Raw genomic sequence first — 72089 nt, 5'->3', positions numbered from 1 at the left:
AGGGCAGGCTTGTTTCCCTAGAGTGAAAGAAGCTGAGGTTGCCTGATAGAAGGATACAAGAGCCACTGAAAAGGTAGGAAGTCAAACTCTTTTTCTCATGCTAAGGGTATCAAAAACAAGTGGGTATAGGTTTAAGATGAGTGGGATGGTGTTTAAAGGAGATCCTAGAGTATTTTTGTTGCATGGAGGTTGGTTGCAATCAGGAACGTTGTGCCAGAGGATCAGAAACAATCAGTATTTAAGAGGATCTGGTTCCAATGTGAGCAAATGGAATTTGCTTCCTGGATTAGAGATCATGTCTTATGAGGGGAGGCTGAGCGAGTTAGGCCTTTTATCTTTGGAGCAAAGCAGAATGAGAGGTAACATGATAAGTTTGAGTGGATAGCCAGTGCCTTTTCCCCTGGGCTAAAACAAGAGGGCATAATTGCAAACTGATTGGAGGAAAGCAGAGGGTGAAAGTCAGAGATAGATAGATTTTTTTTATAAACAGAGTGGTGGGTGTGTGGAATGCACTGCCATGGGTGTTGGTAGAGGAAGATATATAAGGAACATGTAAGAAACTCTTAGACAGGTACACGGATTAAAGAAAAATGGACAGCTGTATGGGGGGGCGGGGCGGGAAGAGTTAGATTGATCTTGGAGCAGCGTAAAAGGTCAGCACAACATAGTGGGCTGAAGGGCTTGTTTCTGTGCAGTACAACTCTATAAACCCACTGAATGGAACTTGTTTTGTCAGCATTTAATGGTGCACCAGCAGGTTCCAGATGAAATCCACACTCCAGCATTAATGAAAGTGGTGCGACATTCTTTCTGATTTGTTAAAGTCGAGCTAAAATTTCTTCAGCATCATTGGAACAGCCAATTCAGGTAGGTAAATCTCCACTGAGAATTACCACACTAACAACAAATCTAAAGTTCTGTGAGACCTTGATGGAAACAAACCAGTGCCACATTTCTATAGCTACAAAAGCACTTCAAGAGCAATGTGTTGCATAGACTGGAGTATTATTTCCCCAAATTCTTTAGCTATATGTATTCTTCAGTGGCAACCAAGATGGAGGGTGTCAACACTGGCAAAAAGATTTGGAGGCAAAGTTCATAGATATCACTCATGAACTCATCATCATGTCAACTGTGATGTTTGACACTTGTTGGAATAGTTTACTACACAGCAAGGAAGTAGTATGGTACAGGGTGTCACTGAGTGTTTCACACTAACTGTACTTAATTGTAAGGGCTGAGGAAAAAAAAGCATGTGGACATTGTATATTTCTTTACTCAGAGAGTGATAGCTGTGTGGAATGAGCTTCCTGTAGAAGTAGTAGAGGCCAGTTCAGTTGTGTCATTTAAGGTAAAATTGGATAGGTATATGGACAGGAAAGGAGTGGAGTGTTATGGGCTGAGTGCGGGTAGGTGGGACTAGGTGAGATTAAGAGTTCGGCACGGACTAGGAGGGCCGAGATGGCCTGTTTCCGTGCTGTGATTGTTATATGGTTATATTATATCAGTTAACTGCTAATTAACATGTTTAAAAGCAGGAGAAGTCAATGGGCTTTGCTGAGAAGCAGTTGTAATTTTTAAGAGGGGAATGCCTCTTTCCAAAGATGGCCTCACACAATGCAACTCAAGCTCAAGCCTAAGCTGCTACTTCAGTAAACCATTTAGTGATCAACTGCTGCAGCCAAACCCACGACTCTGACTCCTTGGTGAAGGTGAAAGTGGTCAAATGAACATACACTAGTAAGACACATTAACTAAAGCAATTTGGATGACAGGGTTGGGGGGGGGGGGGGGGTGGTGGGAGAAGCAACTGGGGGTGGTGATGCACTTTGAGGAGGTAAAGAATTTAGAATTCATGCTAATGCACAACAGTTCCCAAAAAACTGAGGGGAAATCATAAAAGATCTGGTATAACAATAAACATTTGACTGCTTTGGCTAAGTTTTGAAGACGTACTGAATCCATTAGAGATTCACCAGCTACCTCAAGGTTTGCTTATCAAATTCTACAGATCAACTTGAGCAGTATCAGACTAAAACTGTACTTCAGTCACACAATGCAACTGCATTTTCACAATTAAAATACAAGCCAAACTCAGTGGATAAATTTCATCAGGGTAGAAAAAACAAGCTTTTATTTGTCTCATGTACATTGAAACATAGTGAAATGTGTCATTTTGAGTCAAAAACCAACACAGGATGTGCCGGGGTAGTTGGCAAGTGTTGCCATGCTTCCAGTGTAAACAAAGCGTGCCTACAACTTACTAAGTCGAATCCGTACGTGTTTGGAATGTGGGAGGAAACGAGAACACACAGAGGAAACCCACACAAATTTACTGCTTACAGTCAGTGGTGGGAATTGAACCCTAACCTTACAGTTGGTGCAGTAAAGTATTATGCTAGCCACTATACTAATGTGCTGCATTTTTCTCCAGTCCCCCCTCCTACTCCCTTTTGGAATAGTTTCATTTCTTCACTTTGACCAAATAACCAAAACTGTCTACGATCCTGGGAATATATCAACAGATACACCGTCATTCCCAAATGACAGTGCATCAGCCATACCTTCCACACATGATGCTAAGCACCGTTTAGTAGCAGTAGACCTGTGCAACCCTTTCTCTTGCTACCCACAGAGGAATTCAGAGCAATTACATTTTGGATCTCACCAATACATAATCCACAATATTCCTTGTTTTCCTAACTGTACACAAAGAGCTTAACAGCAAGTTGAGCTCAGCCTTTGAAGTAGTAACACATCTTTCTGGTTGCTCATTTGTAAAGTGACAAGCCATAAACAATTTGCTCTTTAATCAAAACAATGTTACCTCATTAGTTTGCTATGCATGCAAGTGTTTTGGAGAATGGCAGGTACAAGTGCTTCCTCCCCCCCACCCGCCCTTTACAAAGATAGAGCATTCCTATGAAACCTTTTTTAAGCTGAAATGACGTAAAGCAATAAAACGTTTAAAAGTAAATTGCCAAGATTGCAGAACGACTCAACCCAAACACTGCACTTGAGTATCTTTAATAATTTTTAGATACGCTACTGGAAATTGCATCAGCATACTTACCCAGTGGTTTCCTGGCTTTTGATTTCATGTGAATCTCCTCTGCGTCATCCAAAACGAGATTCATGTATTCATCAAACCCCTAAAAAGAAACAATGAATAGGTACCACAACCGAGAAACCTCAGCAAGAACAGTCACTTGTCGATTTTACAGAGCAGCTATTAATGACAAATCAGATTGAACGACCTCGGGCTATGTGGGCATTAGGCGTGCTCCAGATCTGATGGATCTTAAGTTACTGTTTCTATAGTCACCGAGCACATGGCACGATAGAGAACAAACAGAATGCATGCTTAAGATCTACCATTGAGAGGTACAGCGCAGTAACAGGCCTGTACCACCCAACTACACCCATATGTCAGAATGTGGGAGGAAACCCACGTGGTCGCAGAGGAAATATACAAGCTCTGTACTGACAGCGGGGAGAAATAAACCTGGGTCAATGGCACTGAAATAGCGTTACACTACCATGCCCACCCCAATATGTCTGGAGAGGTGCTCCAAAGGGAGCACTCTGTTGTGACAAATAGGAGATCGGCTGCAGGTCAGCACTGGCAGGAGATGACTAGAGATCACTGAGGGTTAATGTTGAGGTAGATTCTTAAACCCATGGATTCTCTTCGCTTGCTAACAGGTCTATGCATTCTCAGCATTTTTAATTTCAAGATTTATTTCTTGCTTTTGAGTGATCCAAGATCCCTCTGATCCTCCACACTACCAGGAGTCTTACCATTGATACTATAGCCTGTCATCATATTTGACCTACCAAAATGAACCACCTCACACTTATCTGGGTTGAAATCCATCTGCCATTTCTCAGTCCAGTTTTACACCCTATCAATGTTCCGCTGTAACCTTTGACTGCCCTCCACACTATCCACAACACCCCCAACCTTAGTGTCATCAGCAAATTTACTAACCCATCCCTCCACTTCCTCATCCAGGTCACTTATAAACATCATGAAGAGAAGGGGTCCCAGAACAGATCCCTGAGGCACACCACTGGTCACCGGTCTCCATGCAGAATATGACCCGTCTACAACTATTATTTGCCTTCTGTGGGCAAGCCACTTCTGGATCCACAAAGCAATGTAACCTTGGATCCCATGCCTCCTTACTTTCTCAATAAGCCTTGTATGGAGTGCCTTATCAAATACCTTGCTGAAATCCATATACACAACATCTACTGCTCTACCTTCATCGATGTGTTTAGTCACATCCTCAAAAAATTCACGACCTGCCTTTGACAAAGCCACATTGACTATTCCTAATCATATTATGCCTCTCCAAATGTTCATAAATCTCTATACTTCAAAAAAAAATTTTCAGTTTAAGAAATTTAAAATTAAAAATGGTGGGAATGCAGAGATCTGTTCGCAAGCGAAGAAAATCTATGGGTTTAAGAACACAGCTCAAATATTAACCCTTGTAGATGCTTAAGAGATCCTAAGCTTATTCCTGTACCAATGCCAGCCTGCAGTTCATCTCCAGCAAGGACACTTTCCAGATAATTTGGGGTTAAAATTCACATCTGGGATCACTGGAGAGGGTTAAATGTTAAATTAAAACTATTTATACAATAAAATGCTGCAGCAGAAATATCACGTCATTGATTACTGAGATCAATTACTATTTAAACTACAGCATCTTTCTGATTATCAGAATCGTAGCTGACAACTGATACTTACGATTATACAGCCTTCTATCCTCATGTTGACTTGCTCATATAGCCATACTTGAATTCGAGATCTCTATGGTTTAAAAAAAAGCATTTTCAATGAGAGACCTGTTTTTTAAAAAAATATATTGTGAAGTGAACCCTGTTGTATTGTAACTGCACTTCAGCACTGAACTTCAGTGCCAGCCTAGTATACTCAAGTCCATAGGATAGGAGCATGAACTTTGAATTCAGTGAAGTCTGACCTACAAGGTTTTAAAATTACTATTGTTTTATTATTGTCACATACTGTTCATACAGATCAAATCATCACACAGTGCACTGAGGTAAAACAATATAAAGATTAAAGTTTAAAAGTTACAGAGAAAGTGCAGGTAAACCATAAAGTGCAAAATCATAACTAGTGAGGTCATTTGCCCCTTTTATCATAAGAGTCTTTAGTCTTTGCTACACATTCTGTACCATAAATTAAAACGTACTTACATTCTGAAGGTATCTGAAAATAAGGTTCTGTTGCAGTTCAGTTAAGGAGCATGGTTATATGTAAGAGCCAAATATTGAAAAATAATATCTATACGTACCCAGTATAGATTTCCCTGCAGCCGATCACTTCCCAGCTCTCTACTTTATTCCTCCCCCCACTTCTTATCCCCCCTCGACCATCCCATGTTACTTCACTCCTGATGAAGGGTTTCGGCCCGAAACGTCGTTATTACCTCCTCTCATAGATGCTGTCTGGCCTGCTGAGTTCTGCCAGCATCTTGTTTTTTTTAATTTATTTCTGCAGAGTCACTCGTATTGTTAGATTTTAAGATAGCTGTCATTCTAAGACATGTAACTTACTTAAAACCAGAGGACATGACCTATTATTGCTTCAAATGACCAGTAGTAAACCAAACTATTCTTCTGACCAGTAGTAAACCATTTTATTACACCTCTCTCTCTTTGCAAGCTCAATCCTAGTCATTCAAGAGCCATAGACATGGTCTTAATTCTTTCATAAAGTCTTTGGCTATTTACGTCAAATATTTCCTGTAGCCCAGTGGCATGTTTTAGAATATAGAACATAATAGCACAAGAGTAGGCCCTTAGTCTCACAATGTCAAATTAAACCAATCTCATCTGCCTGCAGGGTCTTGATCTCCCCATTCACTGACTGTCCTGTGCCTGTCTAAATGCCTCTGCAAAGTTGGCGTTGAAAGAGGAGCAGCAAAGCAAGTGATGCTTCCATCATTTTACCTGGCAGTTCTTTCCAGACACCTACAGCTCACTGTATAAACATCCATGAGGTTGCCTCTCAGCCTCAGATCCTCCAAATTAAACAGCCTTAGTTTGCCCAACCTTCCCTCACTCTTAAATTCCGGCAACATCCTGGTGAATTTCTGCACCCTGTCCAAAACTTCCACACCTTTTCTGTAACATGACAACCACAATGATTGATTGAAAATGCTCTTGTAATGCTTATAGCCTATCATATTAAAACTGTGACATAAAACCCTCCACTCTACCGGCTCATACAACTTATCAATAAAATTACGTCTAAATATCCCACATATTGCGCATCAAATTTATTTAATTGCAAGATTTACACTCAAAGGTAAATTTCTCAAAAAGTCTCAGCCTCACACTTCAAGACAGCCCACCTGCAGTTTCCACAAAGGTCTAGAATCGTAGCTACAGCAACGGTGGCCATTCAATGCCATCTCTTTTTGCCCATCAATATTAATCATACCTGCTAGGTTTAGGAGTCTTTGCAGGAGAGTGGGATTGGGAGGAGGTGGGACTGAGAAGGGTTGGTGGGGGGAAGAGCAGAAACCAGAATGTTGAGGAAGAGGGGGCAGAAAGAGAGATAAGAGATGGGGGAAAGAAAAGGGATCATGGTCAGGGAACACAGTGGGAGGAAAGAAAGGAACCGGGAAGGATGCTGTGCAAGTGGGAGTCCTCCCAGCAGATGAAATTTTACATCTCAAAGTGCTACATTATGAGAGCGACCCAAAAGAAAATCTTTTATCATCATCAGGGAGGCGCTGCACTCCAGGAAGTAAAACATCACCCCTATTCGGGCATTGAACTGTCAGATAACCTTAGCTGGGCAAGACACATCATTTCAAGTTCCAATAAAATCCTTGGCCTTCTACCGCGTAACTTCTGGAATTGCTCAAAAACCACAAAAAAAATTGCTTATAAAATTCTCGTCCGTCCAAGACTTGAATACTGTAGTGCTATTTGGGATCCCTAATAAACCATTCACATCAATAACCTTGAGAAAGCCCAGAGAAGAGCTGCCAAGTTTGTAACCAGTAATTATAGAAAGACCAATAGTGTTAGATATGCTTCTCGACCTCAGATGGGATACCCTCCAAAGACGCCGCACAAGGAAACTCATTCATTAACTCCATCCAACAGTAGTCATCTTTTGTGTAACCAGAACAACAGACCAGCAACCCGACAAAACCAGTCCCTGAACTACAAGACCACCCAGGCCAATAAGGAGTGCTACGGCTACTCACTGTACCCGAGGGCCATTCCAGTTTGTGACTCCCTGCCGCTGATAGTAAAGCTTTCAAGTCGCTGTTCTTAAACACCACAATTTAAATTACAATTGCATGCATGAAGTACTGCACGTTTATAGCCAAGCGGCAGCGGTTGGTGCAGTACGGACAAGACAGGGATGAATGGGGTACCTGGGGATGCGAGGCCCGGTCCCATTCAGACCCCCTCCCTGCTACCTCCGCCCCTAGCCCTTCTCCCACTCTCGTCCCCTGCCTGCGCTCGGTGTGAAGGATACGATGGGCTGCACCATCACTTTCTGAACCTTCTGCGCTTGGCCCCGGTACGCCATCGCTACCGCTCCGCCTCGTTACAAAATGGCGCGCTGGCGTGCCGTGACCTCTCACCCCTGCGAAGGGTTCTGGGACGTGACCCCAGCGAGGCGGAGCATGCGCCTGGTGCAGCAGCAAACCCAATGTCGGAAAACATGTCCTGCTTTATTAACCTGTTGTCAGCCGTAAAATAAATTAACAAACTATAGTAATATACAATGATTCTATTGATGAAAACAGTATGCACTCTTATATTCTAATAAATGGTCCGGTTTGAATAGCTCAGTGATGGCAACTATTTAGCTTAAAGATTTGCAGAAACATTGGTCAAACACAGACCTTTGACAGGTTGTATTATAGAGAAGCTCCAGGTGAAGACAAAACTTGAATAACGAATAAGATCTTAAGCAAAGATCAAGTTGCTGCAAGAACTCAACGAACGAGGCCGCATCTATGGGGGCAGAGAGATGGTATACATTTTAGGTTTAAACCTTGAATCGGGACCAAAAAATGTCATCCATTGCTCTGTCTCCACAGAGGACGATTTAATTTTAGCCTAACCAAGGGGCAATTTACAATGATCAATTAGTTTATGTCTTTGGATTATGGGAGAAAACAAACATGGTCACGGAGAGAATGTACAAACTTACAGGCAGCGCAGGTATTGAACCCTAGTCACCTGTACTGTTAAGCGTTGTGCTACCTTGCCACCCATAGGCAGCATTTATGGAGGAATTCTCAGATGGAGGCTGAAGGCAGATACTATTTCAGCCATAAAGTCACAAGGTAACAGAAGGAATAAGGCATAAGCAAATATTGTGGGACAAATATTTACCATGAAACAGATAGCCTTAATGATGGAAAGACTTTGTATGATGACGCCAGCTCAGCCAAAGCCTAAAAGGACTTTGGGATCTAGTTCAGTTGAAGGCAATGGCCAGAATTCATATCATTGCTGTCTATCATCTACAATAGTTACATTTCAAAACTTTAATTAGTTCAGACCACTTTGGAACAATCAATCAGAAGCCATGAACAGCATCAAGTTTTTACATGAGCAAAATTGGCCAATTTCTTCATAGGCATTCCTTGGGACTGAATACACTCCTGTTCTTGCAGGTTCTGAGGTACCTGGTGAGGCCAATGTAGAAAATATTTGAGGTAGTGCACTACTAACATTTATAGGATTTGAATCTCTCCCGTTACATAGAAATCAGGGTTCTCTGGGTATTATACTTTCACTAAGCATTCATGGGCCAGGGATTCCCCAAAGGAAGTGAAGTTTCTTTAACTGCAAGTCTTTAATTTCTTTCCATGACAAGTCAGAATAGATTCCTTTGAGTATACGGTTTGCATGAAAACAACATGACCTGCCGAAGGAGCAGACAGTGCAACAAGACCTAGGAACAGATACTGCTTTTATTTATCTTTCCCAAAATTTACATGCAGAACTTAACATCAAGTTAAATTTAGATCTCAATATACCTGGACTTTAAAACGTTTTCCTTTTCAAATGAGTACCACAGAATAGGAAAACAAAAACATGTATTTAATACCACAGTATTCTCACACATCATGCTAAAATTTCCTCAGCCAAGGTCCCTATGCAACTATCTACATCCACTAAAATGGTGGAATGTATTGCTAACTGATAAAAAACTAAAATTTATACCTAACTGCAAATGCATGAGATTTAGTGCAAAGAAAATCCTGCTTGTAATGTTCTACTGCATTAAAGTGCACAGAACTAGCTTTTGGAGGCAGAACACAACATGCAAACGTTAATCACATCAGCAAAATTCTAAAATATTTCTTCCCCGCCCATAAATGTCTGCAACACGATGAATTTCAAGGTAGTATATATGGTAACCTATGTACTGTAAACATAAATTTATTGAATTAACATATGCAACCATGAACAAATTTCTACTGCACAATTTACAGCTGGATCAGTTGTAAATGCGATGATTGATGTGAGATTTAACTAAGTCTGAAGCTCCAATCCAGTACGCGTATCTGTTAGGAAACTGGGAGTGATTGATCCATTAACCTGCAAGCATTAACAATGATCAAAACATTTATGTTCCAGGTATTGATGTGTACTACTGTTGGGTGTAAGTTCAGATAATTGCACTTAATACAATCCCCAAAATGTACAGATTTTAAAAAAACACCAAATCATACGGAGGCAAAAATTTTGTTGTTAAAATCGAGTTTCATATACAGTATATGTAAACTGTGTTTGAAAGCAAATGCACTTCTCCAGACAGAATATTTTTAACAATGATATAAAGTTTACAACCTTTCAATTCAGTTTGAAGTAACCCACTCAGCCCAAGATGGGGGGGGGGGGGGGGGGTTAAGGAAGAAAGTTGAAATAAATAAATTAACAGGTCCCATTAATCACAATTCTGGTCTAGAAAGTGATGGACAGAGAAAATACCCACATTAGGACACCATTCATGTACCATACTGACATTCACTCTTAAGAATGGTGCTTCCATTGACAAGAAATTGGCTGGTATCAAATGCCATCAGAACCATGGTGATTCAATGCCGAAGGCATACACACTTATTAATCCATGGTTAGACTATGCCTCACATTTGATAAACCAATGCTGTTCTCATTCTGGGTTGTTCAACTGTACTTTAAAACCTGCGTGGAAAAGAAGTGATTTGACTGTTTCTTTGAGATCTACGCTAAGCCGCCACTTGATTAGGTAATATAAATATCCAGTCAGCCAATCATGTGGCAGCAGTTCAAAGCATAAAAGCATGCAGAGGCAGTCAAGATTAGACATAAAAATGGGGAAGGAATATAATCTAAGTGACTTTGACCATGGACTGATTTTTGGTACCAGATAGGGTGGTTTGAGTTTCTCAGAAAATGAGCTCCTGGAATTTTCACGCACAGGTCTCTTGAGCTTATTGAGAATGGTGTGAAGCAAAGAAAAAACATGCAGTTCTGTGGGTAAAAACGTCTTGTTAATGAGAGAGATCAGAAGAGAATGGCCAGGCTGGTTCAAGCTAACAGGAAGGCAGCAGTAATTCAAATAACCATGCTTTGCAACTGTGTGTAGAAGATCATGCCAAGTTCTACGAGACAACTTAATAAAATGACCACAGAGTATTTTACCCATTTTTGCCAGGCTGAGCTAGTCATCACAGCAAGCTGTACAAGTTGAACAATAGTCTCTTTATTACAAAGAAATTATTACATTTTGGTGTCTGCACAAGTCATAAATAGAATCACCCACTACTCTGGATGTACATTTGAAATAATAAAAAGTACCAGATAAAGTCAAAAGGCAGAAACATCAGAAACACAAGACAGACTCCTAACAGCTTTTAAAACAATTTATCAGCTTGAATCCAAACCATAATTGGACTAAAACAAACAATATTTACAAAGTGTCACAAGAGATCAATCGCATTGCTTCTGCAGAATACTGATGAGAGAGGCTGCTTTAGGAAAGCAACTTACATATTTACAGGATTGGAACTGCTCTAGAACACAAAGTTGCATTCGCACATAGATGCATGCTTCAGTGTTGTGAAATATCTGTGGTGTTTTTTTGAAAAGCTTTCGTTCCTTCCCTTCATGTTATTCCATCAAGCAGGGACTCCATCATATTGAGGTACAGGAGCTGACAAAGATCACCAAGCAGAGTGGCCTTCAGGGAGGACAAGTAGGCCATTTATTTCTCTGGTATTTTTGGCAGTCAAAGAACTCTGCTCAGGCGTGACAGATCCAATCAGCCCTGAATGTTAAGTGTTCTGCAGCACCAAGTGCTTTTAGATTGGTCTACTGTTCCTAGCCCATGTTAACAGGGCAGTTCCTGCTGCCCTCTGAGTTGCAGAATTACTTCTGGTGTACAAAGATCCTGATTACACACACAGTGCTCTGGTAACGCACAAATATATGCTTATGGGTGTATACTTAAAGTCTGCCATCAAAACCTTAAGGCACTACAAACATACCCAGCTTGGAAGCAATTCCTTGAACTTTTGCTTTATGAGTTTCACCTTTTTGATTAAAACCACACTGGATGTGTCCCATTTTTCCTTGAAAATCTCTCCAAAGTTTAAGTTGCAAAGGAGTTTTTTTTTTAAAAAAAGTTCTTCTAACCCACTCCATCATAATGACTAGAAAATCAGATTCCAACCAAATCGATGAATCGTGAGAGTAGATAGCTGGGTTTTACAATATCACGAGCTGCAAATAACAGGTGGAGTGGCTAAAAGCTAGCATACACTTGAGTTACTTCGTCTCTTGTTGCTAGCAATACCAAAATCCTTTACTGACAGCACTATGGATTCATCTCCTTGACGTGGTACACAGTGCAGAATAGTTTTGAACCTATAAGAATACACAAGCACATCCAGCCCTTCTTCACAAACCAGCCAAACTATGGACTACAAGTGTTTTTGATGCCCTGACTTCAAAATTAGTCTTCCCTTTCCATCTCGTCAAACCTGATTGCAACCTCTGTTGTTATTTGCCTGTTATTTTAACGGACTATTTTAATGTACTATTAGTGTTTCATTCCATCGCCCCTCCAACGGTAGTTATAATCACAGCCTTGATACCATACACAAAGAGGTAAGAAGTCACCTTCAGATGGATCATAACTGTTGTCTTCAGATACCTGTAGGCTGAGTCTGGAGAGTCCCACAACTCTCACAAAAATATGCTGGACTTGAATATACAATGAAACTGATAAGAGGAGGGAAAAGTTACGAGGAAATTGTGGGGGTTAAAGTCCATCCATGTTACAATGACAAAATAACATGATAGTTACAGACAGAGCTTCCGAAAACCGAAACACTCCTCAAACTATGTAACTTGATAGTTGTCAAATGTCCCAGTTACACACAGTACACAGACAACTTGCAATGATACACATCCTGGGCTGAGAATAGACTCCTCAAAAAAATCCAGCTTGGGAATCACGAAATTTCAATTTCTGTGCAGTCATACCCTTTAATACAATAAACAGACAAATCATTTATCTCAAGCCAACACCACGTGGAGCTTTTTGCAATTTGAGTAAACAAAAGTCTTTTTTTTTTAATATTAGGAAAGGGCAGACAATTGGGTTGGCTCACAACCTTCTGAGAGGCCGGGGGTGACTCCACACAATCATAATGTTCCTATTACCATTGGCTGGATAAAACAGATCAAGTCCAGGGAAAGACAAGCATCATACAGAGATTAAGACTGTGGAACTTCCCTTCTGTTTTGGACACGGACTCCTCAACAAAGCAGTTTCTAGGCAGAAAAGCATCTCCAGAAAAGTTGCATCACCGAGGTTCCTTCAAATTGTTAGAATCAGAACTTGGGAAGATGTTACTTCTCTTTTCGTACTTGGGGTCAGAAGAAAGTGTAGACAGTAGTTGTGAGGTCATAACTGAATAACTTGGTCGTAGTATCGGTATGTTTAAAACAGACCTGGCTTTTCTCTGCACACAATATGCAGAAAGTACTATATATATATATATATATATATATATATATATATATATAGTGTGTGTGTGTATGTATATATATATATATATATATATATATACATACATACACACACACATACATATACACACACAGTCTTAAAAATAGACATTCTAGTCAAATACAAAACTCTAGACCAGTTTCTTATCATCCAGAAAATTCCAGAAGCAGTTCAAATTGGTTTGAGCAGGTCCAGAAAAATACCCAACCCATTTCAGCTGTCAATCATCTCAGACAGCTCAAGCAACAGGTCATCTTCATCCTTTCCAGGATCCAGATCGATTTCTGCCTCAAGTTTATCATCTGAGAATTCTTTCATCAGTTCTTCGAAGTCATCCTCCGCCACTGCAGATCTGGATGCAGCAGAACTTAGCCTCCGAACCTTGGCAGACAGTCGGGGAGGGGAGAAAGCTACTACTTCAGTCAGCAACATGTTCGTTGGCTTGTTCTGCTCATCAGGGTGAAGCCTGAAAGGCAAGGAATAAAGTCAACTGTAATCATTCTTTTGGCTGCAAATGCTTTGAATACTTAAACATTAAAACATTTTAAAGACTAGTTTTATTTGTCACATGTCCAATCAAATATACAGTGGTACATCACACTAAATTAGTGAGAATTGTGCTGGGCAAATGTCGCTATGCTTCCAGTACCAACAAAGCATGTCCACACTCACTAACTCTGTGTCTTTGGAATATGTGAGGACAACGTACACACTGCTTACAGGCAGTACCTGGAATCGAGCCTTGATCCTACAGCAAGCACTGTAATAATGTTACACTAACCTCTATTTATGCCAATTCTGTCACTGTTATTTACTGCAACACAACCCAGTCAAGGAAAGCTCTCCACCCAGACGCTAAATACCATCACACAACAGTAAACACAGTGACGCACACTACCAGCATACCCTATTGCCTCCAAGATCCATGTACGTTTGCTGGGATACAGTGCTTGAAACTGAATGCACTGCATTAGACTGCGTCCTTGCATAATTCTGCCGAATCGAATTCCTCCCATATCCCTTTGTGCTTGAGACAAAGAGCTGGCCTTTAAATATGTCTGTATCTGTGCACCATTTTTGGGATTTGTTTGCTCTGATATCCAATTTTTGCTGGTGCTTCACTTGCACCTGCTCACCTAAACCATTTATTTCACCATCATTTCTGCATTCTTCTAAATAAACTGTGAAGTAGGTTACCTCGCAGCCTCTCACCTTGTTAACTTTCTGCTCTCAGTGTTTAACTCAGTTACCCTTTTTTGAGTGTCTTTCATTCCAGTCTACCCCAAGCTACCCGAGAACTGAGAGGCTTGTCAGATATTTTTAGGACTACAAGACTTGAAGGAAAAAACATTCTGTCCAGGATAATACTATTGAGATCTTACCTTTCCTTGGATCTCTCTGAAACTTCCGAAGGCGTTTTATCTTCCTCCTGGCGAGGCAATGGCCCAGACTGGGGAAAATATATATTTAGAATACTATAAACACGAGATTCTACAGACGCTGCAAATCCAGAGCAATAAACAGTTGAAGTTTGGTGCCAAGACCATTCATCTGGACACTCATCAGGAAAATATTATAAGGTGCACATTTCACAATCCTTGCAGAAAGAACAATCTAAGAAATCTGAAGACAATGCTGGAATGTTGTTGACTTTATAGATCAGAGCTGCACCTGGAACTTAAAATATGGTACAAATGTAATGTAATGGCAATGATATTTGCCAATATAGCAAGCAGATCCATCTTCCTCCTGGGCTAAAGCATGAGGATTTACTTTGTTATGTCTACTAGATGTGGATATTACAAGTTTTCTAACACTGAAAAAAAATTCTCTCATTTCTCAAGATGCACATGGTGATGGAAGTTTTAGATTTTAAATAATTTTTTAAAAATTCAACCAGTGTTCCAAAGATCTACAACCTGATTATACACCCTTATTTTCTGATTGAGGGCGTCATGGGGAAAACCAGTACTCCCAAATAATCTGCCTTCATCAACTGCTTTGGTGCTCCTGGTGAAGACACAGGAGCAGAATTAGACATTCAGGCCATCAAGCCTGCTCCATCATTCAATCATGGCTGATTTATTTTTCAACTCAAATTCATTCTCGTCTGCTCCCTTTGATGCCTTTACTGATCAAGAACCTACCAAGTGCCACTTTAAATATGCACTCACAGCGCTGTTAGGTAGCTAGTTCTATGACTTAAACCTAGTGCTATGAAGGAATGGTTATATATTTCCAAGCCAGGATATGTAATTTGAAGGGGTTGTGCCTGCTATCTTTTTAATTCATGGTGGCAGAGATCATAGATTTGGAAGGTGCTGTTAGAATGGCAAGTAAATGCAGTGTGTTTTACTAGGATACACATTGCACAAAATACCAGGGACAAAGGTTAGCTGTGGACAAGTCTCCCAATCCTTCCCTGGTCTCCCAATCCTTCCCTGGTCTCCCAAAGCTGACTACCTCTCTAAAGAAGTGTATTGGAAGAGATAAAAAGGCAGAATTTTCCACTGTTATGCCATGTATCCAACGATCAGCTGCACTTAGATTTAAAGTGCATCTTGCACTAGGACATGATATTTTAAGCTGACAGAAGCCATATGCCTGATAGATTTTTTTGATAATTATAAAGCGTCTTTCGAGCCAAGTTAATAACCATTATTTTTGAGATCATTCCACAAGAAACATGGTTGAAACAATAGAGGTCCTTACATTAATAATCTTCTCATCAGCTGGCGGCTGCTTCATCTGATCAGTGGTTACGGAGTTGAGGGGTTTCACTGCCATAACAGTTGAAGGGTTGTTGTCAGGGGATTTGCGTTTCTGGCCAATCCTCACAGGACAAGAGTTCTTCATTATTGACGGTTTCACATTTAATTTGGGTTTCACTGTGAGAGAGATAATGAGACATTAGAGAATCAGAAAAAAGCCTGATTCAACCTAATCAAATCACATGCACGACAGGTCTATCCAATAGCAGTGGCTCATTGTAAACAGTTGCAATATACAGTGAAAAATCATGTAAAAACAGATGCCTGAAATGTAAAACAGAAAATGTTAGAAATATTTAGCAGTTCAAGGAACATCTTTGAAATCAATACGTTTCAGGTTTAAGGCCCTCAGGCAGAAGAGAATATAAAGACTGGTCTTTGACCTGAAATGTTAATTCTGTATTTACCACAGAAGTGACCCAATTTGGTATTTCCAGCGTTTTTTAATTTGCAATAAATATTGCTCAATATATTAAAATCAATAAATCTTTGAAACAATATCAGAAGGTAATTTATGAACCCTATTAAAGAGGACCAGCAACCAGCTCCAAAGAGGTTAAGATATAGGAGAATTAGCCATGTGGCCCATCGAGTTTTCTCCACCATTTTGTCATCGCTGACCCATTTCCTCTCAGCCCCATTGTCCGGCTTTCGCCCCGTATCCCTTCATGCCTTGACTGATCAAGAATCTATTAACCTCTGCCATCAACAAATCCAATGACTTCACCTCCATAGCCATATATGGCATTTCACAGATTCTATTGCTAAATTGCTATTCTTTACCACTCTATTGCTAAAGAAACTACTCATCTCCATTCTGAATGGACATCCCTCTATTCTGAAGCTATGCCCACTGGTCTTAAGACTCATCATAGTAAACATCCTCTCCATTACCACTCTATCGAGGCCTTTCAACATTCAATAGGTTTCAATGAGGACCACCCCACTCCCCCCATTCTTCTGAATTCCAGACAGTAGCAGAGATTCATCTAGGCTCTTGCTTTACTATTCTCCCTTTGCATTCTTGTGTCAGCTGAATTCTCCTCAAATCCAGGCACCTGCCAACCTGTCAATCCAAGATCAAAATGAAATGACAAATAAAAAAGTGGAACAAAAAAAAGAAAATTGAATCTTGAATCAGGTTTTGGGAAGAGAGAGCAAAGAGAGGATAGAAACTAAATAAAAATAAAAGAGAGTACTGAATAAAATAAACCGATTATAACTGAGAGTAAGAAATAGGGAGAGGTACCTGAAGGAAACGGGAATTTTCTTTTAAAAACAGGAACCCAAAACTATTGTTGGCATTTTACATGCTAGACTGGATCAACAAATAGATGCAACCTAAAAAGTATTCTTTAAATAAGTAGTCTCTTCAGTTGCATCAGCAGTATTGCACTTGGATCAACCATACGAAGCGCATTAAAACAAAAATCCAAAAGGGAAAATAGTGCAGTGATTGACAAATTATGGAGCATTTATAAATAAATAGACAATGTTTCTAATGTTGACCAAAAAAAAAGCAACAAGCTGAGGTCTAGGAAAATTTCAATTCAGCAAGGACTTAAAAGAGAAATTAATATGTAGAATCTATGTAATCGAGTAAGAAGGAAGCTAGATCTGCACAGATGTAAGAAGTTTAACAGTCAAAGATTCAGCAGATAACCAGGACATTCTGCCCAGGAGGCAGGAAAGTTGTTTCCACCGATAGGTGATACTAGAACTAGGGGATATAGCCTCAAGATTCGGGGGAGTAGATTTAGGACGGAGATGAGGAGAAACTGCTTTTCCTCACAGAATGGTGAACCTGTGGAATTCTCTGCCTAATGAAGCAGTGAAGGTGACCTCAGTAAACATATTTAAAATAAGGTTGGATAGATTTTTGCATAGGAGGGGAATTAAGGGTTACGGGGAAAAGGCAGGTAGGTGGCGATGACTCCATGGATGAATGATGGAGCTGGCTCAACTTGCCAGATGGCGTACTCCTGCTCCTATTTCTTATGTAACGACCACTAACCAACCATTTACACGAATCCTATACGTCCACTTATTTTATGCTTCCCACATTGTTTTTTTTTAATTTACTGAGATGCAGCATGGAATAGGCCCTCCAGCTCCTGATTTAACCCTAGCCTAATCATGGAACAACTTACAATGAACAATTAACCTACCAACTGGTACGTCTTTGGAAAGTGGGGGGAAACTGGAGCACCAGGAGCAAACCCATGTGGTCACAGGGAGAACATATGAACTCCTAGCAGGTGGCATCGGGAATTGAACCCAAGTCACTGGTACTGTAAAACACTGTGCTAACCACTACGCTACCATGCCACCCCAAACAGCTTCCCTCGGATTCCATTGCTACCTATAAACTAAGAACAATTTATCATGGTCAATTAACCTAGCAACTAACTTTGGGATGTGCAAAAAAATGGATGAAACCCATATGGTCACCAAGAATGTGCAAACTCCACACAGACAGCTCCCAAGGTCTTGAGTGGCCTTAAGTCTCCAGTGCTGTGTGTCCCAGACATTTAAATAACTACTTCAATTCCCCAGCTTCCATATGAAGATGTGAACAATGGACCAAAACTCTAGCTGCTAATTCAGTAAGTTAATCAGACCACCACCTCACACAAATAAATGAGACAGAAGAAATATTGGGGAATAAGTCACTGTGCAAAACTGAATGTGTTTTGCACAAGAGATTCTGCAGATGCTGGAAACCTTGAACAAATTTTGACCACATTTTGCATCTGTTGTCATAGTAAACACAAACCTCTCAGAAAATGGGGAATACGAGTGAAGAGTTGGAAAAGTGTTTTGGCAAAACAAACTGCAGAAACTCAAGGGGAAGAACACCAAAAAAGATCTGATGAATTCCCTCCCACGACTTAAACAGAGGCAGTTATGGAGATAACTATTTTCATTGGTAGCCATCTTCTAAAATTACGCTGAAAAAGAATGGTTTCTCCAAATCAGCTCAGAAGGAAATTTAACTTTAGTATTTGAAGAGGGAGGAAGGGAGAAAACCAGAAGATCAGTCAGCCTAATATAAGCAAGGAAAATGCTATCTATTCAGGAAGGAAAACAGCACTTTCGCTTTCTTTGCAAAGGGGTGGATTTAAAATGAGAGAAGTTTTGTTTTAGCTGCACAGGGCTTTACATGGCATATTGAGCACAGTTTTGGTTCCCCTACCCCAAAAAAAGGTAGTAACACTGCAGGCAGTACAAAGAAAAAACACTAGACCAATTCCCAGGATGAAAGGGCTGTCCTACCAAAAGAGACTGCATAATTTGGGTCCACATTCTAGATTTTAGAAGAACAAGGAGGGAACGTGCAAGATCACACACGGGCTTGACAAGGTAGATCTGGGGATGTTTTCACCAGTGGGAGAATGTCAAAAAAAGGGGCATAACCATGTGATAAGGGCGTAGTCATTTAAAACTGAGTATGTGGAAATTTCTTTTCTCAGTATGTAGTGAATCTCTGGATTTCTCTCTCTGCCCTAAAGGTTGGTGGCAGCTACTTCACTAGAAGTAGAGACAGATAACTACTTCATAGACAAAGAAGAGGGATATGGAGAAATGGCACAGAATTTCCACTAATGATTAACAAATGTCTTGTGTTCACAACCAGAAAGATTACAGATGCACACGCCTAACACCCACTTCCATCCCAAGGACTGCTTCATGAGAGATGCCAAATCTGCCGGCAACGCTCAAAAGATGTGCATATCAGTCAGTGCTGCATACACGTCCGCATTGATCATTTATCTTAAAAAAAGGGCAGGACAGCATGAAGGAGAAACAGCTGCACACACTTCACGGTTCAAGAAATAAACGATAAATATTAGTATAATATTATTTTAACTCAAAAATTATTGTGCATCAGATCTGCCAACTTCAAACGGTCTCTAGAGCAGTTTTGAAATATATAGGTGAACATCCAGATGTAACTGCAACTGTAATCCTAGGACAAATACCTTTCAAAGCAAGTGCAGGTTCTGCTGTTTCAGATTTGGCAACAATTAAGTTTTCTTCCTTTTTAACAGCCAGCTGTTCAACTTCAAGAATGTTGTTTGGTTTCAAATCCAGCGAGACAGTCGGCTGTTTGTTCTTCTCTGCAACCTGAATCTCACTGTCCATTTTGTTTGCAGTCACCTCTGTTCCTGGCGCTTGACAATGCTGTTTCTCCTTCTCCTGTTGTTGTCTAAGGCGTTTTTCCTTCAGTATTTCTTCAAAGCTTTTAACTTGCACATTCTGCAATCTTGAAGCTTCCTTTCTAGTTTCAAGCTACACAGTGATAGAATTTCATTAAAAATGTAGCAGAAAACAGACCCCTTTGTCATAACATGTTTATTCTGATCCATTTTTAGCTTCTTCCTGTCCTTATTTCCACAGCTTATAACTTCCCTTTAAACACATCAATGCTGCAATGCCAGCTGTTCCCTGTGACAGCAATTTCTACTTTTTTGGTATTGTGAAATTTCTTTTAAATTTTCTACTGACAAGCTTATACCGATAACGACCCCTAATTTTACCATTTTTAAGAATAGATTCCATTTACCTCTTAATTGCTATAATTTTGCAGTTCCAATAATACCCTTGTAAATATTTTCTCGCATCCTTAAAATGATTATTTACACTTGTATATGATACAGCAATCAGAATTGGACTGTGTACTACAAACACACTCTACAAGATGCAGCACAAGGCAGTGAAACTTTGTTATAATTCTACTCCTTTGGAAACAAATCCAATTTTGTTTAGCTTTACTTAAAAAAGCATTGTGATACTGGTTATTGTGATTTGTTCTCCTTGACCTTTTTGTCCCTCAACACTTTGACATTCAGTTGCCAACTACAGAGATGAAAATAAAGATCACTGTAACAACCTACAATTCACTATTTGTTTTAGCCCACTCTCAAAAAGCTTCATTTGCATTTTCTAACTGCCCTCCAGCACAGTATACACATTGTTTTCTGCAGAGTGGAATTAACTCAGTAACTAAGAATGTGGATTGCTTTTAACATAATACGTTACTGCTTTTCTTCCAACAATTTCAGTCAAATTGTAAAACAATTCCTGCAGAAAAATACAACTTGATCTTACGTGGAAGAAAATTTAAAGCCAATTATTACCGATTAGGGAGCCATGACAGCAGTACTGTCTGTTCTTGGTAAATTGCCAACTAATTAAGCATACCTAGTTATAAGTAACTGATTCCCATGCTTGCTTGTACTTTGATGTGGGAACTTGTTTTACTCTGAAGTCATTGTTCCGTAACCTGCCCTAACAAGGCAGGCAGAGTAACTTTTAAGCTATACGTACACGACGCTGGAAGAACTCAGCAGGTCAGGCAGCATCCGTGAGAAAAGAGTAGCCAACTTTTCGGGCCAAGACCCTTCATCAGGAATGGGGGGGAAGAGAGGGCCGAAGCTCAGTAATAGAGATGGGGAGGGGGAAGGGCTAGAGGCGCCAGGTGGAGAACCAATCAGAGCAAGGATAAAGGGGGGGAGGGGATAAGCATGAAAGAACTGTAGAGGTAAAGGAGCAGAAAGTTGAAAGGGGAGAGAGGCAGAGAGGGACCTAGGATAGGGGAAGGGGGAGGGGGAGGGATTTAGTGGAAATTGGAGAATTCAATGTTCATACCACCAGGCTGGAGGCTACCCAGACAGTAGATGAGGTGTTGCTCCTCCAACCTGAGTTTGGCCTCAACATGGCAGTAGAGGAGGCCATGTATGGACATATCTAGATGGGAATGAGAGGCAGAGTTGAAGTGGGTGGCAACCGGAAGGTCCTGTCTATTGTGACGGACAGAGTGGAGGTGCTCGACAAAACGGTCCCCCAATCTGCGTCGGGTCTTGCCGATGTAGAGGAGGCTGCACCGAGAGCACCAGATGCAATAGACAACTCCAGCAGACTCGCAGGTGAAGTGTTGCCTCACCTGGAAGGCCCGGAATGGTGGTAAGGGGGGGAGGTGTGGGGACAGGTGTAGCATTTGCACTTACAGGGATAAGTGCTGGGTGGGAATTCTGTTGATGCTTCGGGTTATCCCCAAGAACATGCTGTGAATCTTCTCCATTTGTGTGAGAAAGTGCTTTTTATCACGTATACTCTGACTATAAATATGAGTGGTACTCTTTTGTTGAAGAGTCTCAGAACTCTGCTTTAGGTGCCTGGGCTCTCCATGACATCATGCGTCAATAAAGATTTTCTGAAGTAACTTCCCTCCGGGTCTGCGTACTCTTTTCCCTGACATCTTATATCATCACTCTTAATACTGAAAGGATGAAATACATTTTTGGTCTTTTGTCAAAGTGCACTAACCTTCTGAGATTCTCTGGAGTAACCTTCGGCAGCACTGTCCACTGACTGTACATCCACTGGTTCTTTATCAATCTTTTCTGGCTTGACAACTTCTTAGCAAAAGATATATATTATAAAAGTGCTTTTGAATATACATACACATAAATTTTACATTATACACACACACACACACAAATGAAATTCAAGCTTGAAGTAACAGAAACAGCCCCAATCAGGTGAATTTACCGACAATCCTTTGTTCCAACCCGATCACATATCCCTTAATACACTTTCATCCAATGAACACCCAAAATCACGGATTTAGCACCAACCCCGTTAATGTATTTCCCAACTTTCCAAATTTGTGTTAAAAACAAACTTTCATCAGATTTTATCTATTGAGTGTTGGCCTTTAATAATTCAACCTCTCCAAAAGGGGCTTGCAACCTTTTTTATGCCATGGATCAATACCATTGAGTAAGGGGATCCCAGGTTGGGAAACTCCGCTCTAGAATAAGATGGAGATGGAAATATACTTTCCATCAAAAATTGGCAATATTTCAAATAAAACCAGTGATATTAGTGTCACTAAAATAACAAATCTCTAACCTCTTTATTCCTTCACATTGTGCAATGCTTAGAGATTAAACCTGAGTTTAAGGTACATATATTTCAACTCTTAATGTCTACAAACGCTTATGTACGTATATGTTGCTTGAGATACATCAGTAATTTAGTTCATTTATTTTTAAAAAAGGCTTAAGAAATAATTTCAGTTTTTAATGAAACAAGTGGGGTTGGTTCAAGGTCTCAGCTTCCAAAGTTTACATTTTTCAGTTATGGAAATGCACAACATTAACAGAGCCATGCAAATCGAAATTACTTGGTCACTGTTTCAAGATTAATTTCAAAATCCCCAGTAGCTTGGACTTAGAGTGGTTGTGCTCACTCTTTATTGTGTTTCTGATGGGGAAGTTCTTGGGATACGATTTGCTAACAGATCTACATTAGCTGAAGCAACACAGTAAAATGGATTTGCAGATGACAAGATGGGAAAATGGCAAAATTATTGATGCTCGTTTCTTAGAAAGGCTTGCATTTAAGGAACAGAAGGCATTGACTTATAGATGTGACACAGCAGCTTATGCAAGCATACACTGCTTCACCACAAAATGCTTTCAAACACAATTGATTCCAATCTCGCAATGCATCACAGTGACAAATACATGGAGATGCATATAGAGGCAACAAACTGTGTACTCCAAATTCATTAAAAAAAACACGCTTTTCCTTTTCAAAGGAAAAGCATCTGGGAAACAAGACTTGAAAGCATCTGGGAAACAAGTCTTGGCGTGAGATTCCGAACTCAACTGACATTAACTTCTAGTAAACTTAATATTTGCAAAAAACTGCAAGTTTTTTTAATACATTTGTGGAAGATGAGATTCACATTCCTATTTAGAAACATAGAAAAACTACAGGCCCTTCAGCCCACAAAGCTGTGCCGAACATGTTCTTACCTTAGAAATTACCTAGGCTTACCCGTAGCACTCTGTTTTTCTAAGCTCTATGTAACTATCCAGGAATCTTAAAAGACCCCATCATTTCTGATTTGAAATATAGCATAATTTAAGATGCAGTTAGAGAGGTGGTCTGTTAAAATGCTGGGAGGACTGTATGCAGACAGGCAAACAGTGAAGATTAAATCGAAGTTTAGCAAACTCACCCAAAGATTTAGTGATTCTCAGCAGTCTCTTCCTGGTAGGTGGAGCCTCGGTCTTTGGGTTCTCAGCTGATTGTTGGTTCGCAGTACCTTCCTGGATCTCTTGCCTCCTCAGTGCCTTCTCACGTCGAATCTCTTCCAAAGTTTTAATCCTTACTTGTTCTAGTGACTTTGCCTTTGCTACTGCTTCATCAGGGGACACCCCCTGAGATTTCACTGTAAAACAATACAGATTAGAAAGTCCTGAGGATCAGAATCAGGTTTATTATCACTGGCATGTGATGTGAAATTTGTTAACTTCAAAGTTTGTTTAGTTAAAGGTGAAAAGCAAGATTATATTTCAGGTGAAGCAAAACTGCATTTTAAATTTTTTCCAGAAACATTAAAAAATGTCTATAGATAACAAATAAATTTGATGAATTAACTGTACACAAAGGCAAAGGAAGTTCTACAGATATATACAAAAGGGAATTACAATGCAAGATATCCCATATGGTTTAGCTAGTGCAATGAATATTGAGAAGCAATATAATCGAGGAGAAATACACACAAAATGCTGGCGAGGCAGCATCTCAGCCCAGAAGGTCAACTCTTTATTCATCTCCATAGATGCTGCCTGACCTGCTGAGTTCCTATGGCATTTTGTATGTATTACTCCAGATTTCCAACATCTGCAGAACCTTGTGTTTTATCAAGGAGAGGGGTTGAACACTATGAACGGATGTTAAGTTAGTGGAGAGACTCCTGCAGTCAGAAGTGAAAATGTGAGGGGAGAATTTCAGAAATGCAAGAGCACAAAAGGCTGAATGCTCTGCAGCACACGTATGTAATGAGGCAAATCCAGACAGAACAGAGCAAAGACAGCTAAAAGCATGCACCATAATCAGCATGCCTCAGTGGAAGTGGAAATATATTTATGCACATTGCCATAGAAAATGGAACTAGCTGTCAATACAACACAAATATTAAAGAGAATGCTACATAAAACTGCTATCAATTATTGATAAGGCAACAGAAAAAAACATAGAACACACCTTTGCCTTTTGCAACTATTGGCCTCTTGTCCTTTCTTGGGTCAGCTTCAGGCTGTTTTGTGGCTGGATTATCCTCTCCAGTTTCTTCCTGGCATTCTCCCTGCTTCTTCAATAGGGAGTCTGATGTAGTCTTTACCCGAACAGTCCTAATGATTTTAGATGCCTCCTCCAGCAAAGCGTATGCCTGTGGAGTTGTACTACCACTAGCAATATCAACTCTGGCATCTCCGTTGCTTTCATTAAGGTCCCTCTTGGCAGCCTTTTCCCTGCGAATCTCTTCCAGGGTCTTCACCCTTATTTCTCCAGGGCCTTCTGTTCTATTTATAAGCTTTTCTGTAAAAAGTGTTAAGTATTTAGTCATTCATGGTACTTCACAGGCTGCTTATCTGAAATGTGGCTCTAACGTCAATCAGGTCAAGTGCAACATCTGTGAAACTTTTACACTACACTCAGTACCAATTACGGCAACTGAACAACAAAATGTCCACTTCGAAGGAGATCCAAAGAGTAAGAAATCATCCAAACCCAGCAGTACAGCTTGAACACAAGAGATTCTGCAGATCCTGGAAATCCAGAGTAACACATACAAAAAGTTGGAGGAACATGGAATAATAGGTAGCAGCTATTGAAAGGAATAAACAGTTGACATTTTGGGCTGAGACCCTTCATCAAGACTTCAGAAGCCCTGATTGTCTCTCCTGGAATGGGTGGTAGAGGAGACATGTTCCACTGATGTGGATGGGTCAGACTACAATCAGAGTCCCTGAATACCAAACCTAGATTCCCAAAATGAAGCTGCTGGGGGGCGAACAAATCAAATCACGCACATACAGGGCTATTTACGTAAATCCAAACAGATTTAAGAAAATGAGTGCTTAAGTAAACACGGATCAGGGCATTGCCTGGATGATGTGGCCCCAAAATGCTTACGCTTACTTGATTAGTATTAGAGGTTTGACAATACTTAGACTAGTAGTTCAAGTAAATAAGCACTCTGCAATATAAAGAAAATAGTATCAATGATAATGACCATGGAATACTAGGCGGTGATAAAAATTGATAAAGATTCATTGATACTCCTCATAGAAGAAAAATTCATGCCATTATCTAGCATAGTCCATATGGTTTCCTACCTTCTGTAATTGCCTGGAATATCATTCAGTTCAAGGGCAACAGGCAATGTTACTGACATCCGACAAATGCTCAAACAGCAACTAAAACTGCCCAGACAGGTATCTCGCCATAGGGAATTTGGTGTGGCAAACCATCAAATCTGGGTAGGAGCCATGTATCTACATTTTGTCGCCTATATTGTATTTTGTGTTACGTGTTTATTAATGGGCAGCTTGTCCTTTGGTTTGAGGCGTGGTAGAAGCAAATGAATATAGTTACATATTCTCACTATCTTTAGTTCAGCTTAGTTGACAAGTTAGAGCCAGGGAGTGGCTGGGGGTGTTTTTTTTCATTGACCATTATTTGGTTGATTACTTGATCGTTAATTTCTCAACCACTAAGATCACTTAATATTGCTATTAGAACACTAATTGGAACTTTAAATTAAACTGCCTATTTATTTAATTTCGCTATATCGCTAGTTTTAGTTAGTTAGTTTTGATCACTATAAGATTGTTTGCCCTTGTTGGTTTAGTAACAAAGGATCGAATGTACACTTTTATGACTTTGGAACTTCATGATTTTGGAAACACAGTGTCAACCCCCACGCTCAGTCTCTGAGTGGTTTTGGTTTGTTTTCAAGTAACTGCTATAAACTGTGTAACTGTGGTTGACACAAAGTTTTAAACCAGTTGACTACCTACCGTGATCTGTTGTAGAAACTTCCGCAGGCAGACCAAGCCTTTCCCTTATAGACCTGGGACGTTGCACTGAAACGGAAGTACAGACCTTCATGAGTGATCAATTCACAGAGGTGATTTTGCTTGAAGACATACACAGTAAGATGTACTCTATCGTGGTTAAGAAGCAACACTGAGTATCACGTTGATGTTCACTACTCAATATCTGAGCTCTGACTGCACCACTGGACACCCAGTTACAGTGGAGACAAGATGGATTTTGCAGGAAAAGAAAGGGAACAAAAAAAAATGGTTGCAGAAGAATGCTAACGTTGGCACAGAACTAAAATGTTTTCAGTGCTACAGCAAGCTGGGCTGCTTACGATGGAATAGAAGCAAACTAGAATCATCAACAGTACAATGATTTAGAAAGGAGTGTTTGTCCTGCTTAAAAATATTTCTTAAATGGGTTTTCTGGAAATACTTCCTGACATAATTTATAGCAATAAATGCATAAACAAACACTATATTAATTAATTCCAATGCAAAAGCAATCCATGATCATTTTTAAGCACACGGAAAAGAGCAAAACTGAGATAAAGCCTATTTTAATCAATAAGTACCACTATAAAATACTTAACAATGATACCACGGTGTTATTTTAAATACACACAAGGGCAATCATTAAATTAATTTCACCATTTAGTTGGCTATTCCTCTTCTGCACGATCTACTTATTTTATTCTTTGCTGTAAGTTACAGTAATTTTTGTCTTGCACTGCATTGCTGCCACAACAAATTTCACAACACACAGTATGTTAGTGATAATAAAACCTGATTCCTACTCTGAAAACATCAGCTTCTTCTTAGGGGGTAGGCAGTCTCTTGGGATCAAGGAGGCTTGTTTTTACTGAGATTTTAAGTGACTCATGAGGCCAGTGTGGGAACTTCACACTGTATTGCAGATAGGGCAGGTGGTGCCCAATGGGACTTGTGCAGTAGTTAGTGAGGTGGGGTGTTATGTAAGCCACAAGTGAAATTTTCCACTTTGACACTTGCCCATTTTTATTAATACATACAAAATATAGTACTGTACAAAATTCTTTTCATATATAGCTAACATTTGTATATATTCATATATACAGCTAGGGTGCCTAAGACTCTTGCACAGTACTGTAGCAATTTTTATGTACTGCACTAAACTGCTGCTGTTGCAAAAAAAACTTCATGATATATTGTGAGTGATGATAAATCTGATTCTGATCTGGGTCTCTATTGTGGACTCAGCAGGACGGGGCAGGGAAAGGGGAATCACGGTTGGGAAAGGAGGGGGGAGGGGGCGGGAAGCGCTGGAGAGACATTCTGTAATGATCACCAAACCAATTATTTGGAATCAAAGGTCCCTGCCTGGTGTCTCAGGGCGGGGTGTGTCTGTACCTGTACCACCCCCCCACACTGGCACTCCTCCTCTGCCACTTGTCAAACAACCTTGCATCTGCCCTGAGACTTCTGCACAGTACCCTACATTTATTCTAAACAACAAATAACGTGGGTAAACTTTAAAGTGTAAAATTCCAATTAGCATGTGTAATATTACTTTAATATTTCTGGGGCAGTGGTACCTACTTCTGGAGTTTATAGATCATCTTACTTTAATGTCTGCATTCAATAAAATTACTTTCACTATGCGTGAGTCTGGCCACTTTGTGGTCTCTTCCAGAGCCTCAAGATATCAGAGACTGATTTGAAGTTTATCACTTCATTCAGAATAAAAATCCCTACTAATACCTATAATTTTATGAAGAACTCATTACACAGCCAGAGGGGTACACACTTCAATTAATAAAAAGTGAGAAAAAATGTAAATATTCTAAAGTATCTATTATTCTTTAACAAAATCAACATTTTCCAATTTACTGCCAGTCTAAGACTACAAGACTTCATCCCAAGATATTGGGAGCAATTTCTCTGGCTTGCTGTTCTTAGCTTAGAAATTTATTCAATTAAACTTGCAATTGTACAAAATAAAAAGGGCCAGCTCATGGTTTTGCCTGACATGTTGACCATTTCCATGGTCACTAATTTTATTTTGGAGTTCCGTTTTGCCTGCTTTAGCTGGTTAATCGCTCATCCCTCATTTGCAATGATTTTCCAAAATTTCAGAACTACAATCAAAGCTCATTAACAGCAAAAATGATGACTAAAGTGTCCAGGATTTCAAAACAGACATGTTACTTTCTCTAGTAACACATACAAAATCTCAGATCGAGCAGTATCTATGGAAAGGAATAGAGAATGTTTCAGGCCAAGACCTTCCTTCAGGACCGGAAAGGACGGAGGCAGACGTTCTCTGCCAGCTCTTTACATATAGGCTCCTAAAACAAATGAACAAGTGCTGGTTGGCTTAGTCCTGATTGGGTCTTCAGATGCATCACCATGACTTCTGGGTAACAGATTATCATGTAATCAATTCACCATTGCTAATAAAACCAAAGACATGCAACAGTTGATTAAAGCCCAACAAAGTAGCAAAGTAGCACCTTTCTGTAGCAACTCTTCAGGGTCATCTTCTGCCGGTATCTTTCTTTTACCAAGTCTCTCAGAGAGGTTGCGTTTTAAAGGTGGTTCAAACTCAGCTTCAAAATAAAAACAACAAAAATAGTTATTTTCACAAGGTATACTGTACAGCCAATATACAAAATGATGCTGGCTAGAGAAAAACAGAAGCCTTCACTCTGAGTAGCAGCAAGGGAAATCATCTAGAGTGCTTTGACATGTTAATTGGATGTGGAGATGTTGAGGGAACCACAAAGAAGCCTCTTAGGTGTAGGAACTTATTCCTGGTTAAAAATTAACCTAAAGCAAGATCCAAACATTATTGGGCAGTCATCAAATAAATGTCTCTGACCACAGAACTACGAAACCAACAAAAGGCAACTAACCTCACTATCCAAGATTTTCTACAGTTTACTACAACCATTGGACGGTGGGTGGAGATACATCTCTACCAAAGGAGGTGTAAGGCGCTCCTTCTCTTTGGTAGCCTGCAGGTCATCCTTGGACAAAGTGAAGCACCTGCTTAGCTCCCCCCCCCGGTCAGGGTAACGTGAAGCCAAGGGAGCAGGTGGTGGATGGTCATATGGACAGCCGGTGTACATCACAAGTCCTAGTTATGTGACCAGTGACAGTGATGCCAGGTAGACAAGCTCTTGAGTCCTGATAAGAGTACTTCACTAGATGGGGTCACCCATCTTGTAAAGACACCACGCAGAAGAAAGCAATGGTAAACTTCTTCCGTAGAAAACTTTGCCAAGAACAATCATGGCCATGGAAAGACCACGATTGCCCACATCATATGACATGGCACAAAAAACTCAAACAAACTACAACCATGCATTTAAACTAGTAGCTGTGAAGAGTTCTGGAAGACCCAAGATTGTGAAAGCACTATACAAAGGAAATCTTTTCTTTATTGAAATGATGGCAGAATTGAAGATACCTTTCAGTGGAACCTCTTGAGATGTGTCATTTGGGGTTATCTTCTTTTGACCAAGTCTTTCTGCAAGACTGCGTTTAATAGGTGGCTCACCTTTATATGTGATTATAGGCAAGAAAGAAAAAATTAAAAGTTAAGCTTTAAATCAAATAATCAGCAAATTATAGACACTTTTAAGTGGACCACATCGGCTATGTCATACTTTTTAGAGTCAGATTATGCTGGATGTCCTAATGATACAGCACTGAGGTCAGCTATCCAATTCCAAGTCTTCCCATTTGAGGAAATTACCTAATACTTTTGAAAATGATTGAACCTGTTCCCAAAGCACTTCTGAGCATTGCGTCGTAGAGTCTAGGATCAAATTCAGTCAAACTAGCACAATGATTAATCATACACTATTTCCTTATTCTAGTATACTAACACTATCTCACAAAAAGTTACAACAATCTAATGATATCAAACTTTTAAAATCAAAGAAAGAAAAGTAACCAAGAAGAAAAAGAATGCGATTCAGAGTACAAATTCTGTATATGAAGAGTTCTCAGTGTGCCTATTGGTTGTTATGATTACAATTCATGTAATAAATTCATCCAATAAAACACTGAAACTTCCTCCAATCCTGCTGTTGAGTGTTCTTGGTCATTAGCACATATAGCAAATAACTTTGGCCACCAGTCTTCAGATTCAAATATGAACTTTGGATTAAATCTAAAATGCTGCTCTGAACATTGGGTTCCTGAGAACCATGAACCAAATTAATTGGAAGACCAGACTATGCTGTTGTAAATTTTTTATTTGAGTGTCAGTGGTGGTGGTGCAAATTGGGAGGTGTGGAGCTTGTGCGCAGTTCAAAGGAAGCATTGTGGATGAACCTTTGATCTTTAGCACAAAAAAATATCGTGTAGTGTTGGGTTGAACAGACCTCTTGCTCCAAAAGGGTCTCTCTTTCTTGACTCAAAAAGGCTGCCTACTTATTGTGAGTGTGTGTGTCAATTAAAAAGTCAACTTTTCATCTCTTATTCGTGTCTCTCCGGTGACTTAGTTCACATGACAACACCTGCCATGAAGTCTTTTAAAAAAAGTCACCAACTAAATACGTACATTTCTTTGGTGATACGGTCACTGTCCGGAAGACTGTCCTCACATTTTCCTTTTCAATGACTAGGTTTTCACGATTCTGTTCCACCTTTTGGACTTGTGCCACTTGGTGTACTGTGGGCTCCTCTATGATTAAAATAAAAAGGGACAAGGTTGGAGAATTACAAACAGGAGATTTGCTTCTCCCACTCTCCCAGTATCCCTGGTGCCCCTGAAGTGCTGTACTTGCAGGTTCCAGAGTGCTTACCTGTTTTCTTCAATTTCTCCTTCATGGATTTCTTGCGTTTGATCTGTTCCAGTGTTTTTATTCCAAAATCCAAGCTGTCATCTGGTGAGAAGCAGGATCTTTGTTAGTGCCACAGTATTCTGTATCTCAGAAACAAAAGCAACTCATTCACAAGATACTGCTCAGAACACAGTGACAGTGACCCACAGGAAAGAGAAACACCAATATGGTCCTGAGCAACTTTGTTCTAACTTCCAACAAAAATGAAGTTTTCTTTGCAACAACCTATAACTCTAACACTGCACAAAATACTTAAATAACACAACAGAAATCAAATCCATTGTAGGATTAATTCCTAGGATTACAATGTAGGAAAGCCTTTCTTGAAAAGCAAAACAAAAGTACTGTCAGAAGAGTATGAAGCTTGTAGTATGTAATCAAAATTTACAACAAATTTTGGGCAAAAGTGTCTGTAAATTTGTGTGAAATCAAGGGAAGTTGGTTGGGAGGCAATACACAGAAAATACTGGAGGAAATCAGCAGGTCAGGTGGTATCTATGGGAAGGAGTCAACAGTCAACACATCCGCCCCAAGATCCTTCATGATTTCTATCAGCTGCAGATTTTCTCATGTTTGGTAAGTTAGTTGGGAAGATACTTTCATTTGCCTCTTTCTGTCAGCATACCTGGTAACTTAGGCCTGACATCTTTTATAAATGCAATGGCAGCCTAGTAGAGAGATTAACTGAAGTAGAACTTTAGGAGAATAACACGTGTTTAGTTATTTCTGGGCTTATCCCACATTACCTTTCTGAAAGGGTAAAGCCTGCCTTTTAGTCGAGATGATGCGGATGCCGTTCTGCTCCTCCACGGTTGGAGCCTGAGTAGTTTTATTTTCTTCTCCTTCCTCAGAAAACTGATCTGCAATTAAGAGTAAAAATGAGTGCTATGACATTGAAAATTCATCTATTGTGATGATTGTTTTAGGAAATAAATGGATTGTCTGCCTGTCAGATTTTTAAAAAAGTAGATAATCTAAGTCAATTTTTAAGTTATTCAATTGTGGCGACCCACTTCCTAGTGCACTCGAACCGGCTCACAAATAGCCAGCATGCCGGCATAAAAGTCAGTCCCAAAAGGGCGCCAGGTCTGCTTCACCAACAAAGGGAAAGGCCCGCGCGGGACTGTGAATACGTACCCCCTACAGCATCCGCGCCCAGGGAGGGCGGAATCAGGGAGACTTTAAAGCGAGACCGCGAAGTTCGAATAAAATCTTTTTTAACTGCAGTTTACCGACTCCATGTCGTTATTTCAGCGCTGCGTGTAGTACACCGCTACACAATGACTTAAAAAATTATACTATGACACCATTTTAAGTAGAGGAAACAAGCCTTGTCAAAAAGACCATGTGGGTCACAAATAAAGTGAAAGTTTTGCTACAGTATCAGCTTAACAGCCACGGAGCCTTGTCAGGCACCTTTAATCTCAAGCTCAGACAAAAGCACAGAGTTTTGAGAGATACCTGTATGTCTACTGTATCACACAAGGTCATTCTGCCTATTCTGGCCAAAATTGGGGCTTAATTTTTATTTACTTCTTGGTCAGTGGCCTTGAGGTTAGTGTCCTTCAAATAGCATTCACACACTTTTTAACAATGTGTTGAGAGATTTGGTCTCAGAGAGGTCATTTATTCTATTATGGAGAAAAATTAATTAGAATGTACCTTCTATTTGAATAACCAATGCGTGGGAGCAATCAGGTCCATCGGGATTTCCGCTAAGTATCCTATGTTGCTCCAATATTTAACCATCAAACAAATTTGAAACTTCAAAGTGAGGGCTGGTTAATTGGTTCCAGGAGCTCTTTTAAAATCAGCTAATTACTAATTGATCCCTCCAAAAATGCACAGCTGCTGTACAGTTAGTAGATTCAAGAAAGAAAACATGTACAGCAAAACTTACAAACAAGCAGGAACACTTTAAAAAAAGGCAAGAAAATAAAGGGGGAAGGAAAGAAAAAAGCACAGATTACTGAAGAAAACCCTTAACCGCCTCACCATCATCATCTTCATCGTCATCTGCTGCGTTGATCACCACAGGAGGGTGAGTGGGGCTGGGCACATTTTCTGATGCCTCCAGTTTCATTACACCCCGAACTTGTGGTGATGGATTAGACGGAATAGGAATCTTGGGCTGCTGTAATTGGCTGATAGGCAATTGAGGTGTCATAGGCTCTTCTGCCATCTCCGGTACTTCCTGTTTGCTTAGGACACCTGGAGAAAGAGCAATGTCCGTTAACATTGTAGCTCTGAACAAGTATTAAACTGCTACAAGAGATACAAAAAGAAACTGAATACTGTAGTGGGCTGCATCCAAAGCATAATCAGGCTTTGCAACAGTAGAGAATGCCCTTAAACCAAATTCTCAATGGATTATCCAGGATGGGCATTAAATGTTGGCCTTACCAGGAAAGTCCAGCAATGAATACCGTAAATTCCGGACTACAGAGCGCACCTGATTAAAAGCCGCACGCTCCAATTTTAGAAAGAAAATCAATTTTGTACTTGTACAGGCCGCACCGGATTTTAAGCCGCAGGTGTCCCACGTTGTAATATGAGATATTTACACAGAAAGATATTATACGTGAGGATTTTTTTAACTTTTAATTAAATCCGTATGGTAACATAAACAAATACATATTGCAAATGCTTTTTTTCGAACAGTGCCTGTAACACAGCTACTTTTAAATATACATACGTATCGGTAACACACAAATTACGTTGCGTATACTTTTTTACTGAACAGTGCACGAACAACATTCCAATATCTCCTAACGACTGGTAAAAAAAAATATATATACTGCAGCCTACTAGGAAAAGTTATTGATCGCCTTCTTCATCTTCCTCCGCAATCTTTGTTTGAGTGAATGTGCGGAAGTTAGCAAGTTTTTCCTCGTGGTCGGGAGGGAGCTGCTGACACAGAGTCGTGCGTACACTGATGGACAGGCCTTTTCGTCTCATAAATCTAAAACACCACGATGGCCCACCTCTAAAATCTTCGATGTTCATTTTGGTGGCGATTGCTTTAGCCTTCAGTCTGATCTGCACGGTGTAAACACCGCGGCCGCCTGCTCTCTGTGTGTTAACCCAGTCTTCAAGAAAGTTTTCAAGTTTGGGCCATCTGCTATGATTACCTCTGAAAGCTTTTGTCGTCTTTTTGCATTGACTCAGTTCTTCACACTGGCGTCTCCACCGTCTCACCATCGATTCATTTATGCCAAGATTATGTGCAGCAGCTCGATTTCCTTCTTCAACCGCCAGATTGATCGCCTTTAACTTAAAAGCTGCATCATATGCTTTTCTTCGAGTGTTTTCCATGTTGATGAGGGTGAGTACAAATGACTGACTTACAATAATTTAATTGGGAAAGTGCGCTTGATTTATCGTACAATTTCACTGGACCTCTGTGAACTACTCATCAATTTTATTGGTCTACTGTTACGAGGCAAAATGTTTTTGGCGGCATGGAAAAAAAAACATGCATTAGCCGCTCCATAGTATAGGCCGCAGTGTTCAAAGCGTGGGAAAAAAGTAGCGGCTTATAGTCCAGAATTTACTGTAATTGAAACACACACAATGCAGTGATAGTACAATTTATCGAAAAGCCACGTCAGAGTTCCTGCAACCCAAGTTCAATGCTGTGCTGTGTAGAATTTGTATTCTCCGTCGGCAGCCTTTGGCTACACTGGCTCCCTCTGTAAGATGCGTGGGTTGGTAGGTGAAATGACCACTAATTTATTCCTGGCAAGCAGCTAAGTAGCAGAACTTAGGAGTAGTTGAAGGAAATGTCAGGAGCATTACAAAGTGATTAATGTAGGATAATAAGCACTTGATGGCTGGCGTGAACTCACTAAGCTGAAGAGTATAATTCCATGCTGTATGACAACCTTACATCTGACAATTTAAGTATTAACCAGATTTCCAGATGGAACCAACGTGATTTGTTTTCCAAGTATTCCTGATTACAATGTAATTTCTTGAATGTGAAGTACAGTCAGCCCTCCTTATCCCCCAGGGATTGGTTCTGGAACCCCCCCCGGGATACCAAAAAACACAGATGCTCAAGTCCCTTATTTAACCTGTCTCAGTGCAGTGGACTTCAGGACCCGGCGCAGCTCTGAATCCACAGTGTTTAATTTAACAAAAATAATCACGATCATGATTGAAAATAAAGTGGAAGTAATAAAACGATCAGAAAGAGGTGAAACGCCATCGGTCATGGGAAAAGCGTTAGGCTACAGTCGGTCAACGATTGGAACAATTTTAATAGAGCATGTGAAAGGCCCTGCCCTAATAAAAGCTATAATTATAACTAAGCATCACAGTGGTTTAATTATTGAAATACATACGTTTCTTAGTGTTTTAGATGCATAGAAGGGTAAAATATATACTAAGACAAACGTTTGACTGTGGCTAATTAATACCGGATGTACCTGTTCCAACTTCAAATCCAATTTAAAGACGGACTCGGGAATGGAACTCCTTCATAACCTGGGGACTGCCTGTACTTTTAAATAATCTCTAGATTACTTATAATACCTAATACAATGTAAATGCTATGTAAATAGTTGTGATACTGTATTGTTTAGGGAATAATCACAAGAAAAAAAAAATCTGTACATCCTCAAATGAGTGCTGGAGAGAAAATTTCCCGGTTTTCCCGATCCACTGTTGGTTGAATCCACGCATGCAGAACCCGTGGATAAGGATGGCCAACTGCAGTAATATTTCAAATTTACTATGGGTGATTTGGTGCTATAAGTAGTTTTTAATGTCTCAAAATAAATATGTTTGTTTCAGGTGGTCTAGTTGATAAATTAAAATCCAAATATCCATGCAGGATTTTTGTTTCAAACACACAGTGTCAGTAAAGCTGGCGTTTCCCGTGCATCATCAACTGACCTCAAGGAGATGGCACTGAGCCGGCTTTAAAGTGATGCTGCCATTCTGTGAAAGTACTTGAGAGTGCTAGTGAGAAACAAGTCACTTTGACCAATTCTATTTGCCTTGTGAAATATCACTTCATATTTCAACTGGAGAGATGAGTGGCAAAAAATCATATTTACATGTGTAACCAACAGCTTAGTCAATTTGTATTCAGCTATGCTGCCGCCGCTTTCATCTGTTTTGTAGGGAAGTTCATGGTATAATTTGTTTCATTGTGACTAGGGTGTCAGATTCAGCATCTGAGCTCATCCATACAACTAAAAGTGAGGAAGATCTTACTGGTTTAACTGAAGATCCCAGAGGAAGAAGCACTTATAAATGAATAGTATGGGGAACAGAAAAATGCAATCAATGAGTACACAGACCTTTCGTGGCAGGAATGAAAACACCATCAACGAAGCGAGGCTTGCTGTGATGGAAAGCACAGTTCAGCTTTGTACATCCAGTAGGTTGCTTCTCCCAGTAGCAAGGTATCTCGCTCCTCCTCTTCTGCATGAGGGAGGAAAAAAAAGCCACTTTAAACAATTTAACTTCACATCCAGCAGCAAGGTAGCGCAGAGGTTGGCACAACACTTTACAGTACCAGAGACCCAGGTTCAATTCCCGCCACTGCCTGGAAGGAGCTTGCACATTCTCCCCATAACCACATGGGTTTCCTCTGGGTGTTCCAGTTTCCTCCCACAGTCCAAAGACCTACTGGTTGGTAGGTTAATTGGTCATTGTCATTTGGCCAGGGTTAAATTGAGGATTGCTGGGTGCAGTGGCTCAAAGGTCCGGAAAGGCCTACTCCACACTGTATCTTGATAAATATTACAGGCAGCATTAGGGATGTATCAAAGGTGGCAACCCCCACACATGGAGGGGCTGTACTCTACCTGGTGGAAGTGGATTACAGACCATAGAGCTGGCCAAGGCTACTACAGCTCCCCACAATGTCACACATCAGAGAACATGCCTGACAGGTGAAGATTGTGTCAGCTTTGCAACTCAAGATGCCAGTTCACATGACTAGGACATGGCAAAGGAGGGATCTGGTTGTGACTATCAACCATGCCAATGCAGTGGTCACTGTATTCAAATCTTATTGGTCCACAGTACTGTGACAAGTAAAAAATGACAATATTAGCAATTTCTTTCACATTTTGGGTTTCTACCCCACCCCCTCAACACAAAATTCTGGAATCAGAATTAGGTTTAATATCACTGTCATAGGTTATGAAATTTGTGTTTTTGCGGCAGCAGTACAGTGCAATAGAACACTAAAAATCACAAGAAATACATATTAAAAAATTATGTAAGAGTAAAAATTGTGAGGTAGTGTTCATGGACAGTTCAGAAATATGACTGCAGAGAGGGAGAAATTGTTCCTAAAATGTTGAGTGTGCGCAGGTAGTATTTGTGAATTCTGCAAAGACAAATCTTAACATTATCTGGACAGCCTTGATGCAGGGTGTGTGCACCTCCTTATCAAAACAGAATGGCAATAAAATTTGTAAAGCTATAGAGGAAGAGTGGGGCAGACAAGGAATTGTCCTAAATGAATTGCTCTATAATGAGCTGCCATAGACTCAGACTGACTAGGCTCGTTCGCTGCCAAACCCACTGTCGGATCCCATTCAAAGGAAAACTTTGACATCATCAACTTACATCAATCTCCATGTGACGAAACTTGCACACCTGACGGAAGCATCGCCTTTCCTGCCATAAAGTACAGATGGTCTCACTGCCAAGAGCTGCCTCACAGTGACGGAACAGACAGCTGTCACCCTTTAGGAGCAAAAGTACATTTAAGTAAAAGTTTCCAAACTAAGTGCTGAGATTAAATAAAGTGTCACTAATATATCCAAATTAATCAACCATAGGTTATGGTCTGTTCACAGTTTTCACAATGGTAGCCTAGCAGTGACAGATGTTACATCATACAGAAATTTGAAATGCAACCATATTTTCCCACAAAATTAAGAAAACAGAACACACTTTGCCACTGGTGCCCAGACCTTAGTGATCAATGCACCAGCAAGAACTGTGTGAGGTCAACGGAACAGAATTGCTTAAATTGATTCATGTCTACCACACCAATCCAACTCAAGTAAATGGTCAATAGATTATTGGTTGAAGAATTTACAAAGACTGACCATTTTCAGAACTAAAAATGTGTTTACTTGCTCTTTGCTTTTCTTTAAGATGGCGTATACAAACCTTGGCGCAAGTAGAATAAAAGTAAAAGTAGCAATCATCTCTTTGTTGCGTCATGGCTGCAGTTTAATCTTCCCAAAACAAAGACTCCTGCTACTGCTTCCTCCACAATCTCATCCGCTGCTATGCAGTGCAAGAGTCTGCCTAGGAGTGCTGGCGTAATGTTATCTTCTAGGATGACCTTCAACCTTTATCTAAAGCAAAAGCAGGAAAGTGAATAACGGATCTGTATACTGGACAGTACAACTACTGAGTGTTGATCCAACTGCACCAAGCTCAAAATCAAGGGCCACAGAGTAGTTGGGAAGACTGGCAAACCAGCAAAAACCTGTATTGGTTTCTTTCCATCCTTCTCTTTAAGATGTTTTCTGTAGCTGTATAGAAGTTTAATGCTTTACAGAATTGTTTGCGATCGAATCTTAAGCACTAGAGTAGTAAAAAAAAAGCCGAAGACCTCAGCTGCAGACACCAAACTTGGAATGTAATAATCTGGGCTCTACATAGTACATAATTCAAGGTAAATTTACAATAAAAAATTTAAACCTCAATGTGACTTGAACTACAATAAACTGTAAAATAATAAAGGCAGTCAATCAGATGAAAATTAACCTCATCCTACTATAGAAGGAAGCTGTAGTCATGGTATAACAGGTATTATTAACACAAGCATAATTTCAAATGTTAAGCTGAACAAAGATGGGAAGCATTTCAAAATACCCATTGAGAATTAGTTGTTTGTCACATCAGATGAACACAAGGTTATTAAAAATTAGGGCAAAGTTATCTGAATAACAATAGTGAGGTAAATGCTGGAGGGGCATTTGACATTCCATGTGCACCGAAGGATTGTTTAAACCAATACAGTACTAGCGAAGGAAGTTATCATAAAGGATTAGTAGATGTACCTTTCGAGTGGTCAGCTGTACAAGTGCTTATCATCGGTCTTCCAGTCAACGTGCTCCTGTAGGCCAACCAACACTGAATCCGTCAGTTATAAATGGCAATGGGTCATCTCCATCTTCACATACACTGGGTAGAAATATTTGCAATCGGCATACACAAACTGCCTTAGAAATACTCTACGTGTAGGTGCTAGAATGAGTCCATCTTCTGCTCTGTTGAACTGCAGGAAGCCAGGGATTAAAAATCAACTCCTCCGAAAAAGTTCAAAAGTGCAGCAGGTGCCCAGCTACACGGTTACAGCCGACTGGAAAATAACCCATTCTTTAACATATCTTCCAAGGGATTCTGCAGCCTTGGTCGGCTTAGGATTACCGATTTTTTTTTTGTGTGATGCAATTATGGCTAATATATTTACTACCAAAAACACACGGGTCCGACTCTGGTCCTCCAGATCATCTGCACCTATTGGAGAAAAACACAAAAGCAACCTCCCCAAATCCATAGGCAGCACCGCCTGCATGCTTTCAATATGGTAGCAAACCCCAACCCTCAATCTCAAAACTACTTGAAACTTCACTGGAGTATCCCCATTTGCTTTGGTCATTTCTAGAATCCCACTGAAGCTCAAAGCCAGCCACGCCTGGGCAACCTCTCAGAGTATCAGGGACTCAATACCAGTAGTGCTCCATCCCGTAAAAGCCAATGAGAAATCACAGTCAGAATTCTATCTCCAGAAACATCCACCCAGCAGGGTATTTACTTGAGTCAAATCTCCAAAATGACTACAAGTCTCACATCATCAAGGAAAATAATTTAAAAGAGTAACATGGCCAATTTATCCAGAGCAAGTACTATAGCTCCTATTTCTGTCAGAAGAGGGACTCAAGTTTGAGTTGGGCAGGGTATTTAGTGACAAGCCCCACATGAATTAATAAAAATCAATATTCTGATTCATACAAGAGTTCATGATAAATACCAATGGACATATATTAAGCAAAAGGAGATACCACAGCTTTCTATTTAGCAAGTTTCAGTGCTTCCAGCTCTATTACCCAGTTACCTACATTAAGTGGCTCCACCCTTCCCCCAACCACAGCAAACAATGACATATGTAAATTAGAAGTTGCAACATTGCATTCAGAAGGAGCACCTAGCCCACCGCTGTTGATTGGGATTAAAATCAAACTGGGGTGCTCTGAAATAGAAAAAGATTGTTGTGCCTGCAGAAACTGCTAACAACAATATTATTCAATGGTAGGAATACAATTAAATCATCCTAATCAACACAGGGTATTGAAGCAAGTGCAATTAAGTGCTGTGAACTTGTCACAGTAATGTACAGCCAGAAAGTTGATGTTGGATCTTTCAATCCTGGCTCAGATCAACTGAATGAAGAGTATTTATATGGTCACCCGTCTCTTGGGAGTGTCTGGAAAGTTCTTCACTCAATAAATTGAGCGGCACTGGGAGCCGACCACAACTGGCAGGTAGGGCGCCCATCTGAATGCAAGGTAGAGTGAGAAAAGATGCAGCGGCTGGATAATAAATGGGCCTTCCAAAAATAGGCCATGCATGGATTAGGGTTCCCACAAGAATATCTCCTCTCTGAACTTTGGCTGAGTACCAAAGCACAGGCTATTTACAACACTTGGCATTTTGGAAATAATTAACAGAGCCGTGCTAAAAGCTTCTCACTGTTGAGCTTAAGAGCAATGACTTCCCATTGTGGTTTACTTGTGCCTCAGGAGTCAGCTTAGCTTTGAGTAAATAGCTGTATTAATCTTCAGTTAAAAATGTTCATGCAGTCAGTTTTCGGAAACCCATATACAGGACATGAGGATTGGGATAATGGAGAATTCTAGGTTAACATGGCCCAGTTTTTGAAAACATCCATGCAAATCCCAAACACAACCTGAGGGACAGATCACTGTAAGTAAAACACAATGAGAAGATCCTGTCGAATTCAGGTATAAATTTGGTTACAACTTCCTGCTCTACTACCAGAGTTAACTACAGTAAGCCGTCTGATGCACACTTCCGAGAGGTTCTTTTTAAAAGGGGAAATGAAGGAATTCAGAGGGGCTCAGTAGCAGAATATTCTGGTTAAGAGCTCCTCTTTGACAGAACCTCCTTTAAACAGGTGCACAATAAAAAGCCTTAAAAATTCATAATTATGCAAAGCAAGTATTTGGAGGATACAGCTTTGCTAATAACTCCATTTAGCAAACTGATTTCAAATCAGCATTTTTATTTCCCCCCTAGTTCAGAGGTTCCCAACCTTTATTATGGCATGGAGCCTTACCATTAACCGAAGGGATGGGAACCCCTGAACTAGCTGGTCAATTTGAAACATCATTTGTTAGTCTTATCAGCTAGATTATTACACACCCATTTCAGATTTTACCAAAAAAATTGCTCAATTAATTTGTATGCCACGGGGGGGGGGGGGGGGGGGGGGGGGGCAGGAGAACTGCCTTCCACAGAGGTTATGTTGTTTTAATACGCACGTCAGAACAAGAATGGCGACCACCCCAAACTGGCCCCCTTGCTCTGATTACGTCTTTTCCCCTGACGAGGGAAGATCAAAAAATAATCTTCCATCGCAGCAGTTGAGCCAAATCTCAGGTCCAGTCACCAGCCTTCCAAACAATCAGGTTGCCACAGTAACTAACTCCAGCGCTTGACAGGGTTCCATTAAACAAAGGAGGGGCAGAACCTTCATCACCTCGGAGATCAAGAATTAAACTCCTGTAAACAGGATCTCAGCAGTTAAAAGGCCAATAGAAAGATTAATGAAATGTTGCTCGAGATACTGTTATCTCTAGTCCCCTCCCTATGGGAGTTGACATGAATGCGCAGGGGTGAAGGGGAAGAGTGGGTGGCTGCCGAATGGTCCTGGATGCGGGACCAAACCCCAATAAAAAAAGCCTCAGGGGAAAACATATTACCGAGGGTGGGGAGGGAGGGAGAATTTTACAAATATTTAAAAAAATACAGTACTGTGCAAAAGTCTTAGGCACTGCATGTTTAAAAAAAATTCTGTGAAGCAAAGATGCTTTCAAAGGTAATGAAGTGTCTAAATATCAAAAAAAAATTAAAGGGCAGTGAACATTGAAAAAAATCTAAATCAAATCAATTTTGGTGTAACCACCATTTGCTTTTAAAACTGCATCAATTCTCTTAGGTACACTGTCATGCAGTTTTATAAGAAAATCGGCTGGTAGATTGTTCCAAGCATCTTGGAGAACTTGCCACAGTTCTTCTGCAGATTTTGGCTGTCTCGCTTGCTTCTGTCTCTCCAGGTAATCCCAGACAGCCTCAATAATGTTGAGATCAGGGCTCTGTGGAGGCCGTACCATCTGTTGCAGGACCCCTTGTTCTTCTTTTCGCTGAAGGTAGTTATTTATGATGTTGGCCGTGTGTTTGGGGTCATTGTACTGCTGAAGAATGAAGTTGGGACCAATCAGACGCCAACCTGATGGTATTGCGTGATGGACGAGGATGTGCTTGTACTTCTCGGCGTTGAGGATTCCATTAATTCTGACTAGATCACCAACTCCATTTGCAGAAATGCAGCCCCAAACCTGCAGGGAACCCCCGCCTTGCTTCACTGCTGGCTGTGGACTCCCATCCATGTAACGATTTCCAGCTCCTCTACGGCCAAACTGCCTCCTGCTCGAGCCAAAAATGTCAAATCTTGACTCGTCAGTCCAGAGCACTTGCTGCCATTGCTCAGCACCCCAGTCCTTGTGTTTTTGTGCGTAGGCGAGCCTCTTGGCTTTATTTTCACCTTGGAGGAATGGCTTTTTGGCAGCAACTCTTCGAAGAAGACCACTTCTGACAAGACTTCTCCGGACCGTAGAGGGGTGTACTTGAGTTCCAGTGGTTTCTGTGAGCTCCGAGCTGATAGCAGTGCTGGACTTGGTCAGATTTAGAAGGGAAGTTAGTTTGATGTACACGGATTCTGTTGTACTCAGTTTCCGTGGCCGGCCGCTGCGTTTCTGGTCCTCAACCTTGCCCGTTTCTTTGTGCTTTTTCAGAAGAGCTTGGACAGCACATCTTGAAACTCCTGTCTGCTGTGAAATTTTTATTTGGGAGAGACCTTGCTGATGCAGGACAATCACCTTATGTCTTGTTTCTATGCTCACTCTTGCCATGGTGTTAAATTGTCACATCTGTCACACCCTCACCTTTTAGTTTGGTTTTCCTTTGCTCAGCTTAATTCCCTCTAAATCGTTTCGGTTTCAATTAAGTTGATTAAAATCATTATGCATTGATCATTAAAACCTGCTTGTTTAATCATGCATAGGACTATATATCTACAAAGTAATCAAGTTTTGATTTGTAAAGGGATCTATTACTTAATGTTACTTTAACGGAACACAAAAAGATCTTTAACATTAAATTTTTTTGAAAATTAATATTTTGAAATTTAAAATTTGTTCTTATTTATGGACACACTAACGAAGAAAGAAAATAACCTAAAAGCAAATTTATATAAAAAATACACAGACTTTTGTACAGTACTTTTAAATATTAAGGCCGCGTGGGTCATGACTACTGCGCAGATATGGAACTCCCAGGCGACCTGTTCGGCGCCCGCACCCTCTTTACGCGAGTGCCCAGGCTCTGCGGCCCAGCCGGAACACAGGCCAACGAAACCAAACAGCCTACCCAACCGCCCAACCCCGCGCAGCCTATAACCCCGCACCAGTCCCAACCAGCGATCTACTGACTGTAAGAAAACCAGTACCAAAGAACGGACAGAACCCGGCACTCCGCCGCTTATAAAACCCCGACTATTTTGCTTCCCTGCTGCCGTCGACCGTGCCGCCGCCTGCCAGCAACAAAAATGGCCCTTACCGGATGTGGTTGCCGACTTCCTGTCAGAAAGATGGCGGCCACCAATTGGTCACAGCATAGTGTTCGGCTTCTGTCCCTGCGACGGGCTATTGCAGATACTGTTTCTTATTGCAACTGGAACGAGCATATTGTGAATAAGTTCTCTGTATGAACAGTGTGGATGCACATTTTGGATTTTTTAAATATAAAACGGAACCACACTATTTAGCAGCAGCCACAGCCTTTAATAGATCATGTGCAAGGAGTTTTAGCAGGGCCCGGATAGCTCAGTCGGTAGAGCATCAGACTTTTAATCTGAGGGTCCAGGGTTCAAGTCCCTGTTCGGGCGTTCGTTTTTTGCCACTATCGCTGGTACAGAACTCAAAATATCTTTGCTCTTTCAATGTCACGTCGAAGTAGTGAATTGTATTACTTCTTTAAATTTGCAGAGCTGCACTTTCAATTTTCACTCCATTTTCCATATTTTAAGCCAATAATATCAAATCTGAAGGGACAGAGACTGAGTCTCAAATTGAGGTGCAATTTTTTACATAAAGGGTGGTATCAATGTACTTGAGCCAAGTACTATAACAACTTGTAAAGGACAGTCGGATAGGTGCTTGGATCTGACATCAAGTGGAAAGACTATTTTTCCCTAAAATGAGCTGAGTAGATACCAAGGGTATCCGGAGCCATTGTTTTCCCTCAAACAATATTTTTTTTAAAAAATGCTATTATTTTCATACTGCTGATTGGGAGAGTTACAAGCTCCTGGCTGTCAACATCTCTGAGGATCTATCCTGGGCCCAACATATTGATGCGACTCCCAGCTCTGCATCTCCATGCCATCTCTACAACAAATATTGATCAGATTGTAGTGGTGTGCTACACGCAGCGCTAAAATAACGACGCGGAGTCGGTAAACTGCAGTTAAAGAAGATTTTATTCGAACTTCGCTGTCTTGCTTTAAAGCCTCCCTGATCCCGCCCTCCCCGGGCGCGGATGCTGTAGGGGGCACGTATTCACAGTCCTGCGTGAGCTTTTCCCTTTGTTGGTGAAGCAGACCTGGCGTCCTTTTGGGACTGGCCTTTATGCCGGCACGCTGGCTATCTGTGAGCCGGTTCGAGTGCGCTAGGAAGTCACAACATAACCACCCCCCCAGAACTGGCAATACAGCCCCCCAATGTCCACAGTCTGGGCCGGACCCTGTTTGGGAGGTCGGCCCCTGCGCTGCGGTGCTGGGAACTTGACTGGTTGTGCCACATCCACATGGGCCGGTTTGAGTCGGTCCACCGTGAAAACCTCCTCTCTCCCCCCAACGTCCAGCATGAACGTGGACCCGTTGTTCCTGAGCACCGTTGCAGCAGTGGCCGATGCCCGCCCCTTCGTACAAACACAAACTTACAGTTCTGCAGGTCTTGGGGTACGCAGGTCGGGTTCTGCTCATGCTGCGAAGTGGGTATGGGGGCCAGGTTGCCGAGCCTCTCGCGTAGTCTGCCCAGGACTGCTGCGGGTTCTTCATCATGCCTCCTTGGGGCTGGTATGAACTCCCCTGGGATGACCAGGGGCGCGCCGTATACCAACTCGGCCGACGAGGTGTGCAGATCGTCTTTGGGCGCCGTGCGGATGCTGAGTAGGACCCAGGGAAGCTCGTCCACCCTGTTAGCTCCTCACAGGCGGGCCATGAGAGCCGACTTTAGGTGGCGGTGGAAACGCTCCACCAGACCGTTCGACTGTGGGTGGTAGGCAGTTGTGTGGTGCAGCTGAGTCCCCAAAAGGCTGGCCATAGCTGACCACAGGCTGGAGGTGAACTGGGTGCCTCTGTCGGAGGTAATGTGGGCCGGTACACCAAAGCGGGACATCCAGGTGGTGATCAGTGCCCAGGCACAAGATTTGGAGGTGGTGTCAGTGAGCGGGATTGCCTCTGGCCATCTGGTGAACCGGTCCACGATAGTGAGGAGATACCGCGCAGGGAGCCCACAGTATCCACATGAATGTGGTCGAAATGCCGATGGGTGGGGTGGAACTGCTGCGGCAGAGCTTTGGTGTGCCACTGCACCTTGGCTATTTGACAGTGCATGCACGTTCTGGCCCATTCACTGACCTGCTTGCGGAGACCGTGCCAAACAAACCTGCTGGAGACCATCCGGACGGTTGTCCTGATGGAGGGGTGCGCTAAGTTATGACTGGAGTCAAAAACGCGTCGCCGCCAGTTTGCCGGGACAACGGGACGGGGTTGGCCAGTGGTGACGTCACAGAGTAGGGTCCTCTCACCTGGGCCTACGCGGAGGTCCTGGAGCTGCAAACCGGTGACTGCGGTTCTGTAACTAGGGATCTCCTTGTCTGCCTGCTGCGCCTCTGCCAGCGCCTCAAAGTCTACCCCTTGGGAAAGGGCATGAACGGTAGGGCGAGAGAGCGCATCCACCACGACATTGTCCTTACCCGAGATGTGCCGGACATCCGTTGTGTATTGAGGGATGTAGGACAGATGGCGGGGCTGGCAGGACGACCAGGGGTCGGACACCTTCGTGAACGTAAAGGTAAGAGGTTTGTGGTCCGTGAACGTGGTGAAGGGCCTACCTTCTAAGAAGTACCTGAAATGCCGGATTGCCAGGTAGAGCGCCAACAGCTCCAGGTCGAAAGCACTGTATTTGAGCTCGGGTGGCCGCAGGTGTTTGCTGGAAAACGCCAGGGGTTGCCAGCGACTCGTGATGAGTTGCTCCAGTACCCCACCGACTGCCATCTTGGATGCGTCCCCTGTGAGGGTGGTAGGGACGTCCATTCTGGGCTGTACTAGCATCGCAGCGTTCGCCAAGGCTTCCTTCGTTTGAATGAAAGTGGCGGCGGACTCCTCGTCCCAGGCAACGTCCTTGCCCGGACCCGACATCAGGGCGAACAGGGGGCGCATGATTCGGGCAGCTGAAGGGAGGAAGCGGTGGTAGAAATTCACCATACCCACGAATTCCTATTTGTGAGCCGGTTCGAGTGCGCGAGGAAGTGGGTCGCCACAAGATGATTAATTTTTGTGAGGCATCTCTGTTCAGGAGTGACCCAGCTGCCTGTCATTTCAGATTCAGATTTATTTATCACATGTACATTGAAATTTTTTTTGTTTCTGTTTACAATCAACACACCTAGGGATGGGTGTATCGGGGAGTGGGCAGCCCACAAGAGTCGCCTCGTATCCCAGTGCCAACGTAGCTTGCTCACTCACAATGCTCGGCAGAACAACAAGCCCCTTTCATCCGCACACACGGACAGTCCTCCAACTCCAGGACATGAGGAGTATAAGCGTCGCAAGGGAACACTTAGGAGGCATGATCAGAAGGCTAAAAGAAGGCATGAAATTGTTCTCGCAGACAAGGTAAAGGAGAATCCCAAGGGGATTAGATATATTAGGAGCGCACGGATTGCAAGAGACAAAATTGGAAGATCAGAGTGGTCATCCACACATTGAGTTGGAACGAATTTTTTTGCATATGTATTTACTCCGGAGAGGGGCACAGACTCTGTCAAAGTGAGGCAAAGCAACAGTGAGGTCACGGATCGTATCCATATTACAGAGGAGGAGGTGTTTGCTCACTTGAGGCAAGTCAGGGTGGATAAATCCCCAGGGCCTGAGAAGGTGTTCCCTTGGACCCTGTAGAAGGCTAGTGCAGAAACTGCAGTGGCCCTAGCAGAGGCTATCATTAGCCATGGGCGAAGTGCTGGAGGATTACAGGATGGCTCGTGTTGCTCCATTGCTTAAGAAAAGCTCTAAAAATAAATTGGGATACTGTAGGCCAGTGAGCTTGACATCAACAGTGAGTTGGCATTCTATGAGTATTTGGACAGATAGAGATTGTTTAGAGGTAGTCAGCGTGGCTTTGTGTGTGGTAGGTCCTGCCTATCCAATCTTACAGAGTTTTTCAAGGAAGATACCAGGAAAGTTGATAAAGGCAAGGCAGTGGGTGTTGTCTACATAGCCTTTGACAAGGACCCACATGGGACGTTGGTCAAGAAAGTACAGTTGCTTAGCATTCGGGATGAGGTAGTAAATTGGATTAGACATTGGCTTCAAAGGAGAAGCCAGAGTGTTGACTCTCTGACTGGAGGCCTTTGACTAGTGGCGTGCCACAGGGTGCGGTGCTGGGTCCGTTGTTATTTGTCATCTAGATCAGTGGTCTGGATGCCAGTGTGATTAACTGGATCAGCACATATGCAGATGACAAGATTGGGAGCATCAGGGACAGTGAGGAAGGCTGTCAAAGCTTGCAGCGATATCTGGACCAGCTGGAAAAAAAGGGTTGAGAAATGGCAGCTGGAGCTTAATGCAGACAAGTGTGAGATATTGCACTTTGGGATGACAAACCGGGGTAGGACCTAAACAGTGGATGCTAGGGCACTGAGAAGTGTGGTAGAGCAGAGGAATCTGGGAATACAGGTCCATAATCTCTTGAAAGTAGTGTCACAGATAGATAGGGTCATAAAGAAAGCTTTTGGCACAATGGTCTTCATAAATCAATGCATTGAGTACAGAAGATGGGATGTTATGTTGAAATTGTATAAGGTGTTGGTGAGGCCTAATTTGGAGTATTGTGTGCAGTTTTGGACATGTACCTACAGGAAAGATGTAAATAAGATAGAAAGAGTGCAGATAAAATCTACAAGGATGTTGCCAGGGCTTGGTGACCTGAGTTATAGTGGAAGGTTGAATACGCTAAGAGTTTATTCCCTAGAAGACTGAGGGGAGATTTGACAGAGGTCTACACAACGATGAGCAGAATAGATAGGGTAAATGCAAGCAGGCTTTTTCTACTGAGGTTGGGGGAGACCCGAACTAGAGGTCATGGGTTAAGGGTGAAAGGTGAAGTACTTGAGGGGAACTTCTTCACTCAGAGGATGGTGAGAGTGTGGAAGGAGCTGCCGGCAGAAATAGTGGATGCTGGTTTTGTCACAACCCTGGACCCGGCGTCGCAGTAGATACGCCAACTGTGTTTGTGCTTGGCGAGATCCTTCTGCACGATGGAGACAGAAACAAGAGTTTATACATAGGAATTCCAATGGAACATCGTTGCTTCGATGAATCACTCTGACCAATGAACCTCATGGCCAAGGTCAGCTGCTCTCGCTCTCTGCTGGGTCCATCTTTTTGTGGTCGAGACTTGCTGTCACCCAGTGCAAATATGGCCCAAGTGCAGAGTGAGAGACACTGAAGTAGGTCGATAGTTCACAGACTTTAATGCAAACAGTGTTAAAGGGAAAAGAAAACAATAAACGCTAGGCCAAACAGGGCCGTTAACTAAAACTCTCAAATGGAAAACATAGCCTACACTTGTTGAGAAATATACCTGACATCATCATTATATATACCTGAAATATAATCACTATGTACTAGCTATTTACTATACCATGTAATCACTTATAGGTACTGAATATTACTATGTATTATTTTACTAGACACATTTTGCTATGTATTGTTTTAACTAGATACTTTGTACTGTTACGAAATCCCATAACTGGATCACTTACCAGCAAAGATAGAGAGGTCCGTTGAAGTCTGATGGTACTACTTTTAAAAGTCTTTATTTATTTATATATGAATATAATCTTATTTACAAAAATAAGATTAATACAAACATTCAGATAATATACGTCGTCACTACTCAATCTAAAAGCGAGGGTCTAATAATAACCATCAATAAGAAACAGCTCCATCGTTTGTCTAGGGGATAATATATTGTCCGATGGAAATATAAAAGTCACTCAGTTCCTGCAGCCTTTTTTTGGGGGGGGGGACTGCTGGGTTTCCACTTGTTGGAGAGAGAGAGATTGGTGAGAAAAGAAACTTGCCCGGGTCTTTTATGAAGCGAATCCGTTGAATCAGGGGAGCGGGCTTCCCCGTTGTTAGCTAAAAGCTGGTTTCCGTGGTTCCAGCCACCTATTCCAGCAACGGAATCGAACGCACGTGACTTCCTTCAAATGGCTTCCCTCTACTACGATATCGTTAGTGTTTCTTCTGGTGCGTCTCAAGGGGGTGTTCCCCCAGACCCTCTTTTATACTTCCTCACGGGGTCTCAGATGTCAATCAGGTTGGGATGATGCAATCTCTCTCTCAACCAGCCCACTTTGCCCGAGGGCTTGCACGTAGCATAGTCCCCAATCCACAAACGTGGTCTCCAGGAGACAATGGTCAATGTCGCATTATTTTGCATCGCGGTGGAACGAGGTATTCGGCACGTCTGTCTCTCCCATTTCCTGGGTCTACTGACCCCCCTCAACTAGGGCTCTTGCAATTCTCACAAAGGAGGGGGCTGCGGACATAACACCTCCCCTCTTAAAGGCGTTTTTTACCAGCGGTTAAAAACGGATTCGTACAGAGTCTTACAGGATTTTTGAATCTAACACAATACACAAGCTTTTCTTTTCACTACAGAGCAATACAGGTATATATTTAATTCAGCATCTAGATAAACAATCCGCAAGCACATTATCACTCCCCCTAATATGCTGTATCTTAATATTGAATTCTTGCAGCATCAGACTCCAATTTAATAACCACCTATTTTTATTTCTTTCCTTCAGTAACAAAACTAGGAGGTGTGATCTTAGCTTATGTGCATGTACAAAAGTTTATGCAAATACTAATCATTTTGGTCGTTTTACTTAACCGGCAGGTCTCCAAAGGGGCTGTCTTTATTATTCCCAGGCTTTGGCGCAATCCCCTACAACCTGCTTTGCTGTTTAAAATGGCATCCCCATAACCGTCACCTCTTTTCTGGCGAGATCCCCCGTGGGGAACTTAAGTAATTTGGCGTGGTAAACTCCAGCCCGCCTCGTTCATAGGGGTTATTTTATCAACACCGTGTCCCAACCTTAGACTATTTCCACCCAATTCTTTAATTTTACCCAGGTGGCTAGTCCTTTTGTCAGGACCCTTCAGGCTATTGGTTTTTAATTTGAACTCTTTGTTCAAGTAGCATTTCGAATTCGGCCTCTTCACACCCCATCCTGGCATAACAATAGAGTGGGTCCCCCCCCCCCCCCCCCCGCTATCTCCCGGCTCACTCCATAAGTGATCTGCCAGGTTTAAAATTTCTTCATTCGACTTGGGAACTACAGACTTTCCGTTTCCTTCAATAATAATTCTTATCTCCCCATTCTTAAATTCTGCATTAACTTTGAACACCCCTTCGAGCACAAACACCCGGGAACTCTCACTTCCCAAGGTTACCAAGGTTAATCCTTTTTCCACTGAACCAAGTCTATCTGACCCACAAGGACGGCCGCCCCGTTCCACTGAATCAAATACCTCAGACTTCTTCTGAGCTCCGTTACTAGGTTCAGTACCACATGCATCCCCATCTTGGACACACTCGAACGGGACATTGGCTTCTTCCAGGCTTTCAATACCCATACCCCTTTTAAATTCTAAGTTCCCCCGTTTCTCCCAGGTACTCTCTGGGCAACTCCCTTCCGGAGTAAACTCAACCCCGCGGGCTGAAACAACCTCATCTGCCAACCCAGCAGACTTCTTCGAAGTAATGGCATCCTTTTCCTTTAGGACTGCCCTCATTTCATTATCGGGAACACCTTTAGAATTTTCAACTTCTTCAAACAGTTCTGCCAAACCAGACAGATCATCCCTGTCCAACTCTGGACCTCTTAACCGCTCTAGTGGTTCCTCAGCTTTATTCCCGGCCTCTTCGACCTTTCTCCTCGCTAAGGGCAGATCTACCTCCGCTTCCTTACCCTCTTTCACTTTACTACTCTTCGTTTTACCCCCCTCTAAACCCTCATGGTACAGGGTCGGTAGAAACGTCTCAGTCAAATTGAAACTGGCCAGATTTAAACTGCTCTCGTTCTCAGCTGCCTCTCTCGACAGGCTGTGAGTGACCGCGCCTGCGAGATAGATCTGAGACTCTAGGGGCGGGGCCACCGCACTCACCGGCCGGCGTGTCGGCATCGTGGCTGCCCAAACTTTACCACCTGCTAAATCGTTACCGAGAAGGACGTCCGCGTCAGTTCTCGGGAACTCTGAGGGCACCCCTATTTCAACGGGTCCAGACACCAGCTCACAATCCATAATGACCTCATGTAAGGCCACCATTTCTATTCTTTTTCTGATCCCCTCTACCTTTACCATGCCCGTTTTTCGACCAAATTCTAGTACTTACTGCTGATCAACGACAGCTCAGCCCCCGTGTCTCTCCAGATTCGTACGGGAATCGGTGGTTCCCCCTTCCTCAAAGACACGGTTCCGTGTGTCAGACAAGTCTCAGAGCCTTCTCGTACTCTGTCTACCCGGGGCTCTCTTGTTGATTTACTGATTACCACGGCACACCCGATAGGGACTGCGGCTTTCCCTTTTCCTATCTCTTTCTTCGGAGCAAAGCATCGAGATGCAATATGCCCTCCCTTTCCACAATTAAAACAGGTCAAGCCCGGAAACCTCTGGCCGTCTTGCCTTTCCCCCTCAACCTTACCGCTAGCTCCTGGTGGGACCTCTGCCTCACTCGTCGGACTTTCTCGATCGTTCCCACGGTCTCTCTGGGAACTTTTATTCGAGGAAAACTTTGTCTTGTGGGTTAGGGCATATATCCCCGAACCTAGCAAATTCTGAAATGGACTTATTCGGCTTCTCATTCAAATACATCCGGATGTCCTCCGAAACACAACCTTTAAATTCCTCAATCAAAAGTAACTCCCTGAGACACCCATAATCCTCGTCCACTTTTTCCGCGGTGCACCAACGGTCCAAGAGCACACCCTTCTCATAGGCAAACTCGGTATACGTCTGATTCCACCCTTTTCGTAAATTTCTGAACTTTTGTCTATATGCTTCAGCTACTAGCTTGTAACCCCGGAGAATGGCCGCCTTTACTTGGTCATATTCCTCCTCCCCTTCCCCCTCCATGGACAACGCTGCATATGCCCATTGTCCTTCCCTCTTAACACACTTTGTAACAACTCTACCCACTGCTCTTTGGGCCACTTCTGATTCACTGCCACCTTTTCAAAAAGCAAGAAGTAACTATCAACATCCGTCTCCTCGAATGGGGGTACTAATCTCAACGCCCGACTGACATCAAACCGCTCCTCTCGGTCCGACCCCTGACTTCGTTGCTCTTGCCTTAACTTCTCCATCTCCAAGTCATGTTTCCTCTCCTTCTCCTTCTCAGCCCTCTCCTTCTCCTTCTCAGCTGCTTCCAGCTCTTTTAGCTGAAGTTCATGCTCTCTTTCTTTCTCGGCCCTTTCCTTCTCTATCTCCAGCTGTTTTAACTTCATTTCATGTTCCCACCTTAATTTTTCCAACGCTAACTGAGCCGTCTCACTATCTGGTACCTTTTCAGGGATATTTTCCAAAACCTCAGCTGTAACCACATTCTTCCCAATATAATACTGAGTTACTGCCCTTCGCACCTCCCGCTTTTTCACCCCTGCGAGGTTTAACTCCTTCGTCAATTTTATCAAGTCTGATTTGGAGGTCACCTCCAGTGTCTCCAGAGTCAGGTTTTCTATAAATTCACCCATGTCCATCTTTGCTGGTTTCCCGTCTGGCTACTCGCGTAACCAGATTCAAGTTTTGGACCTACCAGCCCGATTCATTGGCTCTCCCATTTGGTGTCAAATCCCGGACGAGCCCCCAGCGGTCACGAAATCCCGTAACTGGATCACTTACCAGCAAAGATAGAGAGTTCCGTTGAAGTCTGATGGTACTATTTTTAAAAGTCTTTATTTAAGAAGGGGCACAAAAATAAGATTAATACAAACATTCAAATAATATACGTCAACACTACTCAATCTAAAAGCGCGGGTCTAATAATAACCATCAATAAGAAACAGCTCGATCGTTTGTCTAGGGGATAATATATTGTCTGATGGAAATATAAAAGTCACTCAGTTCCTGCAGGCCTCAGCCTTTTGGTGGTGGGGGGGGGGGAACCGCTGGGTTTCCACTTGTTGGAGAGAGAGAGAGATTGGTGAGAAAAGAAACTTGCCCGGGTCTTTTATGAAGCAAATCCGTTGAATCAGAGGAGCGGGCTTCCCCGTTGTTAGCTAAAAGCTGGTTTCCGTGGTTCCAGTCACTGATTCCAGCAATGGAATCGAACGCACGTGACTTCCTTCAAATGGCTTCCCGCTACTATGAGATCATTAGCGTTTCTTCTGGTGCGTCTCAGGGGGGGTGTTCCCCCAGACCCTCTTTTATACTTCCTCACAGGGTCTCAGATGTCAATCAGGTTGGGGTGATGCAATCTCTCTCTCAACCAGCCCACTTTGCCCGAGGGCTTGCACGTAGCATAGTCCCCAATCCACAAACGTGGTCACCAGGAGACAATGGTCAACGTCACATTATTTTGCATCGCGGTGGTACGAGGTATTCGGCACGTCTCTCTCTTCCATTTCCTGGGTCTACTGACCCCCCTCAACTAGGGCTCTTGCAATTCTCACAAAGGAGGGGGCTGCGGACATAACAGTACTCTCTTAGCTGCATACTGTGGCAATTACAGAACACCTGTTTAGCTAGCAGCACTATTAGCTGAAATGTACCTCATGTATTACACTCAGCCCTTGTTTAGTAAGAGATAACGGTGACGTACAGGATGGTACGAGCAAGAAATGTAATGTGAGGGAGTTTGTCAGGAAAAATAACCCTGGCCAGGAATAGGGCCCCAATGTGAACTGGAGAGAAATAATGGTGGTGCACCGAGAGTTAGGCAAGAGCGATTGATTAGTTAATGAATAGATGATATGCAATTAAAAATTGATTGGGTATGCTAATAAAACCGAAAATGTAACTGAGATAAAAAATTACTATAAAGATTGCTGTACACCGGAGCTCGGTGGGGTTTCGGTGACAAGTTCATTGATTGCCTCAGCCTTTGTTTGCAAATAAAGGTTTAAATTTCTCGAAGAATTGTCTGCGTCTCCTGATCATTTCAAGTAACCATGACACACTGTGACTGAAAATAAAACGAATACCGCTAGACTTCAGAGTCAGTTGACTCGACAGTCCAATTTCTCAGGCAAGGCAGAATACAAGCAGGCAGTGAAGCGTTGCTGTGTCCGTGTCCAAGTTTCAACGAGCAGTACAATGACAAGTATGGAGTTAAGTACTATCACAATGAAATAATAATTAGCTGACGTGCATATTCTCAAGCGCAATTGCCGTATCTACTGTGATGCCAAATCCGTGGTTGTGACAGGTTTGATTTCGACGTTTAAATGAAATTTGGATAGGTAGATGGATGGGAGGGGTACGGTGGAGCATGACCTGGGTGCAGGTCGATGTGACTAGGCAAATTAATAGTTAGGCATGAACTAGATGGGCTGAAGGGCCTGTTCCTGTGCTGTATGAGAAGCTAGGTGTTGTGGGGTGAGTAGACCAAAGCTCTGTCCAAACTTGTTCATCAGGAGACCAACACACACAAAAAGCTGGAGGAATTCATTAAATCTTATTCCCCTCCATAGGTGCTGCCTGACTGCCCTGCCGAGTTCCTCCAGCATTTTGTGCTGGAGAGAAGCCGGATTGGGTTTGGAAGCTCTGATGTGGGTGGAGACTGTGCTGCTGCCTGTAACTCGGAGGCGCCGGAGTTGGTGTCTTCAAGTTGGCGCAAAGGCGGCATGCAGTGAAACCGTGAGTGACTGTCTTGGATGTTTCTTTTGTGATCCCAAGATCTTGTTGGCCACTGATTGCTCCAAGCCTGCTTTTCTTGTTTAGCGGAGGTTAGGCAGTGAGGAGGCAGTGTCACCACGGTTGTAACTAGAACTGGGCCTCGGTCTCCATCTTGTGTTATACAGTGGCATCCGGGCTCAGCGGGTGGCCTCTCCTGTTGGTGCTGCCTCCCAGTGGCGGCTCTGTGAAATTACAGGCTGGACTGATGAGAACCATCAATTTGCAGGACTTGGAACTCAGGAACTTCGGCATAAAATTTGTTTTCTTATGGAACTATGTTCTTTTTACCCCCTTTCTCATTATTTTGAAAGCATGGGTGTGTTTTTACACCTTATCCCCTGATGTATAATTTGAATGACAATTAAACTTGATTTGATTTGAAGATTTCCAGCATCTGCAAAATTTCGTGTTAGACCATTGCTCCCACTGCCGCCACACAGTGGTTGCAGGGTGTACTACATGTTGTTCCTTGCATCAGTAGAGAGTGAATCGGCTAAGCTGCTATAGAGTTTTAGAAAAATAAGATATGACCACATTGAAGCATATTCATTCCTTTAAGGGCTCAAGAGGGCAGATGAGGTAGAATATTTTCCCCTAGCAGAGACGTCTAGAAATAAGTGTTACAGTCTCAGGATGTATACTGTATGTAGGTCATTTAAGACTGAAAGAAGAATTGCTTGAATTGCTACATACCAAGTATTGGCAAATGGGATTAATGTGGATTTTAATTTCAAAAATTACCTTGATTCATAGTACAAACATATCTTCAAAGGACATAAAGGCAGCATCTCTGGAGTGGAATCAGCAGTTAATGTTTCAGGCCAAGACCTTTCATCAGGATTGGGCCGTTTAGAAAAAATGGAACAGGTCAAAACATCATGGGGTCATTACGTTCAGTAGTGTAAACTTTCACAGAAAAACATCTCAAACAAACATGGCACCACAGCCACTCACGGAGTTCCCCAGGGTGATAATCATTGTTTGAGGGGCTTCTCCACCCACCTCTGTGAGGTGTTGGAAGGAACTAAGACTGTAGTGTAGGTCCCCAGGAGCAGCACACGAGGACCAGAAGGACCTCTGTTAGGCAGTTGCTGGGGTGAAGCAGGCTTCAGTTTATTATCTTTGAAATGCTGTTAAAACTCATTTTGTGGATTCCATTTCCAGTTTTGTGGAGTCCAATTCCACTTTAATTAATTTGCCGTTCACTTCTAGTGTAAGCCATATTGCTTACTATTGTTAGCTTTCACACTATAAATCTCGAGGCTACCCAGCCCTGTGTCACTCTCATCATTTTCAGATTTTTCATTAACAACATGCAGTTTAGTGCTCTTTTAGAAACTGCAACTTGACTTTTTAAAACCATTTTCTCTTCCTTGAGTAGTGCCTTTATTTTTGCCTGCCTGACATTTCCTTTGCATGTATCCTAGTTTGTTGCATTTTCTGCAAGTCTTGCCTTTAAATCTGCATTGGTCTGGTATATGTAAGCCCCTGCCTCAACAGTAACACAATTTGTTTGTCCAGGCCAGTTTCTGTTTGAATGTTGCAATTTATTCACGCTTACTTTCATTCCTGACTGCAGCTCAATTCATTGCTGTCCACTATTTCCATTGATACAGCTATTTCAACTACTCTTTTAAATGTTAGTTGTGCTTCAGTTGCGAGACATTTTTTCTGAATGCTTTTTTTGTAAGATTCCACAAACTGAACAATTTCTCGGTGCAAACACGAGGAAATCTGCAGATGCTGGAAATTTAAACAACACACACAAAATGCTGGTGGAACACAGCAGGCCAGGCAACATCTATAAGGAGAAGCACTGTCAACGTTTTGGGCCGAGACAACTGACAACGCTCGGACAACTTCTTCAATTTAGTTATGTAAGCTGAAATGGACTCCCCTTCCTTTCGATTCCACTTAAGAAACCTAAAGCGTTCTGCACTCTACAATGGTTTTGGTTCTAAATGTTTCTGTATTACTTTCATGGTAACAGCAAAGCCAATTTCAGCTAGTTTGGTTGAAGCAGTTAAAATTCTAAACAAACTGTATGCCTTTAAATCCAATGCAGTCAGCAAAATAGGCACTTGCTTCTCATTGGTTATTTTATTTACTTCAAAATACTGTTCAGTTTGTTCAGTATACAATATCCAGATATTCCTTGTAGAATTGAATGTGTATATCTTTCCGATGTAGCCAGCCATTTCTCTCTTTTTTTGGCTCATGTTTATTATCAGCTGGTCCTCATTGTTTATGACTCCATGACTTTATCTGTTCTCTGCCTTTTTTTTAAACTTGTCCCTTCCCGAAGAAGGTGCTGTGCTGTTTTTTCACTTAACCATTTCGCACTGCACTTTAAAAAACTTGAGTACCTCACTGTGGTTCTACAGGTGGGTAGTTATTTCAGGTTTGTTTAAAACTTCATCATCACCAATATTATATTTTGTAACTCTAAAACATAAAACTAATCGAAAGGTGAGTGCCTTAGTTTCATTTTTCTTTAAGAGAGTCATGCACGTATGACATGGTGAGGTGATAACGTAGGCCATTCATGTACTTTTACATATAACGCTTAATAAATTATTTAAACAAACAAGAACAATTAATCAAACTATATTTACAATATTAATCAAAGATTACTGAAATATTAAATACACAACAGTAACTTCCTTAAAAAACTCTGAAAGGTTGGTTAGACACAAAATGCCATGCACAAAGACATGTCAGGTCCTGCCTATCCAAATATTTATATATCCTGTCTCTTAAAATATCCTCCAGTGAATTACTCATGGATGATGTCAGGCTCACTGGCTAATTTTCCGAATTACTCTTCGAGCCTCTCTTGCTTAACGGAACAACATTTGCTATGCTCCAGTCCACTCGGGGCTAAGGGTGTTTTAAATATCATTGCCGGGACCCCTGCAATTTCTGCACTAGCAACTCACAGTTTCTGAGGGAACACCTTGTCAGACCCAGGGAATTTATCTACTCTAGTTTGCCTCAAGACAGCCAGCACTTCATCTTCCATAATCCAGATACAGTCCATATCCTCACCATTCCTTTGCCTCAGTTCTATAGATTCTGTGTTTATTTCCCAAGTACGAATGCAAAAAGTCCAAGACCTCCCTCATCTCTTTTGGCTCCATGAATAAATTACCATTCTGACCTTCAGGAGGACCAATGTAATTCCTTGCTGTCCTTTTGCTTTTAATATACCTATAGAATCCCTTGACATTGTCTTTCACCTTGTCTGCCAGAGCAACCTCAGTCCGTTAGACCTCCTCTTTTCTCTCTTAAGTATTCTCTTGCATTTCTTATACTCTTTAAGTGTCTCATTTGAACCTATCTGCCTATACTTGCTATTTCTTCTTCTTCTTCTTAACCAGGAGCTCAACATCCCTTGAAATCCAAAGTTCCCTTAATCTGTTAGTCTTGTCTTTTATTCTAACAGGAACAGACAACTTCTGTACTCTCAATATTTCACTTTTGATGACCTCCCACTTACCAAGCATTCCTTTGCTAGAATATGACCTAACCCAATCCACATTTATCAGATCTCTTCTGATTCTATGATAATTGGCCTTTCTCCACATAATTACAGGACTTGTTGGAAGTTCTGATTCCAGTCTCACTGAACACGTTTGGGATGATTCACATCTTTACCAGAAGGGGACGGCGTGGCATCATTAGTGTGGCCCAGATACTAAAGTGAATATTGAAGAGTGTGGGAAAAGATTCTCCACAGTCTGCTCATATCCTTAATCACTTTGGCAGTGTACAGAACAGCATAAATATAATGATGATGTGAACTACATTGTTGGCAAAATAACAATGTAATTTTCTATAGCCAAACCATTTCAATTAGATATTGCTTACTGATGCGATCTCAGGATTAGAATGAGAATTAGGTTTATTTTCCATGTCTTATTATGTGAAATTTGTTCTTTTGTGGGAGCAATAAATTGGAAAGACATAAAATGACTATAAATTACAAAATTAACAAATAGCGTGAAAGAAAAATGTTCATGGGTTCATGAACTGTTAGGGAATCTGATGGCAGGTGTGAAGAAGTTGATTTTGAATTGTTAAGTGTGTGTCTTAAGGCTCCTGTTTTCCTCCTCCCTGATGGTAGTAATGAGAAGAGAGCATGCCCTGGCTAGTGAGGGTGGATTTGATGCTTGTGTCCCAGGGCTTGGAATGAATCTCAGGTCAAGGGGCCTGTTTCTGCTACTTGCATTAGGATCTGATGTTATCAGCGGACTTTGGAGCCAGGCACCAGTCAGCTAGAGGCTGCAGCCTGCAGCTTCCCACCCTGATACTAGTTAGATAGACATGTTCAGGAAATGGGGCGGGGGTACGTGCAGTCTGAAGGGAGGTTTGGCATCATACAATGTGGGCCAAGGGCGTGCTCCTGTGTTGTACTGTTCTAAATCTACATACTATTTTGAGTTCAGAACTCTGGAATTGGAAAATCAGATCTCTCTGATAGAAATGTAAGAGCTCCTTATTGTTGTGTGCAGACTTAAGAACTTCTGATGCTAAAAAAATTAATAATAAAGCTAATGGCATGCTAGCCTTTATAACGAGGAATTGAGTATAGGAGTAAAGAGGTCCTTCTGCAGCTGTACAGGGCCCTGGTGAGACCCCACCTGGAGTATTGTGTGCAGTTTTGGTCTCCAAATTTGAGGAAGGACATTCTTGCTATTGAGGGAGTGCAGCGTAGGTTCCCAAGGTTAATTCCCGGAATGGCGGGACTGTCATATGTTGAAAGATTGGAGCGACTGGGCTTGTATACACTGGAATTTAGAAAGATGAGAGGGGATCTGATTGAGACAAATAAGATTATTAAGGGATTGGACATGCTGGAGGCAGGAAGCATGTTCCCGCTGATGGGTGAGTCCAGAACTGGAGGCCACAGTTTAAGAATAAGGGGTAGGCCATTTAGAACTGAGATGCGGCAAAACTTTTTCACCCAGAGAGTGGTGGATATGTCGAATGCTCTGCCCCAGAAGGCAGTGGAGGCCAAGTCTCTGGATGCATTCAAGAGAGTGTTAGATAGAGGTCCTATAGATAGCGGGGTCAAGGTATATGGGGAGAGGGCAGGAACAGGTTTGTGTATGATCAGCCATGATTACAGTGAATGGTGGGCCTGGTTAGAAGGGCCAAATGGCCTACTCCTGAACCTATTGTCTATAATAGGAGAAAAAAAAAGCTAGTGTTGGAAGGGTGTTGCAGAAGAATGGATCTTAAGGTAAATCTTATATAAACCCCATTTCCAGAAAAGTTGGGATATTTTCCAAAATGCAATAAAAACAAAAATCTGTGATATGTTAATTCATGTGAACCTTTATTTAACTGACAAAAGTACAAAGAAAAGATTTTCAATGGTTTTATGGACCAACTTAATTGTATTTTGTAAAATAAACAAACTTAGAATTTGATGGCTGCAACACACTCAACAAAAGTTGGGACAGAGGCATGTTTACCATTGTGTTACATCACCTTTCCTTTTAATATCACTTTTTAATCGTTTCGGAACTGAGGATACTAATTGTAGTAGATTTGCAATTGGAAATTTTGTCCATTCTTGCTTGATACAAGACTTCAGCTGCTCAACAGTCCGTGGTCTCCGTTGTCTGATTCTCCTCTTCATGATGCGTCATACATTTTCAATAGGAGATAGAGCTGGACTGGCAGCAGGCCAGTCAAGCACATGCACTCTGTGTCTACAAAGCCATGCTGTTGTAGCCCATGCAGAATGTGGTCTGGCATTGTCCTGCTGAAATAAGTATTCACGTCCCGGGAAGAGACATCCCCTTGATGGCAACATATGTCTCTCTAAAATCCTAATATACGCCTCAGAGTCAATGGTACCTTCACATACATGCAACTCACCCATGCCGTGGGCACTGATGCACCCCCATACCATCACAGATGCTGGCTTTTGCAACTTTTGCTGATAACAATCAGGATGGTCATTTTCATCTTTGGCGCGGAGAACTCGATGCCCGTTTTTTCCGAAAACTAGCTGAAATGTGGACTCATCTGACCACAGCACACGGTTCCACAGTCTTTTGGTCCATCTGAGATGAGCTCCGGCCCAGAGAATTCACCAGCGTTTCTGCATTGAGTTGATGTATGGCTTCCTCCTTGCGTAATAAAGTTTCAAGTTGCATTTCTGGATGCAGCGACGGACTGTGTTAAGTGACAATGGTTTTCCAAAGTACTCCCGAGCCCAGGTGGCTATAATTGTCACAGTAGCATGACGGTTTCTTAGGCAGTGCCACCTGAGGGCTCGAAGATCACATGCATTCAACAGTGGTTTCTGACCTTGCTCTTTACGCACTGAGACGTCTCTGAATTCTCTGAATCTTTTCACAATATTATGTACTGTAGATGTTGAAAGACCTAAATTCTCTGCAATCTTGAATTGGGAAATGTTCCTTTTAAACTGACTAACAACTCTCATGAATTTTGGCACAAAGGGGTGAGCCACGACCCATCCTTGCTTGCAAAGACTGAGCCTTGATGGACGCTACTTTTATACTCAGTCATGATACCTCACCTGCTACCAATTAGCCTGCTTAATGTGGAGTCTTCCAAACCGGTGTTACTTGAATATTCTGTGCACTTTTCAATCTTATTTTAACTCTGTCCCAACTTTTGTTGAGTGTGTTGCAGCCATCAAATTCTAAATTTGTGCATATTTACAAAATACCATTAAAACTATTGAAAATCTTTTCTTTGTACTTTTGTCAGTTAAATAAAGGTTCACGTGAATTAACATATCACAGATTTTTGTTTTTATTGCATTTTGGAAAATATCCCAACCTTTCTGGAAATGGGGTTTGTAGAAAGATGAGAAACACAAACAAAAATTGCTGGGGGAACACAGTTAGTTAGGAGGATCAATGGAAATGAGTAAGCAGAAATAATGAACAAAGCTGTAAAGTTGTAAAATTAGTCAGCTCCATCATGGTTACCAGCCTCCATTGTATACAAGACATCTCCAAGGAGTGGTGCCTCAGAAAGGCACTGTCCATTATTAAAGATGCCCATCACTCACAGCATGCCTTCCTCTCACTGTTACCATCAGGGAGGAGGTACAGAAGCCTGAAGGCACACATTCAGTGATTCAGGAACAGCTTCATCCCCTCTACCATCCGATTTCTGAATGGACATTGAACCCATGAACACTATGTCACTTCTTTAAAGAAATATGTATTGCTTCTATTTTTGCACTATTTTAAATCTATTTAATGTACATATGTAACGCTCTGTAATGCTTCACTGTTGAGGTAATGGTTTCTCTGTAGCAGCAATATTTGGGTTACGAGGGCTTTGGAATGTGTGCCATCCAATGAGAGACATGTTGTTCTTTCTTGTGGGTCTGAGAGAAGGATTCCGCCGTCTTTTGTCGGCGAGTGATGAAGAGAGGAGACGCGAGTGGAGAGAGTTGGTAGACCGCCAGACGGAGTGGACTTGGAGCGAGGGTCTGAGGGTCCGCGACGCTCGGAGGAGGTCGATGGTGAGTGAATGGTTGGAACCGTGAGCTCCGAGCGCATTGGACTGTTTTATGCGAACTGGCCCTTTTTCTTTTTTTTGTTTCTTTACTAAACTGTGAGGGGAGAAATAGAAGGCCGTATGCCTGGGAAACGCAGAAGAGGAAGGCACAGAAGAATATATATGGACACTGTGAAAGAAATAATAGATCTAAATGTGCAAGATATCACTGACGCTGTGAGGGATCCTTTGATGTGGAAAGCCATGATTGCCCAAGCGTGGAACACGTAAGGCATATGAAGAAGAAGAAGACTAACCTATAGTCAAATTAAGAATTATAAAGCTCAATCATTTAATTGCATATTGTATACTGTTTGTTATTTTGTGGTACTAATTTGTAACAGGGGAACATATCACACAGCATCTACCCAAACAAGATTTCTGAAGTTTGACTGGGTGGAAGGCTATTTTCCCCTGGAGCAGGGGTCAGCAACGTTTACCACTGAAAGAGCCAATATGGACCCATTTCCCACAGAAAAGAAAACACTGGGAGCCACAAAACCCGTTTGACATTTAAAATGAAATAACACTGCATACAACGTTTTTTTTTGCCTTTATGCTATGTATAAACAAACTATAATGTGTTGCATTTATGAAATTAATGAACTCCTGCAGAGAAAATGAAATTACATTTCTGCATGCAACAAAAACATTTTGAACTCCGAAAAAAAGACGTTGGGTTGAAGGTTACTCCATAGTTAGCCTACCTTGGATCGAAGAATTAAAAGAATGCGTGCACTGGCGGGTGTCAGGCATTGGCAGTGGTGATGTATATTAATAGCGATAAAAAATACGTTGTAGCGGTGTGCTACACGCAGCGCTAAAATAAAGACACTGCAGTCAAAGGTAACTTTATTCGAACTGAACAGCCTTGATTTAAAGCCTCCCTCAACCTGTCCCCGTGGGCACGGATGCTCCAAAAGACACGTACTCACAAACCCCAGTAGGCTATCTCCCTTAGCCAGAACAGTTGGCTAATTGTGAGCTGGTTTGGATGTGCCAGGAAATGGGGTCTCCACAACGTTTTTAGATTGTACAAGATCACCATAATCTTCAAATTTCAAATTACATTTCAAAAACTAACAAACCACGGGGAGCCGCAGCACAGAGATGAAAGAGTCACATGCGGCTCCGGAGCCGTGGGTTGCCGACCCCTGCCCTAGAGTAAGCCTCTGGCCGAACTGTGGGTTAGAATTGTGGGGGCTCGTCCGGGATTGATTCCATTAGATGCTGTGTGATTACCCTGAGCATTGAACCAGTGGGGTAGATACTTGTACTCCAGATGAATTGTTAATTCGCCTGCTAAGTACTGTTAAAGTTGTGATTGTGAGTGGAGGTTTGATAAAAAAGTGGAATATATATATACTTACTGTAAATTATTTACTTTCTTTTACTTTCTATATTATCATGCAATGCTTCGTACTGCTGCTGCTAAGTTAAATTTCATGACAGATGCCGGTAAGTAATGAACCTGATTCTGATTTTGAATTCAATGTTTCATCAGGGCTGGAAAGGAAGGGAGAAGAAGCTGGAATAAGAAGGGGAAGGAGTACAGGTGAGAAGGTGACAGGTGAAGCCAGGTGGCTGGAGGAGCTGGGGAGAATGAAGTCAGAAGCTGGGAAGTGATTCATACAAAATGTAAAGGGATGGGGAAAAAGGAATCTGATCGGAGAGTAGACAGTGGGAGAAAGGGAAGGAGGAGGGGCTCCGGAGGGGGAGGTGTTAGGTAGGTGAAGAGAAGTAGTAAGAGGGAGGCCAGAGTGGGAATTTGAGGAGGAGGGAAGGGGGGGGAAATGACTGGAAGTAGGAGAAATTGATGTTTATGCCATCAGCTTGGAGAAAGATTGAAGGTGAAAGGAAGTACGCTCAGGTTTGCCGTAGAGAGTGGAGGTGTGGCTGGGACGTGTGACTGGGGTGGTGGTGGACGTGACAGATTCGGGAGAGGTGTTTAAGTGGTTCATAGGGAGGCACATGAATGTGCAGAGATTGGAGAGATAGGGGTTGTGGGTAAGCGGAAGGGATTAGTTTAATTTGATTAGCCTGGAATGACAATGTGGGCTGAAGGGCCCATTCCTGGCCTCTGTTGATCGACCTTCTATGAAACAAATGGACTAGCAGGAGAATGGAAGAAGTGGTTTTGAATCTAGAGGGCATGCATTTAAGGTGAAAGGGGGCAAATCACAGGAGATGGGCAGAACACGATTTTTACACAGAGAATGGCATGTGTTGTCTGGAGTTGTGATGGAGGCACTTAGACAGACACATGAAGGTGCAGGAAATGGAAGGATAGAGATATTGTGAAGACAGAATTGTGAGCTTAGGTGGACATTTGATTGTGAATTTGATCAGTTCAGCACAGCATTGTGGGCTGAAGGGCCTGCTCATGAGCTGTACTGTATTCTGTTCTATGTAGACACCTCTTAGCATGACTCGCTGGCATTGAAGAGCGTTAGGAGAAGAGCTAAAGTAGAAGAGGGCGAAGTCCGAGAAATAGAGTGTTTCTTGGGTGTGACTATAACATGACGGAACGAAGACATTAGTGTAATTTGAGCACCAGTTTAATAAAGCATATTTTAAAAGGTTAAGATAATGTCAGAGGCTTGCAGGGAGCAAGCAAATCTCCAATCTCAGAAAACTCTTGCCTTTGAGATTTCCGGTTTCTTACCTCCAGAGATCTGAGCCCAAAATGGTGTACAAAACATACTGTAGAGGAGAACAGAGCAGGAGCACACCCTTTTACCCACAAAGTCGGTGCCAACCATGAAGCAAAAGTGAACTAATCTCCTCTGCCTGTACACGATCCGTATCCAACTATTCCCCGTGTATTCATGCGTTTATCTGAAAATCTCTTCACTGTTGCAGGAAAGCAGCGCCCATCATCAGGGACCTTCACCACCCAGGGCATGCTCTCTTCTCACTGCTGCCATCAGGAAGAAGGTACAAGAGCCTCATGACTCTCACCACCAGGTTCTGGAGCAGTTATTGCCTCTCAACCATCAGGTTCTTGAACCAAGGGGGATAACTTCACTTGCCCCATCACTGAAATATTCCCACAACCAATGGACTCACTCTCAAGGACTCTTCATTCCAGGTTCCCGATATTTATTGCACAGCTTGTTGTTTTCTGCACTCTGGTTGAAGACCATAAGACTGTAAGACAAAGGAGCAGAATTAGGCCATTTGGCCCATCGAGTCTGCTCCACCATTCCATCATGGCTGGTCCTTTTATTCAGTCTCCTCCTCAACCCCAGTTCCCAGCCTTCTCCCTGCGACCTTTGATGCCGTGTGTAATCGAGAACTTACCAACCGCTGCCTTAAATACACCCATCGATCTGGCCTCTATAGCTGTATGTGATAACAAATTCCACAAATTCACCACCCTCTGGCTAAAGAAGTTTCTCCCCAGCTCTGTTTTGAAAGGGTGCCCCTCTATTCTGAGGCTGTGCCCTCTTGTCCTATACACGCCTACCATGGGAAACATCCTTTCCACATCAACTCTGTCTAGGCCTTTCAACATTCGAAAGGTTTCAATGTGATCCCTCCTCATCCTAAATTCCTGCGAGTACAGATCCAGAGCCATCAAACGTTCCTCGTATGATAACCCTTTCATTCGTGGAATCATATTTGTGAACCTCCTCTGGACCCTCTCCAATGCCAGCACATTCTTTTCTAAGATGAGGGGCCCAAAACTGTTCACAACACTCAAGTTGAGGCCTCACCAGTGCTTTATAAAACCGCAGCATCATATCCTTGCTCTTGTATTCTTGATCTCTTGAAATGAATGCCAACATAGCATTTACCTTCCTCACCACCGACTCAACCTGCAAGTTAACCTTCAAGGTGTTCTGCACAAGGACTCCCAAGTCCCTCTGCATCTCAGATTCCTGGATTTTCTCCCCTTTCAGAAAATAGTCTGCACATTTATTTCTACTGCCAAAGTTCATGAACATGCCTTTTCCAACATTGTATTTCATTTGCCACTCTCTTGCCATTCTCCTAATCTGTCTAAGTCCTGTGCATCCTACCCATTTCCTCAACACTACCTGCCCTTCCACCAATCTTGGTATCATCTGCAAACTTGGCAACAAAGCCATCTATTCCCTCATCTAAAACATTTATATATAGCTTAAAAAAAGTGGTCCCAACACTGACTCCTGTGGAGCACTGCTAGTCACTGGCAGCCAACCAGACAAAGATCCTTTTATTCCCATTTGCTGCCTCCTACCAATCAGCCAATGCTCTAAACACGTTAGTAATTTTCTTGTAATACCCTGGGCTCTTAACTTGGTAAGCAGCTTCATATGTGGCACCTTGACAAAGACCTTCTGAAAGGCCAAATATACAACATCCACTGCATCCCTTTTATCTATCCTACTTGTAAACTCCTCAAAGAATTCCAACAGGTTCATCAGGCTGGATATTCCCTGAAGGAAACCATGCTGACTTTGTACTATCTTGTCCTGTGTCACCAAGCACTCCATTACCTCATCCTTAGCAATTGACTCTAACATCTTCCTAGCCACTGAGGTCAGGTTAAATGGTCTATAATTTTTCTTTTTTTCTTTCCAGCTTTTTTAAAGAATGTAGTAACGTTTGCAATTTTCCAGTCCACTGGCACTATGCCAGAGTCCAATGATTTTTGAAAAATCATGTCTAATGCCACCACAATCTCTAACGCTACCTCTTTCAGAAGCCTAGGGTGCAGTTCCTCTGGTCCAGGTGACCTATGTAACTTTAGGTCTTTCATCTTTTTGAGCATCTTCTCTCTTGTAACAGTAACTGCACCCACTTCTCTTCCTTCACACACTACAACATCTGGCACACGGCTCGCGTCTTTTGCAGTGAAGACCGACGCAAATTACTCAGTTCATCAGCCATCTCCTTGCCCCCTGTTATTATTTCTCCTGCCTCATTTTCTAGTGGTCCTCTATTGACTCTCATTTCTCTTTTATGTTTAATATACTTGGAAAAAACTTTTACTATCCACTTTGATATTATTTGCTAGCTTGCTTTCATATTTCATCTTTTCCCTTCTAATGATTGTTTTAGTTGCTCTCTGTAGGTTTATAAACACTTCCCCAATCCTCCATCTTACCACAAATTTCTGCTTTGTTGTATGCCCTTTCTTCTGTTTTTACAATGGCTTTGACTTCCCTTGTCAGCCACAGTTGTACTATTTCACCATTTGAGTATTTCTTCATTTTTGGAATACACATGTCCTGCACCTTCCTCATTTTTCCCAGAAACGCACACCATTGCTGCTCTGCTGACATCCCTGCCAGTAGCTCCTTCCAATTTACTTTGGCCAGTTCTCCCATACACTGTTATTTCACTTACTCCACTGAAGTGCTGCTAGTTGGGCAGTCTTTCATTGATTCTGTTGTGGTTATTATTCTACAGGTTTATTGAGTATGCCTACAAGAAAATGGATCTCAGGTTTGTATTTGATGACATATATTTACTTTGATAATAAATTTACTTTGAAGTTTTGAACTTCGAACTATTGTACTGACTTCCATTATCACACTTGTCAGCACGTCCAGGTGCCTGTTACTCAGAATCAGCTGACATATGTCATGAATTTGTTGCTTTGCAGTAGTACAGTGCAATGCATACAAAAATTGCTATCTTAAAATAATATATATATAAATAAGTAGTGCAAAAAGTGAGCAAAATAGTGAGATAGTCTTCATGGTTTCAATGTCCATTCAGAAATCTGATGGCAGAGTGAAAGAAGCTCTCCCTAAAATGTTAAGTGTGTGTCTTCAGGCTCCTACACCACCAGGGGTGGTGGTATAGCAGCCTGAAGACGCACACTTAACATTTTAGGGTTACCCCTGGTGGTGGTGAGCTCCTTCTTTGCGTACTGCCTATTGATGGTGGGGAGGGTCATGCCCAAGATGGAGCTGGAGAAGTCGACAACCCTCCGCGGCTTTTCCCAATCCTGTGCAACGAAGCCTCCGTGCCGGACGTAAAGTGCTTGCTCGGCCGATTTTAGGTTGACCCGTCTCCCAATGCAATGCGACGTTGAGGGAGAGAAACTCTTTCCCCCAGTGGAATGTAATCCGCAGGTGTTCTGCTCTTTCGCTTAAGAGAGCCCTTTGCAATCGTTTGAAGAAGACCGTGTAAGCCTCTGTTGCTAACTTCTGCCAATACACAGTCCCTGGGTTATGTAAGGATTCTGTCAAGAGTTAACCATAAGACAAATCTTCTGTGAATCAGAATGTCCCCCTTTTTATAGGTAGCTATGTTGTACTTTTTTTTATAATTCTTTTATTTCATTGAATAATCAAAATTGGCACTCAGAGTTGGAGTGGACGGTTCGGAGGGGAGAAGACAGGATGACGCCCGTCCAACTTATTGGGGTGCGAGGGTGGATCGCTTTAAGTGCTAAGCCGATTTGGTGAGGTCATGAATGGCTTCTTTGGTAGCGAAATCCAGGTCTAAAGCAAATCACTGGGCAGCATGTTCGAGGCCCAGAGAGATTTGACACAGTGAGGTCTGGATCCTAATGCGACGTACAATGTGATGTTTGTAGAATCTAAATGCCAGTCTAGATAGACCGGAAAGGCTGGGTGTCAAGAGTTGGGCGAAGGTTGGATCACATTGAGCCAATTTGGAGAGGTTGAGAATGGCTTCTCTGGCGGCGGAATCTAGGCTTGTTGTGCTTCCCAGTTCCAAGTGCGAGGTTCGGACAATTTAAACAGCAGCCCAGATAGTCTGGAGGCTCCTCACTCTGTGATGCTATGGCTGTGAGACTACTTCTGGCTGTTGTGCTTCGTGACTGTGAACCATGTGGCAACTTATCCTGCCTATATGATGAACTGAATATTCAGGCTTCAGGCCTACTCCGAGCTGCTTCGGGATCTGGATGTAAGGACTCAATTTGGTTCTCAATGCTGTTGCTGCTGTTCACTTCTATTGTTTACATGATTTGTTTTTTTCTCTCTCTTTGCTGTTGGCACCGAGTTGGTCTTACTTTTTTAAAAACTGGGTTCTTTTGGGTTCCTTACTTTGCAAAGGCCTGTTAAACAAACAAGTCTCAAGGTTGTATAATTTATGCATTCGCTGATAATAATTGCACTTTGAATAATCATTGAAACACTACCCGGAAATGGGCATGGTAGCGAAGTGGTTAGCACAACACTTTACAGTGCAGGCAAACTGGGCTCTATTACTGCCACTGCTGCCTATAAGGAATTTGTACATTCTCCCCCTGACAAAGCGGCATTCCTCTGGGTGCTCTGGTTTCGTCTCACAGTCCAAAGATGACCCGGTTGGTAGGTTAATTGGTCATTGTAAACTGCCCCGTGATTAGGCTAAGGTGAAATTGAGGAATTGCTAGGTGGTATGACTCGTAAGGCCAGAAGGGCCTATTCCACACTATATCGCAATAAATAAATAGATGAATAGTTAAACTAATGGAATATATCTATCCAGACATTAATTAACACTGTACATTATGATTATAATTATGACCATGAGCCCAGATGAAGGGTTTCAACCCAAAATATTGACTCTTTATTCCTTTCAATAGATGCTAAGTTCCTTCGGTATTTTGTATGTGTTACACTGTATTTCCAGCACCTGCAGATCACTTGTGTATTTTATGATTATTTCTAGCTTAAAAGCTGCTTCAATAACTAATGGGAAAATTTTACGTAGCATCAACAAGATCATTAGACCTGGGAGCAGAATTCAGCCATTCAGCCAATTGAGTCAGCTCCAACATTCAATCATGGCTGATTTATTTTCCATCTCAAATCCATTTTCATGCCTTCTCTTAAGGTCAGGTTCCTATTAGTGAAATGGAGAGCCACTGTATCCGTTCAACAGCTAGGATCTCTGGAACACTGATGTTTACTGTGGACAAAAAAGGCCATTGTGTTTCCCTTATGACATTACAGTGATTACATTTAACTTATAACTGAACATTCTGAATTCATGATAGCTGATTCATGAATGCTTTTTTCTCTTTGCTATAGAAGGAGTTCCAGAATAAATAACATAATGCTAACAAAATGGAAAACCCTACATTAGTTGATCAATAAACACTCAGCTCTTCAGGGTCTTGTTGTGGAAAGCCCCAGGAAAAATCCTTGCATTTGAAAAAAATAGAGAGAGAGAGCCAATGCAAAGAGGGCCTGTCTCTATTCCAAAGTCAATAATAGCTCAGGCAGTTTTGAAAGAACCACAAAAAAACTATTTGGGCACTAAACTTTACAAATATGTTGAAGATTATTTCCCTGGGTTTACACAGACAGCTGGATCTGCTTCTGTCATTTTACTATTTCCCTCAAGTTTCCAAAAATTATTTCCTTTGTCTATTTCCTCTTCATTTACATGAGTGATATAAAATTAAAGATTAAAGATGAGCTTTATTTTCTACATGTATAT

General features: G+C 42.0%; 2 protein-coding genes and 1 non-coding gene across 5 annotated transcripts in view; 1 reads left to right on the top strand and 2 right to left on the bottom strand.

Annotated features, from left to right (window-relative positions):
* Positions 1-7669, bottom strand: part of snrpe (small nuclear ribonucleoprotein polypeptide E) — a 9261-nt gene extending 1592 nt beyond the window's left edge. The window contains exons 1-4 of the mRNA XM_059950164.1: positions 7538-7669; positions 5233-5259; positions 4760-4822; positions 3074-3152 (exon numbers count right to left, since the gene is read on the bottom strand). Of these exons, the coding sequence (XP_059806147.1) occupies positions 3074-3152; positions 4760-4822; positions 5233-5259; positions 7538-7591 (223 nt within the window). The 5' untranslated portion in view covers positions 7592-7669. The remainder of the gene's footprint in view (positions 1-3073; positions 3153-4759; positions 4823-5232; positions 5260-7537) is intronic.
* A 5465-nt stretch (positions 7670-13134) lies between these two features.
* zc3h11a (zinc finger CCCH-type containing 11A) lies at positions 13135-44495 on the bottom strand. 3 transcript variants are annotated; one of them, XM_059950161.1, is made up of 19 exons: positions 44391-44495; positions 39640-39857; positions 38738-38928; positions 38186-38305; positions 36904-37027; positions 33590-33805; positions 32341-32454; positions 31556-31636; positions 31312-31434; positions 30211-30300; positions 29252-29347; positions 26736-26801; positions 24919-25251; positions 23888-24100; positions 22183-22274; positions 19836-20145; positions 15794-15969; positions 14464-14531; positions 13135-13547 (listed from the first exon to the last, which is right to left on the bottom strand). In XM_059950161.1, the coding sequence occupies exons 3-19, from the start codon at positions 38789-38791 to the stop codon at positions 13295-13297; spliced, it is 2529 nt and encodes an 842-aa protein (XP_059806144.1). In that variant the 5' UTR covers positions 38792-38928; positions 39640-39857; positions 44391-44495; the 3' UTR covers positions 13135-13294. The 3 variants fall into 3 exon arrangements, with proteins under 3 accessions (XP_059806144.1, XP_059806145.1, XP_059806146.1); XM_059950162.1 differs by having other exon boundaries at positions 39640-39695; positions 44391-44482; XM_059950163.1 differs by lacking the exon at positions 44391-44495 and having other exon boundaries at positions 22183-22271; positions 39640-44374.
* A 260-nt stretch (positions 44496-44755) lies between these two features.
* Positions 44756-44828, top strand: trnak-uuu (transfer RNA lysine (anticodon UUU)). The gene has a single exon. It is a non-coding gene; the product is annotated as a tRNA-Lys (tRNA).
* Positions 44829-72089: the final 27261 nt, after the last annotated feature.

Source organism: Hypanus sabinus, chromosome 25 (genome assembly GCF_030144855.1).
Source record: "Hypanus sabinus isolate sHypSab1 chromosome 25, sHypSab1.hap1, whole genome shotgun sequence".
NCBI lineage: Eukaryota > Metazoa > Chordata > Chondrichthyes > Myliobatiformes > Dasyatidae > Hypanus > Hypanus sabinus.
Note: the sequence above shows the minus strand (reverse complement) of the source record. Positions and strands in the feature narration are given on the sequence as shown.

Excerpts from the sequence above, each read along its gene's own strand:
- zc3h11a (XM_059950161.1), bottom strand. The coding sequence starts at position 38,791 with ATGACGCAACAAAGAGATGATTGCTACTTTTACTTTTATTCTACTTGC. Across the intron at positions 31,435-31,555 it reads GGAGAAATTGAAGAAAACAG|AGGAGCCCACAGTACACCAA; the intron begins GTAAGCACTCTG and ends TTTTAATCATAG. Across the intron at positions 30,301-31,311 it reads GACCGTATCACCAAAGAAAT|GTGAGCCACCTATTAAACGC; the intron begins GTACGTATTTAG and ends TCACATATAAAG.